Here is a 72,089-nt window from a genome sequence, read left to right as displayed (position 1 = left end):
TCAACTTTCGGTACCAGCTACCAAAGTTGGGTCCCACCAACTTATCATTGTCCAATAATGATCAGAGCGATAGGGAAGTGGCCATATTTGCACAAAGGAGAACCATAACCTAATTAGTAATTATTTCATTAAACCTAAAGATTTAGACTTTAATCAAAAGGTTTCTCCCACTATTTTATTCGAATTGGTAGCCTCTACCTCCAATTCAAAGAATTACCCTAATTCTTTAGTGGGTACTAGAATCCACTTAGACTGCACACAAGCCCAACTTTGGTTGACCAACCCATGTACATCTAAGGATAGGTTCATAACCAATTATTTTTCTAAATAATTTTTAGTAATTTTAATTTTGCCCCAGAAACCTAATCAGTAGGCTTTGGCCTCCACTGTAAGGATCTGGTTAGGTCCAACCATTAACATGATCATTCTTGGTGTATCTAACCAACGAATGATTAAGCCCAACTTTGGTTGGCTCACCTAACCACCATTAGAGAGATACTTCCAAGTCGTCATATGATGAGTGATAATTCCATTAGTCAACAAGCACCAGGCCTTTGGGTCTGCAATGATTATTGAGTTAATGGACTCATTATCAAACATCTTAATGGGAGGCTATGACTCAGTTATCTCCATAACTTTGTCATTTTAAGGACCTAATAATTTTAGAGGATTTAAATAATTTAGAGGATGAGGTCAGATGAACCAGCTTATCATGATCCTCCTACTGGCTTCATCAAGTCAGCTTAAGGGAGACCATTAAAAGGGTTGGTCTAGGAGCACCTAAATCAGTCACACTGATTTACTTAGCTGACATGGGTCAGCTCGAATAGTCAAGTGATCCGATCAAAACATAATTTCACCAAGAGGCCAGGTAAGTTCGATCAGTGGGAGTGTCTGCCAAAGCTTGCCTTAGACACCATCAGAAATGGCCAGATAAGCGGGCTCCCAATTAAAAACCACCGGTCTGGTTTACCTTAGACACCAACTGGTTTAATTAGTTTTGATTAGATCAACCTAACAGTTCGTGCTAGACCGCTTAGCCAAGAATCAAGTCCATTTGGTTCTCGTTAAAGACATGGACTTGACCAACTATAACTATTGTAATTGATTTAGAGAATTCTTGACCTAATCTAAGAAAATGATTGATTAGATTTAGTCAATTCTCTAATTAAGTCCATCTTCAATCTAACCATAGGTCTAACCCAATTAATGGACCTAATTCCCACTAACCCATTAACCCAATGTGTTATGGTTTGTGTCTTAGGTTCTTCAATTCACAATCCTAGAACCTAATCAAACAACTTCTTAATTCTTAATTAAGTTTTGGGCTGAGGATTGGGTTTGGCTTTTCCAAAAATAATTTTCATATTTATAAAATAATTTTATAATATGATTCTACCAACCATATTGCATGTTTGATTCATAATCAAGATACAAGTGAAATAAACATGAAACTACTTTAGATCTAATCTAAACAGGTTCATGTAATTGAAATAATTTTAACTTTAAACAATTTCTTTGCACAAAAATAATTAACAAAAAAATTTTATTTCAGATTTAAATATCTTTTAAATCTAATAAATCATAAATTTAATCTAAATCATATCTAACAAATTTATGATTAAAGATAGATCTACACAAACTAGGACAACCTTTGCACTGTAAGGGGTAAACCTTACAACAAGACAACCTTGCAGTTCATGATTGATCTAAAATTTTAATTTCAGATTTAATAATTAGATTATAAATTAGATCTAATCTAAGAAATAATCTAAGCATGTATAAATAATCATGTAATAAAGATCTTAGATCTAGGGATTCTCTGATTTTAGAAAATAATTTTGATTTATTTTAGTCTTCCACTGTATGATCTTGAAAAAGTTTCAAGATCTAATCCTGAAACCCCAGATCTGGTTCCTACAATTGGTATCAGAGCCTAGGTTCTTTATTACATAAATTGTAGGAACCAGATCTAGGGTTTCAGGGTTAGATCTTGAAACTTTTTCAAGATCATACAGCGGAAGACTAAAATAAATCAAAATTATTTTTTAAAATTAGAAAATCTCTAGATCTAAGATCTTATTACATGATTATTATATAGTATTAAATAAAAAATTAAAATATATAAATATAGCATGAACTACATGTTGATCATATCAACATATTTCTATACTACATTTAATGTATGTATTAAACAATAGATCAGATCTATTACCTTGCAAGTTAGACGTTCTAACCTCACTGATCTGGGTTTGAGGATGATGTTGCAAGCCGCACATACATCCGGCCTCTAGGAGTCATCCACACGAGCCCACGAATCTCGATCAGAAGTCCTGCTTCAGGAAATCAGCACAGTATGCTAGTACTGCGCTGATCCTTCTTTGATGGTTGATCAGGTGCCTCCTTCTTCTTGATTTGGACTCTTCCAAAGATGAAAAGTAGAATGAGGAGTTTTAGATCTGAGACGCTCTCAGAAAACTCAAGATGGAGGGAGGAAAGATATGAAAACAAACAATCCTAGAAGAAGACCCTCTTCTTCTTCTCGTTTCTCTCTCTAGATACCCTAACTTGTATCTTTTATATCTCCACGACCCAAAGGTCTTTCTCTCTGATTTTTGGATGGCCCAAAGGACTCTCAAATCTCTATCTTCTTAAAAAATTTCATGAAGAAACTCATTTTATATAGAGAGATATGATAGAGTCCTTGTCTAGGTCAAATACCTAGTCAAGGCTTATCCAAACATGGCAAGTTAAGGGGCGCCCAACTCTTGAGCACCTCCTCCTTATTTTCATACATAGATTACTAGAAAAAGATATACAATATGTACCCTAAAAGCTACAAAAAGTTTAAAAAAAATTTGAATAAATTCGGTGCAAAATTGAAAGAGTTTTGGATTTCTAAAACTCTATCTCATAGAATTCAAAATCCAAACTTATTCCTCTTTGATTTGATCCAAACCACCTTCCATGTAAGAAAGAAGAGAGGAGACCTTTTATGAACATGGGAGAGACCTGGGAGAGGGCTTTTGTCACACAAAATAAGAGGAGATTGGCGTTGAATGAGAGAGAGGGCGTGGGGAAGGCTTATGTGGTGCAAGGTGGAATCCTAGTCTTACTAGGATTCTATCTTATGACTTGTTTTAATTTGGTTTCTCAAACCAAATCAAACTAAAATTAGATCAACCCAATTAAAATATGTCTTAACCCAATTAAAAACCTAATTTAATCAGATTAAATTAGATTTAAATCTGATTTAATTTTTTAATCAAATTAGAAATTAGATTGACCCAAGTCCTAGTTGAACTAGAACTAATTTTTCCTTGCACTTGGCTTATCCAATAAACCAATTGAACTTGATCCAATCAAGCCCAAACTAAATTTAATTAAATTATATTTAATTAGACTTAATTTTAGTCCATTGGCTTAATCAAATTAAGCCAATTAGTAATCGAATTGCTAATCGATCCTCCTACAACACTTGCACTGGGTTAAATGTCAATGATATTGATCATTTAACCCTAGAACGATTCTTAATCGTTGATCAACCATCCGATCGGATCATGAACTCTAATGTGTGTGACCTCATAGGTCCGAACCTAAATCGGTAGCACAGGAATAAATTTTTGTACCAATCGAAGTGACCATCTAGCAATGGTACCCGACGACCGGATAGGTCGAATATGTAGAACAACATCCTTAGAACCCATGCGGATATAGTTTTCATATAATTCATCCCCTTGATCAAAATGATCATAGGACACCCCAGAGTTCAACTGTCAACTCTGATCAGGTTGTTCACATTGTATTTCAAAATATCAAATCCATCTGATGGATTACCTTGGCCAAGGTTTTGCTAAATTGAAATACAGTGACTCATTCTTCTCCAACTCTTGGAGTGGTCAATCCCATCTCGATCACACTCTGACTTCGCAAGTACTTGACTGTGCCCAAAAGCCTTCCATCCCTGAATTAGAAATTCACTTAGTCCAGTACCAAAGCACAGTGAGTTGCTTGCAAGTCACTAAGGCAATTTCAAGTCTAAGAGACACTTATACCTATATCCCATCAGAGACATTCTCGACAGCAGAATACTCTGGAGTTGGTCACGTTCAATGATGATGTACCAGTATATCTCTCCTGTATGCCATACCAGTGTCTCCACACTCTTTGGTTAAGAGGACAACCAACCCATATGGCCTACAGCGACCTATGCTCGATAGAAGCTGTCGTCCTTATTAACAGCCTATCATTTGGTCGTGAATTATTTTAAGGACTAATCGATAAATCCTCTCTTTATCGAATCTAAATAGTCCTAAGGACTTCATCATAACAATAGAGTTCGTTAGAAGATGAAAGCTTTTAATGAAAATGCCAAATATATTTTATTTATTAACAAATCAATTACAATATTTGGTTGCTCAACCGTCAACAGCTTGACGATTGGCTTTTTGGGACACATTTCCCAATAGATTGCACATGTTTTCTCCATCTTCAATCTTGATCACCACCGTCGCAACACATGCTTTGGCACCGCCTGACTCTAATATCAATTGTTGTGATATCACTTTGCTCTGATACTAATTGTTGCAGATTCGGTACCACCCACTGTAGCAGGAAGAAAGAAGAAATAAAACTAAGAACACACAATCAAGTACGTGGAATAGTCCAAGTGCTTCTTCCATGGGGCATGCAAGCTTCACTATGGAAAAGAAAATAAGTATAAGAGGAGATCCTCATACTCTTAACTCTCCATATATAAATCTCTCAACTAGAAGCTACCCTCACAAAATCTCTCACAAAATCTTCTAAGGAGATCCTCTCATAAGCCTACCAGTACCAGGATCCTCAATGCCCCTGGATATTTTTTGTGGAGCAAACCACTATATCATCCCTCATGGCCACTCACACGATCGTTGTCTCACTCTGTCTGATGCTGTGCTCTACCTTCGATGCTCTGCCTGCATGTGCTCTGTAGGTTACATGCTCTTAGCACTCGCCGAACTCCTCTCGACTGCTACTAGAGCCTCTCTCGGCTTCTCTACTTCTTTGTTGCCCATAGGGCCCTTTTAAAGGCCTAAATCTAAGCTCAATCCCAACTTCAACATGAATTGGGCATCCTAACAGCACTAAGAAAACCCATCGAATTGTTAAATCATGCCCGACACCTCTCTCGACTGTCCGATCACATAATCGTGCGAAGCAGTCCATAGAAAATCTCATAGACCATGAGAAACAGGTTCAATCCACAGTGCATTGAGTGAAACACATAGAGAAACACCCTCCGATCCATGCATGGGGCATGGACCGTGTGAAGACTATGTGGGCCACACTTGCATGCCTCCAAGAATGGTTTAAAGAGATTTGGCCTTCACTTATGAAGAATTGGAAACAACCTACATAATGAAAATTTGCTTTAATTGGTAAGCCTCTTGGCTGTGATTTATCTCTTGAGTTCATCCAAAAAGATCTGAGAGCTAGGTGGGCATTGGGGGAACATTTCCAAATTGTGCCTCTTTTAAGAGGGGGTTTTCTTGTTTAAGCTCCCATCTAAGGTGCTCTATGATAGAATCTTGGCCTATGGACTATATTCTCTAGCATTGGAAAAATAGATAGGTGGGGCTATTGAGTCTATTCCTGCTGATACTGAAGTGGAGAAGCTAGGCACGTGCTTGGTTGGACAATCAAGGTCTGGAATGAAAATCAAAATGGATGACTCCCATTCCAACTGCTTGATTGGGAGAGTTCCATTTTGATTGAGAGAAATGAAAATGGCCCACATCCTCCATGACTGAATCTGATCATCCCAGTGATATATAAAAAAAAATACCTATCGCCCATCCAACTCTCATAACCGACGAGTCCTTTACCGTACTAATCCCATTTAAAATTTTTTTTACTAATTTAATGCACATATCAACTTATTTATCGGAATGATGCAAATCCCATAAAATACCATGTGAAATGGTATTTTTTTTGAAAAAATATCATTTAAAATGGCATTTCTTTGTCTGACTCCGTGCCTATCTGGACACTTACCACGAAAAAAAATACCATCCAAGATGGTATTTTTAGAAATGCCATTTTGTATGATATTTTTAAAAATGCTGTCCTGTATGGCATTTTTAAAATGCCATCCTGGATGGCATTTTTAAAAATACCATCCTGGATGGTGTTTTTTTGGCATTTTTTTCTCCTTATATTTCTTACGTCAATTTTTAGATGCAGTATATTTTTTTATTATTATTTATATTTTTTTGTGCATGATTTTAAACTAATTTAAATAATTTTTTTAACATAATTTTTTTATAACTTTTTTGAGGTACATTTGAAGATCATGACAAACTATATAGCATTCTAACACTTGAAATTAAATAAGTAAAATATCTAAAACTTTGATAGAAATAATAATTAATAATAAAAATATAATAAAAATATATAGTTTACAAAAAAAATCTTATAGTACTATAAATAAAAAAAAAATACTAAGTCCTATACGGATGTCGTGGTGCCCATAGCCATTGAGAAGGTCCTCAACGGTTGCTTGTGCTCCTGTGTCACCTACAATGGCCTCTCTTCTATATCAATGGACATCTCCTGAGCATGCATATCAGGAATAATAGGTCCTGTTGGAGCATCTATGAGCTGAGTGACCCCCTCAACCCTCTCATCTGCATTCAATGATGGATCTGTAACAAAAAGATCAGACCACTCAAATGAAGAGTCATGATGCCAACTCGGATACGGTGTTGTCATCTGGAACATATAGGAAAATGAAGTCCTTAACATCTGTGGATCAAAAAGTAGTGGCATATATCTAAATGATATTTCTAAGATAATTTTTTTCCTCACTTAACCTTCGATTCATGATATATTTTATTTATATTTTTTAAACCAATTTTTTTTGGATACATGATATATTTTCTTATTATTATTTATATTTTTTTGATGCATGATATTATTTTTGAAATCTAATTTAGATAGCTCTTTTAACATGATATTTTCTTCCTCAACTTCTTTTCAAGATACATGTGAAAATCATGACAAACCATATAACATCCTGATACTTAGATTAAACAAGCAAGATATCTAAAACTCTAATAAAAATAATAATGAATAATATAAAATAGAATAAAAGTATACAGTTTACAAAAATATCCTACAGTACTACAAATCAAAAAAATACTAAGTCCCACAAGAACGTCGTAGTGCCCGTGGCCACTTGGACCTTCTTATGAAGGTCCTCAACGATCGCTCCTGCTCCTGCTCCTGTGTCACCTGTGATGGTCCCTCCCCTATAACAGTGGACATCTCCTGAACATGCATATCAGGAATAACAGGTGCTGTTAGAGCATCTACGAGCTGAGTGACCCCTTCAACCCCCTCATATGGATCCAATGATGAGTTTGAAACTAAAAAAATCAGATCACTCAGATGAAGAATCATGATGCCAACTCGGACCTGATGCTGTCATCTGGGGCATGTAGGAAGACGAAGACCCTGGCATCTGTAGATTAAAAAATGATGGTATATGTGCAGCATGTGGCGATGACATTTGTGAAATATATGGTGCTGGCATATCTGGAGCATGTGGTGATGGTATATATCTCATATCTGATGCATAGGATGCTCCAATCGCTATCAATATCTTTAAACATGATCTCTCTATCTCCTACAGTATCCGGATCCGCTCGTCCTCATCAATCGCAGATAAAGCATGATGAGTGTTCAATATAAGATCTGACAAATAATCAGTCTATATAACAAAAAAAAATTAGCAATACATTATAGATCAAAAAATAAAGATATAATGTAGCTATATAAAATATTTTGCATTAACGATAAGAAGTAAAATAAAGATTTAATGAATTGAAATCAAATATAAGATTGATATAAGATATAATTTTTGAGGTCTTACCAACATGCGCATAGTAGAACTCTCAGCCTCATACCCTAAAACTGTATGCCGAGGCTGTCCGATGATCGATACTATAATGCTAAGAAACCAAGTCATGTAATCCTCGGTATATGGATGACCTCCTAATATATGATCACCATGAACTATATGATCTCGTTGTGCATTCCAAATGGTGATATACTGTGCATGTCTGATACGCCAGTCAATATGAGCTCTCCCTCGTCAATCAATATGATGAAGTTGCTGGCTGGTATCAAACTACTCTAGGATGCCCTGAATCTATCCAAACTGTCGTAGTACATGATCTGGAAGGTGGCATTCCACCACATCAAAATAAATAAGCGACACTCCAGCAGTCTATATATCATGTCCATCCATGCAACTCTGTGGTAATATGGACAATATATGATCTGTGTATGGCTCCTACAAAAACTGATAGAGTTAAACATAAAGTTGGATTAGTAAGCTCATTTTTTAATGGACTATGAATACTACAAAATTATGTATACATAAATTAAAATTATCCATCTACATATATCAGTCAATATATCCAACTGATCTCTATAAACTCGTGCCACCTTTGTCGACACATGATGAACGTCGAATGCAACATTCTATCTGCTTGACAGTATGTTCACATTAATTAAAATTTATCAGTAATTAAATTTTGTAAGTAATAGAATTAATATTTGTATACCTATATCCTTAAGGTGCGTCTAATTTGAATAGCACATCAGGGTCGTGCTGCTCTGATGGCATCTCAAGCAACTGTCTCCGCAATAGACTGATAGTCGACATCCTCTCCCATGCTTAAATCTACGAATTCAAAAAAATCATATATGATACATCCAATCAGAGCTATAATACAATGTAAAAAATTAAAATTTATATTTCTCATACCTGCAACAATATAAGATAACCTTCGATCTCTGACTAATCTACTGCAGAACCCCAACACATAGTCCTATACAGGCAAGCTAGTACTGTACTGCCTCAACTAAACCTACGAGTAAAATCTAATCTTCTAATAATAGTAAAAACATCAACTTCACCTTGTTCAATAAAGTATCAAGCAAAAGAGCACCCCCTAATAATCACAGTACATAGCCCCTAACATACTGTCACACCATCTTCTCTGGTGCATCATCTTTAATGTGAAAATATCGATAATGATCATCCAAATACTCTATCCTCAATCATGAATGATCAAAAAACTATGCATCAGGCTGAAATCCTAATAATTGATAGCACATATCCTACCACTCTGAAATGCTAAGAGTGGGATCAGCTCTTATAACTGCCTCACCATCAACTGATAGTCCAGTGAGGATACTAACATTCTATAATATGATGGTCACCTCATCGAATGGAAGATGAAATATGTGTATCTCTGGGCGCCATCTCTCAAGTAAGACAGTAATAAGACCAACATCCATCTGTATGCATCCAATCCGATAGACTCCATAAAACCTCAGATATCACAAATAATCTAAAACTCTATCTAAGATATCCTCCATCTTCCATATGTCATCATCGGCTCATCATAATCGGAGGTGTCTCCTACAATAAGATAGAATAATTAGATAACGTATATCTCTCAAACAAGATTTTTTTAAAAAAAATATAAATAGTAAGAATTTAATACTTACATTACCATCTATGATGGCCTGTAAGCGATGGGTCTCCTGCAATGTAAGAATACTCTAGTCTCAAGGGTCTGAATGCCATCTCTCATAAGCCATAGCACACTAATGACTTTAAAAGAATAACATACATCCCAAGTGTATTAGAGTACGAGAAATATGATACTAATTCATTTTATGATAAATATAACTCTATAATTATACATAGAGTAATGGAGAGGCTAATACACAATTTGAAAAATAGATTACACAACTGTTCAATTATCAAAGTACATAAAATAATACATAACTCTAAAAATATATAAAATAATACATAACTCTTTAATATCTTTCACTATTTTAAGTTGATGTGTGTGGAAGTAACCTAGGACAACAACGACGATCATGACTCTGTTCTCTACAAATGCCACAATGATTTTTGTTTCTTATTTGCCTATCATCCATCTCATTTCATAGCCTTATTGACTTTGGCCTGCCTTTCTGCTTAGGTCTTAAACGATGGTTATGAGGAATACATGTATAGAAGTGTGTGGACATCCAATAGTCTTCATGTGGTAATGGATAAAATTCACCACTCCAAGCATTCATGTATGCCGTAACTATGTATACATCATCCACGAACCCACTAAAATATACAGTAATTTCTTAGCACACAGCTAAAATGTATGAACAAGAATATCTATAAATATTTCACTTTCCACAAGAATATTTTCTATCACTTAAAGTCACAGTTTGAAAATTTCCTCTACCTCTTAATCCTACACTTGCTCTCCTCGTAAGTACTTCATATATGCCTCGTTGGATATTGAATGTTGTTACAGTATGCTAGTTAGCTTTGACTTGATCTTTTACAATCTTAATCGCAACATGACAAGTAAAAAAACTATTTGAGTTCTCTTGCACATATGTTGAAGCTTGGGCGTGTCTCATATTAAAATATTTCACAAGATGGTAGAATATTATTTGAACGCAAGCTGTAATTGATACATTTCTAGCTCCTCATAAGACACTATTAAAAATCTCCGATAAATTTGTAGTTAAAATTTCATAACGCATACCGTCATCATGTGCTAATGTCCACTTCTCTGGTTTCAACTCAGACAGTCAAGTCCAAGCCTCTACATTCACTGTCTTGATCTTACCCATGATAAAATCGAGCTTGCAAACTTGATTAGTGCTCCCTGCTTGCCATACTACTCTTTTGAGCTGCGTATTTTTAAAATGAGTGTTAAAATTACTGCAGATATATCTTAAGCAGTATCGATGATAGGCACGTGGCAGACTCCATCCAATAGACTCATCTACAATGGCATTCAATATACCTGGATGTCTATCAGAAATTAGACATATTTCATTTCTATCTTGTGTGACATGTGTCCTGAGCTGGAAAAGAAATCAACTCCAACTAGCAGTCATCTCCTCATCCACAATTGCATATGCTAAGAGATAAATCCTATTTTTTGCATCAACTCCTATTGCAATTAGCATCTTACTTTTAAACTTTTCATACAATTGTGTGCCATCGATGCTGATCAGAGGATGACAGTGCCTCCAACCCTGGATGGATGGTACGAAAGTTCAAAAAATATAATTTAAAACCCACACATCAAAATTTTCAGTTGGAAAAAAATCTCATGAAACAACAGTGCCAGAGTTTGTATTTTGGAGTGCCGCCATATAATAGGTTAATTTTATTTAAGATGGCTCCCATTCTCCATAAATATCAACCAATGCCTTCTATTTTCTACACCATGCTTTCCTATATAACACTGTATATTGAAATTGCTCATTAATGACTGCCACAATAGCTTCCACTTTAACACTTGGATCTTTCTTAACCAAATATCGAACTAGTGTGCCAATCATTCTTCCACTGATATATTTGTGATCTTGACTCAATCCCATAAACAAACAAGTGTGACAACCCTCATATCTTGTGATCTAAAAATATCCATGCTTCTTCAAAAGTGTAGCACGAAGTCTCCATTTACATTCTTGTTCAGTATGCGATGATGCACATTGTATGGACCACAACTTTGAATGTGACTGGACTATATTATATATCCGATACTTTTGAGTGTGATAAAGATCAACAGCTCTCTTTGGCTCATCTTTACTCTGAAATATCAGATCGATAGAAAATTCAGTCATCGACGAGTTTCAAAATTGAGAATCAGAGTTCAATCTTTGACCAGTACTAACACCATCATCTTGATCTAAATTTAAGTTGCTAAAAAATTATGGCAGTTCATACAAATGAGGTTCAGATTCTTGTATATTATCATCTTCATGCAAAGGAGGTTCAAGTTCTCCTACAATATTCGGTTGATTATCTTCATCACCGTCTTCATCTTCATCATTGTTACTATTCTCATCAAGCCATTCTTCATCAATCTCATTCTCATCTGATTTAAAACTTCGATTATTAGAATTTATTCCAGTGCTGACCCAATCATCGTCTCCCATTTGAGTGTCGTATCCCACACTTACTACTACTCCCAGCATAGAAAAAGTCACCATAGACGAAATCACCATTGGAGAAGTCACTATAGGACTTTGAATAATTGGACAACTAGGGCCAACAGTATTAAAATGCTATTATGCAAACATGGCCTCAACACTAATGGTTCGCACCATTGAACTTACAAAAGGTGAAGAAGGTCCAAGGGTATTATCCTCATGGGTTAAAAGCCTACTAAAGTACTCAAACTTCGATACCATCATTTGAGTAGTATTTTCAATAGAAGGTACATCTTATTTTTCAATATATAATTCGATATATTGATATTTTAAAAATTTTTAAGGAAATATCAGTATTTTTTAGACATCTTCATCATCATCAATTGGAACTAAGATATACTTGCTCTGCATTAACTGTCTTGATAAATTAGGAGATCTCCATCTTAATTTGATTTCATATTTTTTTCTATCTATAGGAATACTACTGTATAGATTGTCCAATAATTTTTGACGTGATAATGATGAAGACAGTCTAACTATCCAACTTGCAGGCTGACTGTACTGCATGCCATCTTCATCATTTTCTATTATGCCATCATAATACAATAGTAGATGAACCCGAGCAGTGGCCATTTTCTCAAAAAAAAATCTGATAATATTAAAATCAAAATATTTAATATTAATAATTATTTTAATAAAATAGTTTACATAATAAATGTATTCTATCATCAACTAATAGGTAAAGATAAGTCCTATCCCATTAAGGAATTACATTAATTTTATAGGTAATTACAGTAATCAAACGTTACGTAATAGAATTTAAAAAAAAATTTGATAGTATTTCTCCTTAGTTCTCCCCACATGATTGGAGATATGTGAGGTGAACTAAAAAAAAAAATACTGTCCGAAATTTCTCTCGAATCCTCTGCATATCATTTGATTACTGTAATTACCTATAGAATTAATTATAATTTTCAAACTATCTAAACTAGACAGTCAATTGACTAATATACATAATTCTTCCATCCATATAAAAATATATAAATATACAAATACCATAGAATATGTACATTAATCAAAAGATGGGTCTACGATTCTATGCAATATAACATATTTAAATTTTTTAATAAAATTTTTAAAAAAATCAGATTCTGATTGATTTTCAATAATATAATAAATAATATTAATACATTAAAAGATACTTTAAATTAATGAATACATTAGCAAAAGGGGGATGCGATGTGGGTAGGGGAGAGGAAGTCGGACAGGCAGAGGGAGAGAGAAGAGAGGGCCAGTGGAGGGGGTCATGTCGAATGGGTAGCCAGCTAGCAGAGGGCCTGTGGAGGAGGGGGGCTATGGGCAGCCACCATGGGGGGTGGGGTGGGGGGGGCAGCCGCCGCCAGGGGGCTGGCAGCCACTGCCGTGTGCGGGTCGGAGGGGGTGGCCACCATGTGGGGGAGGGGGGGTAGGGGGAGGGGCGGCCACCATCGACGAAGGGCCAAAGGGCGGGGGGGCGGCCACCACCGACGAAGGGCCAAAGGGCGAGGGGGCGGCCGCCACCGGTAGAGGGCCATGAAGTAAAATTTGAGTGCAGGGGTAAAATGATAATTTTAAATTTTTTTCAAAATCACTATTTTACAGTGAAAATTATTAATTAATCTAATTAATTAACATATATTTATCCTACACTAGAATCTAAATATGATATATAGTATGCATACATTTAAATTTGAAATTCAAATTTGAACAGTAAACAATTTACTGTTCTGTGTTCAGAACACAATACCTTTATGCAGGTAGTCGATCGCCGCAATCTGATCACCGTCAGGAGGGTCTGATCATTATAATGTAGGCATACAGTATGTCTGACCTCTGTGGATCATCCACACGAAGCTCCTGGTCTGATCGGCTCCTCACGAGTGCTAGCTCGTTGTAGAGCCCTTTTGATGGTCGATGCTGATCGAACTCCTTCGATCGATGTCTGTCGATTTTATGGATGCTTCAGATCATCAGTAAACATGCTTGAGAGGTAGATGATGCTCTTCCTTAAATTTGGTGGGCTCACGACACTCGTAGCTCACTAACTCACTTCCCGAACCCCAGGCTGAAACCCTAGGGAACACACTGAAAACCCTGCGCCCGCTTTTATTTTTTATTTTTTTATTTTTCTCTCGAAAGGTTTTGGACCTTCACCTCACACACAAGGCTTCCTCACACCCCAAGGTATCTCTCAAAAATTTTTTACACACGCCCCACCTTTCTCCTCTTTTTAAAACAATGCAAGACGTGTCTTATCCACATGAGAGGATAAAGATAAGTGGTTGCACATTTGAATTCAAATCGAATTTGAATTCAAATGCAAACCAACTCATCCCTATCCACTTGGGCATGAGAAGAGAAGGGGTGTGGCTTCATTTGTGCATGAAGAGTTTACACGAGAAACTCTTTCTCGTGTAAATAAAGTGGCGCACAAGATAAGAGGGGGCGTATGGAGTTGGTTGGTTGCCCATTCAAATTCAAACTTCATTTGAATTTGAATGGCCAACCAATCATCTTTATCTACCCATTTGGCACAGAAAGGATGGGCATGGGATGGCCTTTGCGTGGGAGAAAATTCATGAGAAGTTTCTTCTCGAGAATTCAAATGGGCGCAGAAGAAGTGAGGTGGCGCAGGAAGTTTGGGTCAAGGTGGTTTCTCATTTTAAACTAACCTAATTGAACCAATTTAATTAAAATAAGCTAGGTCCAATTAGACTAATTTAAATCCAACTTAATTAGGCTCAATTAGGCTCAATAAAATCTTAATCAAATCAGGAATTGACTAAGCCCAACCCCTGATCAAATCAGGGACCAAACCATCTCGACGATTAGGTCAACTCTTAACCTAATCGGGTCAAACCCAACTGAATCCAATTCAATTGGACTTGATCCAAAAATAATTACTCAATCAAATTATGTTAATTAGTGATCAAATCACTAATTAAACCTCTCATAAATATTGAATCCAAATCCGATGGGCAATCGGGTATGAAAGTCCATCGATATGAAACTTTGATCAAAGAGTTCCAAACCAGTGGGACTCTTGACCCAGGTACCCAAAATGTGTGAGACTCATGATCAGAGAATCCTAATTCTCGATCATAGAGTCTCAAATATGTAGGACTCATAGTCCACGAATATTAGGACTCTTCATCAGCCATCAGATCAGATAGGAATCTCTAATGTGTGTGACCCCGTAGGTTCGAACTTAAGCCGGTAGCACAGGAATGTGAGGCATAATAGTCATCTAGCATAAAAATGTGAGGCATATTAGTTTTGTGAATTCTAATCATCAGACTATATATGGTGTGGTCATTCCTGCTTCAAACTCTATGTGGTTATTAGGTGTCATATATACTAGTACTAATGGTGTAGGGCCTAGAGCAATATGGAATTCTGTTTCAATAGTTTTGTCCCTGGGCCTGTCTATTTTATTAGTCAGTGATTTCAGTTGCATTCTTAATGCTGCTGAAAAAAAAGAAAAAAAAATGTTCTTTTCATTTGAAATGAGAGATCCAAGAATTTAGATCCTTTCTCCAATAAGAAGATCTTATGGATCAGAGATTTCAAGGGTCAATATTTACTTGGTGCAATAATCAATTAGGCTAGAATAGGATATGCGAGAGGCTGGATAAAGCGGTGGCTAATGAATAATGGTTGTCCTGTTTCTAGAGTCCAAAGTTGGACATTTAGCCCGATTTGCATCAGATCACTATCCTTTACTAACTATATGTCATTAGGCCTAAACCATTCATATTTTAGAAATTTTGATTGTCTTGTGGTTATATTCATGAGGTTATCCGACAAGCTTATCATTGTTCAGGTCATTATTCCCTAGGAGTAAGATTTCTATGCTTTTACGCAACACTAAATTAACCCTCAGTGGAACCAATAGCAAGTTGGTAATCTCTTTAAAACTGGTGAAGCACTTAGCAATGAATTAGAGTGTCTTCGGCTATGTTGGGTTGTTTGAGGTAGAACACAAAGGTTTGTTGCAAAACCTTTGGCTGTATCATACTAAATTAAATAAGTTGAAAATATGTTTGTGCCAGAAGTCAAAAATTATGTAGCGCAAAGAAGGTAACAACAAAAAATTTTTTCATAGACCTATTGTACTAAGGAGGAGATCTGCTGTTGGTCATTTTAAGCAAAGATGGTCCCAGTATGTAACACCACTCTCGAATTGATTATCTCCAATATTGTTTACAATCTGTTCTATCCAGAATAAGCAGTTAATTAAAGTAATTACAGGAGATGATAGAGGAAGTAGTCAAACATATGAACTCAGACAAAGGCCCTAGCCTAGATGGATTTCCTCCCCTATTCTTTAAGGCATTTTGGCCTCACATCAAATCTGATGTTATTCGTGCATTCAAGGATACCTATGTCATGGAAACAAACTTTTATTACCTAGTCCCTAAAAAGCAACATCCTGTTTTGGTAACTGACTTTAGGCCAATAAGTCTATGTAATACTACTTATAAAATTGTAATAAAAATTTTAAATTGTAACTAACATACTTAAGCCTATAATATCTTCCTTAATCCATCCCACAAAAGGGGCTTTTGTTCCGAGGAGAAAAATTATGGAAAATATTCTTGTTGCTCAAGAAATTATGCATTCCTTAATGCATGCCCCCAGAATATGTAGTTTAATATTCCTTAAACTTGATATGGAAAAAAGCTTTTGACAGGGTTAATTGGACTTTTTTTCTTTTAGTATTAAAAACACTCTGGCTTTCATTCCAAATTTATTGAATGGATAAACTTGTGTATCACTAATCCCAGTTTTTCCCTGTTAATTAATGGTACACCAACATCATGGTTCCAACCATCCATGGGCTTAAGGCGAGGATGCCCGTTATTCTCATATCATTTTATTTCATGCTCTGACATATTATCTAGTCTGCGGCAGCTAGCGGTTCATAACCAAGTACTAAGGGTTATCAACATGGAAGGATGGTCCTCCTATTATTCATTTGTTCTTTGTTCTTGGATATAGATTGTGCTTGGTCTAGTAAAGCTGTTAATGCAAATAAGTCTTACATTATCTTCAGCCCTTCTACTAAAGTTGTTATTAAAAAAATTAGACTAGTTGGCGTTTGTGCACTTCATTATAGAATGTTCTTGGCTGTATCCGTGAGTTCCTCTATTTGGAGTCAGGTTGAAACATCTGGATTTTGCTTTTTTGGAAGATAAGATAGAGGGCAAAATTGAGAGTTGGCAATGGAAGGAAGAGCAACCTTGCCGCGTTCTATTTTGTCTTCCATCCCAATCTATACAATGGCATGCACTCATATTTTTTCTTCGATCTAGCATAAAGCTGAGGAAGAGTTTTGAGCATTCACATGATGATGGGGGCACTCTATAGGTCAACGTGGTTTGCATCTAATCTCTTGGGATAGGGTTTGCTTTTCAAAATCCAACGCAGGGTTAGGTGTTCATTCTTTGCAGGAGAGGCAACAAGTTATGTTGGGGAAACTTGCAACATAATTGATTTTACAACCATAATCTCTTTGGGCCCATTTAATCAGCTCTAAGTATCATGGGTAGTTGGAACAGGTATATTCCTCCATGAAAGTGTTCTTCTACTTGGCATAAAATGTCTTCTTCTGTTTCCATCATTTTGTATCACTTCTAGTTGGCATTTTCTGATTGTACTCTGGTAAATTTCATGCATGATCCGTGGATCTAGATTATTCCTTTAAATAAATTGCCTACCTACCTAAATATGGAGGTGGACCTGCATGATGTTCAGGTAGCTCACTTTATTATGGAGGACCGGAAATAAAACCTTGATGTCTTGGCTACTATGTTAAAGTAAACTGATCTCTTTATGATACTGTCATGCCCCCGATCCGAGATCGCGAGTCCAAGATCGTGGCAACCGCCGCATACTTATGAAGAACTCTCTCCACAAGCATGCAAGGCATCCCATCACAATATCAATGCATCACAGCGGAATAAAATCAAATAATTATTATTCAACTTTAATTCAAATAATTAAATCAAATATCTTACGTCTAATAAAATTTTACTAAAAATAAAATAATAGATCTAATTTCAATGAAGTTGACAATGCTAAATCTCGTCTCTAAAAGCTCTATCCCAACATTATTATCCATACTCACAATTAATTATCTGAATCTGAAAAATAAAAAGAAAGGTAATGAACTAGACAGCCCAGTAAGTAACAAATATCTCAACTAGATATTTCAGATATTATATAATTTTTAAGAATAATACTGTAAATAAATATAAAAATATATTTCATACTAATTCAATGTAAATCCAATTTTTTCAAATATTTATATACAAAATATAATCATAAATCTGATTTGAATTAAAATACTCATAACTCAACAGCCTCGGCTATGACCAACGTTTAACCCCCATTGACGGGGTCCACTGAATACCAGCGTACAACCTCTACTGGCAGGATCCACTAAATACCAGTGCACAACCCCCATTGGGAGGGTCCACTAAATATCAGTGCACAACCCACACTGACAGGATCCACTAAATACCAATGTATGATCCCCATTGGCGGAGCCCACTGAAACATAGTTAGGCTGAGAGAATAAATCCGATCAAAATACTTTTGTATCATAATATATCATAATTTTTCACTAAACATATGTATAATCAATAATCCATAGTATTTCAGAATTACTTTTCGTTCAAAACATAATTTCATAAATCATGCATAATTTTAAAGAATAATTATTTATTTTCAGAATAAATATGAAATATCTCGAGAAGATGATTCATTACTTACCTTTCACAGATCACTAAACGAATAGATCGATTAACCTCTAAGAGATTCTTCAGTATCTATTATCCAAAATTATATTTTTATATTAATTTTAATTTAAAATTAAATTCAACAAATCCTAGATCAAAATCCTATTTAGAATCGGACTGTTCACTAAACTCGATCAAAATCATCAAAAGAAAGCCTTTCACTATGCTAATCTTAGAGAGATAACTTGAGAGAGAAAAATCCATGAAGAGAGTGAAACAATCTAGAGAGAGAAAATTCTAGAAAGAGAAAGTTTAATTCTAGAGAGAGAAAATAAGGTTTAGGATGAAGAGAGAGAAAAAAGAGGGAGAGAGAGGAGAGAAAAAAATTCTCTCTCTTCTTTTTTTCTTTTTTTTTTTCTTTTCTTTTTCTTTTTTTTTCTTCCCATGGTTTCTTTTTGGCGAAACAGGGGACGTGTGGTCCCCCCTTGTTCGATCGATCAGAAGCATGGCTGGCATGACAGTAGCTAATGCGGTGGGAGGGGCTGCGATGGTGCAACTCGGAAGAAGCCAGACCGGCGGTCGGCGATGACCATCGACACCGAAAAACCAAAGAAAAGAGGGGCAAAAATAGGAGACTTTTTCCCCAACAAAATCCAATGAGCCCAATCACCGGTGATCGTGCACACAGGCAAGGGAAGGAAGGAGAAGAAAAGAGGAAGAGAAGTCGGGACTTACCTCAAGCTCCAGTGACCTCTTCGGCGAGAAATCGAGGCGAGCACAGTGACGGCTTTCGCGAGTGATTTCTGACGATCCTCGCCATTTTGGCTCTTGATTTCTTTGGTGGGGGAAGAGAGAAGAGTCTCCCCTTTAAATAGGGTCGGAGGGGAGGAGTTTGACTCCTCCCCAGGGTGTTTTTCGACTCCGATTAGGAGCCAGTTGGGAGGAAGAAGAAGACTCTCGGGAGTCTTCTTCATTTTTTTTTTTTTGGCTTTGTGGGCCTTTGGGCTGGGTTTAAGGCCCAAATAGGTCGGGTATTACAAATACTCTATTAGATTTATAAGATCATGACAAACAAGTTAAAAACATGTATGTTTGCAATATTGGAAATAAATAGAAATATTTTTCTTATTGATGGAATGGATCTTGTGCTTTCTAATAAAACTTTGAATTGAATAATTCAATTTTTTTCTTTGTAAAATTATTTTGGAGTCAAAAAAAAGGTTTACGAGTTGATCATGATCTTCTGTCATCATTATTGACTGGTAGTAGAAATTCACAAAATAATTTCAAAAGGCTTAAATGAATTTGATCTAAAAGAAGAAAAGATTCTAGAGGGCTGATTATGCTTACAAGAGAGTTACTTCAGGATCTTTTGATTCATTAGAATATAAAGTTGGTTTTCTCTAAAGACAAAGATTGATTGCAAATTGTTTAATTAAATTATCTAGAGTTGGCTTACCTCAAATTGAATTTAGAATTTAATATCTTGATCATAAAATGATATAAATATGACAATTATCTTTTGGGTTAATTATGATTTAGTATACTTGGAAAGCAAGGGCAAAATTTTTGCTTGAATTTTATAAAAATTTTGATTTGGGGTCCTTAATAAATTTTGAAGGATGCTGATCAGTGTTGCACAATGGAAGTGTGGTGGGTTGAGTCATTTAAAACTAGCCAAAAATATTGATTGAGGTTTGAAATGTGTTATGATGAAATACAATTAATTTTTCAAATAAAAAGAGTTTTTTATTAATAAAAGAAAGGTAACTATTGAATATAATTAATTATTAGGCTAATTGCATGATAAAAAATTATGAAATAGCCGACACTATTTTGGCCTTTGCCGACACTTATACGTGTTGCTAAGTGCATCCATGATGCTTCCTCGAGCGTCATGCGTGCGTCGGCTTTAGAGGTATGGAAATTTGATCATTTATATTGACAGTTATAAGCATCATAAGATTAAAACATTAATGAAAGAAGAGTGGTGGTGATGTCACCGTCCATGCGGATGCAGAGATCTTGGATGGTAGAGGTGGAGGAGGATGGGTTGTAGCTCATCTGGATGTCCTTGCTCATGGTGGAGGCAGAGGATGGGTTGTAGTGACAACACCGTCCATGTGAATGCGGAGGTGATGGATGGTAGAGGTGGAGGAGAATGGGTTGTGGCTCATTTGGACGTCCATGATTGCCTCCATGTCTAGAACTTATCTGGGTTGTAGCTCATCTGGACATCACCACCCCCATCGATGTCTCACCTCCACAATCTTGAAAAGAGGTTGTTCATCATATCTTAACTTCCTATTTTTATACCTCTCCCAGAATTACTCTGATCTCCAATGTGGGATAATTAATTTGGCTAAAGGTGGTCGGGATGATTGAGAAGAAGAAGAAAGATTGAAGCGGAAGGGGTGGAGTTCAACAATGCTTATAAGGAGTCCAATGATGCTTATAGGCCATTATTTATTTGGAGTTCGATGATGCTTAAGCATTATGTATTTAGAACCCGATGACGCTTATAAGCATTATTAAAAGCTATTATTTATTTAGAGTCCAACGATGCATATAAGCATTGTTAAAAGCCATTATTTATTTGAATTCCTATGCATTATTTATTTAGAGTCCAACGATACTTATAAGCATTGTTAAAAGCCATTATTTATTTGGAGTCCTTATAAGCATCGTTAAAAGCCATTACTTATTTGGAGTCCAACGATGCTTAAGCATTATTTATTTGGAGTCTGATGATGCTATGTTAAATGTATATTCTAGAAGCCAATCAGACCAACACATTAATTCTTTCTAGGACATAATTTTGTATTTGACTTAATTAATTAGGATAGTTAATTCCAGTCATATAGTGTATGCATCTATGAATCGTTCAAAAAATTAATAAGATGATGACACATATTCTTAAGAGTTGAATATTTGAGGCATGTGTCATGGTTAATTCTCAAATTATGCCTGATCGAAGGGTCATCATAGGGATGGTGATTGTTTCGATATGATTGGTGCATGGATCGAAGGGTCATAATGGGGATGATGATTGTTTCGATATGATTGATGCATGGATCACTTTTTTTAGGGTAGACGAGTCTCGAGTCTACAATATGGTGACATTGGAATGAGAGTGCAGATGTTTGTTAGAGAACAAAGGTGCCAAGTATGACTAATACGAGAAGTCACTTAAATGTCTACTCATTCGTCAGTGACTTTCTCGATGCTATAGTGGTGTGACTAGTTCTTAGACCTGCAATGCCTCAGCTGTTCACAATAAGGTTGCTGCAGTTTGACTGCATCATAATTTAGTCTCCTAACCATACAGAGCTTTGAGGGTATGTTGATCACAGTAGGTTCATTATAGGAATAGCATCTAGATGAGATCTATCGATCTTAATAGTTAAGAAGTAGTCCTATGTGATTTATGAGATTAAAATCTAAAGACCTTGACCAGAATAGAGTGAATGATGAAAAAAAATTTTCATCAGATTTCACAAATGAACTCAAGTCAAATAAATTTTATATATGACAGACGATGAGGTTTGATGAGTTTTTCATAATCTATATTTTGTCGGGACTCACGATAGAAGAACTAAATCACACGATAACTATACCTAGATGTTCATTCTTCTGTTTTATTGAATTGCCACTATATGCTACTAAGCGACACTGATAGATTATGGGATCAATGAGAATTATTTTGATGGTCAATAATTTTTGATTGGTGAGTTAGAATTATTTCAATCCATTGAAAGAGGTTTTGATGATATTTTGATGGAGATCAAAATATTTTTCACTACCAGATAAAATAAATCTATGAGGTCATACATAAAAAAGATCTTGACTGATTGGATCATTGAATCATGATTTCAAATCATAAATCATAAGTGGTCTTAATTATCAATTTGATTGATGATTGGACTTATATGTAAAAGTTACATAAAGGACTTACTAAAAGTTAGTAAGTTATAGGAGGACTTAATTGAAAATATTACTAATTATTTGATTTGATCTAATATGGGTTGAATTAAATCAGATCAATATAATTAAATTTGATTTAATTTGGATTTTTTAGTCTAAATAGAATTTGGACTTAATTCCTAATTGGGTTTGACTCAAACTAGATTTGAATTGGATTCGAATCAGATTGGAATTAAGATAGAAAATCAAAATCCCATTGGACTGGGATTCTCTTCTCTTATTCACCTCTATATAGGATGCCCAACCTACTTTTACCATGGAATATGTGGTGCAAATAATGGATGGTGCACAAGGGGAGAGGGGGGGCGCATATTGAAGAGTCCTTCTTCTTTAAGGACTCTAACAAACCCTAACCTCTCCTATTTAAATAGAGGGGATAAGGGGCACCTCCCTTAGAGATAAGTTCAAGGGCTTTGACGCCCCACATGAGAGAAAAATATTCGTGAGATAAGGAGGCATGCCTAAGATGTTTTGGCATAAAGAAATCAAGGGATTCAAAGGTGGTTGATGCCCTTCTTCGAATCTCTTCTTTCCAACAAACAAGTGTTGATTGTTTGAAAGTAACAACCTCTCTCCTTTGTCCAAAAGTTGGATATGTCTTCCTCTTCCTCTCTTACAAATATGTTCAAGAGTTCGATATGATTAAAATCAAATTTGATCTAATTTTTTCGATCCCTCTTGATCTATGAGATGGACAAAAAGATTCTCCTCTCTCTTTTCTAGATCTAGTCCAAGGCTTGAACAAGAAGGAAGAAGAAAGAGATTTGATCTCTTATCTTCTTTAATAGATCTTCAATATTTTTAAAAAAATAAAAAATAAAAAAAGATATCAAATGTGATATGATTTCATCATCCTTCTACTGATCATTTTGATTCACTTGAAAAGAGAATCAAAAGATCTAACTGATTCAACAATTTAGTGAGCGATCTCTGTAAGAGAACAAGCATCCCGATGAGATTGAGACCTTCTGATTAGATCAGTCTTGGTGGATATCTGTAGAAGTCGGACAGTTATGTCGCTATGATGGGACCTCGAACATTGATGGACCATTGGATTACGGTGAAGGTATATCCATGCAAAGGTATAAATTCAAATTTTCTTCTAGATCTTTAATTTTGTATTTAATATTGATGCCTAATATTTTATTTGAGATGAGATCTCTTTATGTATGCTAGTTAGATTAGATCTAATTATTGATCTGAATTTTTAAATCATTCTGATATAAGATTATCTTGGCATAATGGTTAAAAGTTATACTGAATAGTTGTCAGATGCACTCTTGTCGTGAGAGCAATCAAAGATAAAAATTAACTGACTATTGCTCCATAGAATAAGGTGAGTCAGATTGTATTCTCAGGAATCTTAAGCAGTTGATTAGAAAAAAAATAAATTAAAAAATTAAAAATATTTTGATTGAGGACTTTTATAAACTAATCAGTAGGATAATTTAATTAAAAATATAATTAAACTTAACACATCTCAGGGATTAAGAATCCATTCTTCTTGTTGACAGATTTTGGTATCTATTTATGCAAGGGCTTGTGATTAATTAGTTTTTGAGTGTAATTTATCTCTATCTGAGTATGAACCATATCTTGTCAGGATCACGATCCATCTCTTTCTGAGCATAGATTATCCTAAATTCATATAAAAGAAAATAAATTAATTTTAAGACAATCTATCCCCTATTTAAGTACGAACCATATTTTGTCAGGATCACGATGCATCTTTTTATGAGAATAAATTGTTAAAAGTTTAATTTATTCAAGAAAATACAACACAGGCATAATTAAGGGGAAAAAAATTTATTATCATTACATTAAATAAATACATAAGATGGGGAAAAAAATAAATAAATCTATAACATGAAGAACTTCATCTCCTCCTCGACATGAAGGAGACTTAGCCATGCATATGCTTTCTCTGCCTCTTAAATCCTAAAACAAACTAAAAGATAAAAAAATAAAATTTGTGGCCAGCTACTACTTGCTGCTGCCTCTTTTCATTGCCCCTTTGATGGATTATTTTCTATTGTCTGTGGTGCACCCTTTTTATAGAGCCTTAGTGTCTCTTAAACTGGCAAGCTATGGACTCTTGATCCATCTCAAATTCGCATCTCAGACACGTTTAAATCAAGTCTCAAGCATCCAAGGCAAACAAGATAGTTTTTGGCCATTGGATTGAAATCAAACAACCCAAATCTCACCAAAAATAATCTTAAATCAATCAAAAAACCATATCAGCCATTGGATCAAGCTAGATCTTTGTTCTGGATCATCGGATCGCAAAAATCAAAGCAATGGTTCAATCCTCCTAGCTGACAATGAGTTCCACTATCCGATCGTGCATAGGAGTGCTTTGGGCTATTGAATTGCACCAACAAATCAAATCCCATCCATTGATCAATGCACAAACTCATCTCAAATTCCTTCTCTTCAGTCGGGAACCACCGCAGCTGTTCAATCTTGCCTTAGGATGCATCTGGACTGTTGGATCATGCCATCTCAGTGGGCCACCATTACTTGATATGGTTAAGAGCTCCCTCAACCATCTGATCATGTGAGAAGATCGTTGGCAGCCGTCTGATAGTGCAAGAAAAGGCTGCCCACTCATGCGTCGTGATAAAGATCAGGGGACACTATTCCCCTAAACCGCATGTAAACCCGATGTGGCAGGGTCTATGCACCGCACGTGAGCCGCCCTCCTATTCCAGTAGACCGCCGTGGACCACAATGCTGGTTTTGTGCATGGACCGTGCGGTTCAGTTGGGCTGGCCGGTTGGTTTTTGTATTTTTTTTTCTTTTTCTTTTCTTTTGGCTTTAGGTCTTCGTTCAATGTCCAAACTGAGTTCGATTTATGCTGAATTTTTTTCTTTAAATCTACAAATCAAGCTTGTTGCATTGGTAACTCTCTTTTCTGCAAAACACAAACAAATGCATTAATTCTTAAGAAATAAAGATTAATTAATATATATTTTAATATTTTTATTGAGATATTTATTATACTTATCACACCCCTCAACTTGAGCTTTGCTCGTCTTCGAGTAAAGAAAGAATTTAGTGTTAAATACTATTTAGCTTAGAGTTTCAAGTTTTATTGAGTAATTTTCAAAAGAGCCATTGATGTACAGTAGAGCGAGAGTGAGGTATGTCATCGGGGTATTAGTACTTAACTAATATGAAAATTAAGTAAAAAATATTGAATTTTTTCTAAACCCTTTCCAAATTGCCCCCCTACTTTTATCTCTAAATCATTTACCTTCATATGGGTGAGTGTATTGTTACTTCCGTCCTTCATTTATTATAAAAGCATCTTTACATTGTCCACTTTTTGATGCGAATTACAATGCTTACTTAGGCAAAAAGATCCAGTTATTCGGTGGGAGACCAATATTTAAATTTTTTTTCTTTTTTTTAATGTTGTACTGCTATTGAGTGTCTAACTCATGTAGTTTTCTGTCTAACCCATGTAACGAGTTTTCAACCAATGATTTCTAAATCAGTTGACTTTAGAGCACTAGGTATAAAATACCCCTCGGGCTTATTTGCTTGAATCAAGTAGGCAACGAGTTAAGACTAGTCTTACAATGAACTTCTTCGCCCTTCCTACTTTTCGATGCGAACGTCAATGCTTGCTTAGGTAAAAGGGCCAGTTACTTGGTGAGAAGTATTTAGAAATTATTTTATTTTTATATATGAAGAAATATATAGTTGCTCTATACTAGCCCATAAGAAGTAAATTCTTCTTTGATGAAGGTAGGAGAAATTTAGAAGTGTTCATAAAAAAATATTTATGTTCTAGACTTAACTCTTTATTAGGTTTTCTTAATACTAGATCCCTCGATATCTCACGAACTCTCTGATCTATTCATCAATTTATTTTTTTTTAAAAAAATTATTTAGTTCAACTTGATTCTTTAAGCGTAATCAGGTGCCTAAATACTAACTACTAACTTACTTGAGGAGTTAAAATTTTTATTTTTTTTAATTTACCTTCACCCCCCAACTTAATTTTCATTATCCTTAATGGAGTAAGAGAAAATAGAATAAAGACACGTAAATAAAATAATGAGAGATACCACCTAGAATAAGTATACTTGTTCATTGACAGGTGCTTCTATGCAGAGCAGTCCATTATTACTAAAAAATGAAAACCACCAAAGCAAAAGCTAGAGAAAATAAAAAGTTTGGGTTGTCTCCAAAAAAATGCTAAGTTTAACATTTTCAGCCATACATCTCACAATTTTAATCCTATTCCTGCTCGAATATTAACATGGATCTATAATTTACTAAGTGATTCGGGCTCTTCCTTAGAATATTTTCTTCATGGAACTATGGCATGACTTATCCCCCTAGTAGTAATACCTAGCTCTTTCATTTTTATCCTGATAAGATTGACCCTTTGGTTATCTAATATGGGGTAATTGATTTCTTGGCCTAACCATTTGTTAATTCATTTCTAGCCACCTCCCACATATTAGAGTTTAGTTCCCTCTGCATGTCCCTATAAGATTTATCATTTGGCTCATAATAAATGCAGAGGAAGGGTCAATGCCTTTCAGACCGGTAATGGTTTGCTTGATAACTACCTTGTATTCTTGTAGGGCACCCATAAGTTGGGTTTTCTGGTTACACATTAAGTCTAATGCAATGATCACCAGAATGGTGTCATTAGGTCCTAAAAGTGCATACCTAAATGTGACAGAAAGTGACTTCAATTCTAATTTGGTGCTCCCCCAATTGATGGTTCATAATCACTATCTTGAGTCAAATTCATATCAATGGGTTGGTCCAATTCATCTTCTATATTGAAAATCAGTTGCTCAGATCGTAGGGTGAAACTTCCTTTATTTGGTTGACCTGATTTTCTTATTGGGCACTCGGATAATTTTGGGCTCTAGGGGTATCCTCAGTTCTCCCTCCCTCTTCCTCATCGATGGGAGTGACTAACTGCCCTACTTGCATTTTCATACAAGCTAATGCTTGGGTGTTTGAATTCAAAAGTTGATCCGTAGTCTGCATAAAGTTGGTATGTGACTTAATTAGGACTTCTAAGCTTTTTTATAGTGAATTGAGCCTTTGGTCATCTTTAAATTTCCTCATTAATACATATGCATCCTCATTTCTGGTGAATTGAGGAAGCATGTTGAAGGTTTGGGGTTTGAACTCAAAATAATTATAAGCCACGATCTAGGGTGATCTAATGTAGGTTGGTTGAGTCAATCTAGTCGGATACTAATAATCCTTAAGATTTAGGGGTTTGTGATTGAAATCACTCATCGTGACTTAAGGGCTACTGGACTTGGTGTAAGATTCAGGGTGGTTCTACTAATTGTCCAGACTCCTTGTTCCAAGAAGGAAGTTAATTTTTTTTAATTTTTTTTAAATTTTTTATATATATGGGAGAGAAAGAGAGAAGGAGAAGAAGAAGAATTCTAGAGATGAGAGTCCTAAGGAATTCTAGACCTGACTTATAGATGATAGATGAGAGTATATTTTAATTAGGGTAAAATTGTAATGGCAAATCAGTTAGCATAAAATAAACTCTATATCCTAGGGTTAACCTAGATCTAGACAGCTCCTAACTATTCCAAAACCATCTTCGAGCACTCTAAGTCCAAGACTGACTAACTGACTCGATCAGATAAGTGTAAGAGATAGGAGGTCCCCTACTCATTACTTTTCTTAGACACCAACTGAGTTGGCTAGGTCAGACAATAGAACCAATTGAAATCCACCTTCTTAAATCACTTGGCTAAGACATTGAGCAATTAACCAATTCGAACTTAGTTCAACTCTAGGGCTTTCTTGTCCTATTAAGCTCGAATATCCTAGGGCCGACGTCTAATTGATTTTAGATTAAGGTCTAGATTATGGAGGATGAAGAATGTGATTTTTGAACTAAAAAAGGGTGATCAAATCACCACCTTATCTAATTAATGGGTTAAGTGCCCTTAAAGTTAATTATAGAGATACAATGCAAAACAAGTAAGGTATCCAATCAAGTTAAAAAATTTTATTTTTGTATTTTTGGTTATGCTATTTTAGTTAAGTATTATGAAATATCAAAAAAATTATTTTCAGGGTTTAAGGTTTTATCTTTTTATAGATATTTTTTTTAGATTTTTTATTTTTTTGGGTTTTATAGAAAAAATAAATTTAAGTGATTAAGTCCGAAAAGTAAATCACAAGCTATAAAAAGTAGTAAATTATTTTAAACTATGAAAAGCAAGAAATTTTTAAGAATAATAAGCAGTAAGTCAGTCATGTAAAATAAGGTAATTATTTACTATGCAATTAAGGTAAACTAGCTAGAAAGCATAAAGATCTACCATAAAAGAAAAGTAATTTAAAGCAAGAAATAAAAATTGAAAGTAGTAGAATATATTTCTTTCCCTTTTTTTTGAGATTTTTCTTTCTTTTTTTTAGACTTGCAATAATAATAAAAAAGTAAATTAAGAAGGCAAGAGATCACAAAATAAGGCAATAAAGAAAAATTTTTTATATATATATTTTTATTTTTTTTCTAAATCAACTGTGCCAAGATCTCCAACAATGGTATCAAAATTTAATGTGCTTTTGTCATGCAAATGATCAAAGATAAAAATTAACTGACTACTGCTCTATAGAATAGAGTGAGTCAGATCATATCCTTAGGGACCTTAGATAGTTGATTAGAAAAAAAAAATTAAAGAAATTAAAAATATTTTGATTGAAGACTTCTATAAACTAATCAGCAAGATAATTTAATTAAAAATATAATTAAACTTAACACATCTCAGGGATTAAGAATCCATTCCTCTTGTCAATAGATTTTGGTATTTATTTATGCAAGGGCTTGTGATTAATTAATTTTTGAGTGTAACCTATCTCTATCTGAGTACCAACCGTATCTTATCAGGATCACGATCCATCTCTTTATGAGTATAGATTATCCCAAATCCATATAAAAGAAAATAAATTAACTTTAAGCCATTCTATCCTCTATTGAAGTACCAATCGTATCTTGTTAGGATCACGATGCATCTTCTTATGAGAATAAATTATTAAAAGTTTAGTTTATACAAGGAAATACAACATAGACATAATTAAGGAAAAAATGAAATTTACCTTTTTATTGATCAAATCAACGTATTAAGTATAAAATTGTGCCCTAGATTTATTACAATATTTCTGCCAGATTGGCTTCTAAGATATATATCTAACATTATCTTGGCCAAGATTTTACTAAATTGAAATACAGTGATGCATTAACTCCTATAATTCGGAGAGATCAATCCTATCTTGATCCACTCACAGATTTCGCAAGTATTTGACTATACTCAATAGTCTTCTGTTACTGTATTAGAAATGCAGGTAGTCCGGTATCTAAGAATAGTGAGTTACTTGCAAGTCATTATGGTGATCTCAGGTTTGAGAGATACTTATGCCCATACGTTTCATGAGCTGCTCTTTATAGCAGAGCACTCAGTGGGTGAGTCACTTTTTCAGTGATGATGTACTCCTACATCTCACCTATATGTCATATCAGTGTCTCCATACTTTTTGATTATGAGAACAACCAACCTATATGGCACACAACGATCTACACTAGATAAACATCATCATCCTATTAATAACATATCATTTGATCATAAATATATTTAAGAACTATTCAATAAATCCTCTTTTATCAATCATAATATAATTCTAAGGACTTTATCACAACATAAGAGTTTTGATAATGAAGATATTCACCTTATGATGAAAAAGTCAAAATAACTTTTATTCATTGATTAATAATTCATATATGAAATATAATTGTTTACAATAAGCCAATTGGCTTTAGGACACAATTTTCAATAACTCCCATTTGGACTAAAGCCAATCAGAGCAGTATTTTATACCCATCTTCCACTTATGATCATCGAACTCTTTGATCTCAAGAGCTTTAGTGAAGGGGTCGGTCAGGTTCTTTTTCCCATCAATCTTTTCCAGCTCGATGTCACCTCGATCTACGATTTCACAGACAAGATGATAGCATTGCTGAATGTATTTGGTTCTGTGGTGCAACTTAGGCTCCTTTGCTTGCGCTATGGCTCTAGTACTATCACAATATAGTGAAACTGGACCATCAAAAGAGGAAATCACTCTAAATTCAGTGATGAATTTCTTCAACCAAACAGCCTCCTTTGTAGCATCAAATGTCGTAACATATTTCACTTCGCATACTAAGTCAGCCACCGTATGCTACTTGAAACTCTTCCAGTAAATTGCTCCTCTATTTATGGTGAACACATAGCTCGACATGCTTTTATTGTCATCATGATCTGACTAAAAATTAGAATCAGTATATCCTACAAGTTTCAAGTCAGTATCTCTATAGATAAGCCATTGGTCCTTAGTATTTCTCAAATACTTAAAGATTATCTTCACAACCTTTCAATGGTTTTATCCCAGATCAGACTGGTACCTACTCACTACTCCTAGTAATAGGCCACATCCGATCTCATACACGTCATGATGTATATGATAGATCCCACTATCGAGGCATATGGGATTCTACTTATATGCTCTCTCTCTTGAGAGGTTGTCGGATAATCCTTCTTGAAGAGAGAAATTCTTTGGCCTATCAGTAGATAGCCTATTTTGGAATTCTCCATACTGAGCCGTTTCAACATGATATCAATGTACGTGGATTAGGACAACCCAAACAACCTTCTAGATCTATCTCTATAAATCTTTATCCCTAGGATATAGGATGCTTCTCCCAAATTCTTCATGGAAAACTGTGATGATAGCCACAACTTTACACTTTACAAAGCTGGAATGTCATTTTTTATTAACAATATGTCATCTATATACAGTACAAAAAAGATGACTACAGAATTGTTAGCCCACTTGTAGATGCATGGCTCTTCTCCATTCCTAACGAAGCTATATGTTTTGATCATCTTATCAAAATATACGTTGCAACTCCTAGATACTTACTTTAATCCATAGATGGACCTATTTAGCTTACATACTTTGGATTCATCTGAGGATGTGAATCTTTCGGCTGTATCATATACATCTCTTCTTCTAGCTCCCCATTAAAAAAAATAGTTTTGATATCCATTTATCAGATTTCAAACTCTAAGTGTGCCACTATCACAAGCATGATCTGAATGGACTTGAGTATTACCACAGGAGAGAACCTCTCATCATAGTCAATACCATAACACTGATAGTATCCCTTGGTAACTAGACGGGCTTTATAGGTCTCCACCTTCCCATCTACTCCTCTTTTCCTCTTAAAAATCTATTTACATCCTAGGTTTAATCCCTTTAGGTGGATCAACTAGTGTCCATACACTATTGATCTTCATAGACTCCATCTCGGATTTTATGGCATCAAGCGATTTCTAGGAGTCGGGCCTTTGCATAGCATCCATGTAGGTGATCGAATTCTTGTCATTCTCATCTGGTTCGATAAGATTACCATCTCAGATCAAAAAATCATAATATCTGTTGGGTATAAAATAACCCCAGCCGAAGTTCGCAAGAGGCCAACCCTCCCAGGACTCTTCGGGCTTCCGATCTTGTGCGGCATCTTTCTGAACTCCCCCGACCGTTCGAGCTTCCACAGTACCATCCGGACTCCTCCAGCATTCGACCTTCCACAGTGTCCTCCAGATTCCTCCAACAGACAAACTCCTATCGTACCCTCCGAACTTCTCCAATAATGAGCTCCTTCAGTCATCTAACGGACTGCTCCAAATACTCTCTGGGCTTCACTATCAGCCGATTTTCTACAGTGATCGACTACTCTCCGAATCTCTTCCAGACATCCTCCTGTCATGATCGACTTTACTCCGAGCTTCTTTCGGACTTCGTCAATGTCCGGACTTCTCCAACAGTAGGACTTCTACAGTAACCAGACTCCATCCAAGTTTCTACAGTGGTCGACCACCTTTTGAATTTCATCCGAGCTTCTACAGTAAGCGAATTCTATCCAAACTTCTATCGCAAGCGAACTTCAGCCGAGCTTCTACAATAAGCGATCTCCATCCAGACTTCCACGGCAATCGATCTCCATCCGAGCTTCTATAGTATGCGACCTCCTTCCAGACTTCTACAAGAATCGAACTCCGTCTGAACTTCTACAGCAGATGACTTTCGTCTGCAGGATCAACGCCTAAGGCACCCAACAACAGTTAACCCATCAGCAACCTCAGAAATATCTGAGCTTCTCTTAGATTGCTGAGACAGAGAGCTATTTCCTCCACCAGACATCCCAATCGATCTTCAGCCGTCCGATCTGAACTCCCCAGCAAGTCACGACAACGGACACCACTCCACTCTCTGTAACAAACTCCACGTGGCTCCACCACTTTTCGATAAGTCATGACAACGGATACCACTCCACTCTCTGTAACAAACTCCATGTGGCCCCACCACTCTCCGACAAGTCACGATAACAGACACCACTACTCTCTGTAACAAACTTCATGTGGCCCCGAACAACCCACTACCAAGCAATTATGGACGTCGCTGTCAATCGGTTACGCTCTCCCATCTATAAAAGAGACCCCCCAGATACGTTCTCCTCTATGCTCTAAGCATTATCTCTAAACTCTGCAAAAATCTCATTCGAGTGCTCCATTTCTGTTGAAGTAGAGTACTGACTTGAGCATCGGAGGGTCTTGCCAGAGCACCCCCAACTCCGATTTAGACTTTCCTTGCAGGTTCCCACGGTGGCTGTGATCTCCTCGACTCCAGTTTCTCCGACATCGATGAAATTCTGCACCAATAGAATTGGCGCTAGAAGAATGATGACCTGTGTCTTCATAGGACCCTTGTTCTTAAAGGAGTACTCAACGGAACTATCTCCAGTCATCTTCTTTAACATCTTCTTCTTCTTCTCCGGTCAGATCCCAACCTGATCCTCCCCGAAAGGCATCCATCAGGCGATCTATGGCCTCCATGGCCAGATCTCAGCAAGATCCACCAGCTCCAGCCTCTTCTCCAATTTTTCAAGCTCCTCCTCCTTCGACAACGACAGTTGGCATGGAGCAGTTTGACCTGCTGGTTCTGTAGGTCAGGTGCCTCACCGAAGCAGTGCAGGCCATGCAACAGCAACAGCCGCAGGCATCTATGCGGCTGGAAAGAGCATCGTCGGAGTTCCAGAATCCAGCGATTGGATGGCCCACTTGGGCCAGTCGCCCTGTATCCCCCGAAAAGGAAAAGCAGAGGGTGGAGAGCCCTCTATCTGATCACGATTCCACCCTCGGAGGGTCCCTACCTCCGTTCTACCGAAAGACCCTCGAGATTCACAATCGAGAGGATCTCCTAGATCAAAGGTTTCAAGAGATGAACCGATGGATCGAAGAGCTCCACCATGCTCTCCCTACTTATGGTGAGGATATCTGTATTGACCCTCCTTTTTCTCAAAGGATTATGCAGGAACCAATCCCGTCAAACTTCAAGCTCCCCCAATTTGAGAGCTACGATGGGATCTCGAATCCGGTTGACCACCTGGAGGCTTTTTGAACAATGATACTGCTCCATGGCATGCCAGATGCCATCCTGTACTGAGCTCTCCCATCTTCCTTGAAGGGAGCAGTAAGAAATTGGTACTCGACATTAAAGTCGGGTACTATCTTCTCCTTTGATCAAATGAGCCACCAGTTTGTGGCTCATTTCGTCAGCAGCCGACGTCTCCGGAGAGGTTTGGAGTTCCTCATCAACATCAAGCAAAAGGAGGGAGAATCCATCCGAACTTACGTCAACCATTTTAACGCCGCCACATTAGAGGTCTGAAACTTAGACCAATGAGTTGCAATGGCCATCCTGAAAAGCGATCTTCGAAAGAATAACCTTCTGTTTTCCCTGAAAAAAAAGTATCCCAAGGACTTCGCTAATTTGCTGGCTCGGGCTGAAGGATATGCCCGAGCAGAGAAAGCCTTCAAGCTGAAGAATGAGGAGGCCGTGAGGGAGCGGCAGGCGGGTGACTCCGGTAAGCCCGCAGTTAAAAAAGGGCCGAGTGAAGCTCGACCATATTCTCGAACTCCCCCCAGACACAAGCATGTCCGAACTCCCCCCCGAGCTCGTAGGCAAAGAAGCTCGGACCACAGAGTTCGATGGAGCTCTCCCCCAGGAAGATTCCACAACTATGCCCCTCTCAATGCTCCAAAAACTCAAGTGCTGATAGAGATCAGGGAGCAGCTGTCAAGGTCGAAAAAGATACGCACACACCCCGAAAAGTGCAACCCTAACAAGTTCTGCCTCTATCATCATGACCATGGCCACGACATGGAGAAGTGTATTCAGCTTCGAGACAAGATCGAGGAACTCATCAGACGAGATCGGCTCAATAGATTCATCCGACGCCGGCCTGAAGGTAGGAAAGATCGGCCGAGGGTCCTACCACAACCAGAGCCGCTAAGGAGGGAAGAACAGCCTAAAGATCGACCTTCAATCGGGATCATCAACACCATCTCTGGAGGACCCCGACGGGGAGCAGCCAGTGGATCGATCGGACCGCCCAAGCAGCAGAGAACTGAAGAATCTATAACCTTTACTGAAGAAGATGCCCAGGAGATTCAATTCTCCCATAATGATGTGGTCGTAGTTTCCTTAAATATTGCTAACTATAATGTACGTCGCATTCTTGTTGATAATGAAAGCTCGGCTGATATTTTATTTTATGATGCATTCTCAAAAATATCCATTCTGAATGATCGATTAGGGCCGATAAGCTCTCAATTGGTAGGGTTCATTGGCGATGCTGTGCCAGTGGAAGGAGTAATAACTTTGACTGTAGTTGCAGGTCGGTGCCCAAAACAATCTAGAGTGCAAGTGGATTTTTTGATAGTAAGGGTGCTGTCTGCCTACAACGCAATACTCGGCCGACCTAGCCTCAACACCCTCCGAGCTGTGGTATCGACCTACCATTTGAAGTTGAAATTTTCTACAAGCCAAGGGGTCGGAGAGGTCAGAGGAGATCAAGTCCTGGCAAGACACTGCTACAACATAGCCTTACAAAGAAATGGTCAGTCTGATCCCTGTCTGGTTGATGGATTAGACACCCGTGATGATCTTGTTGAAGAACGAGGTGAGCCAATTGAAGATCTTGTCTCAATTCCTTTGAACGATGGGAATGAAGAGCACGTGGTGAAGATCGGCTCCAACCTGAGAGAAGAGGTACGGACATGGCTCATTAATTTTCTACAAAAGAATGCGGATGTTTTCACTTGGGTTCCGATGGACATGCCGGAGATTGATGCAGAAGTCATGGAACACCGTCTAGCTGTTGATCCCAAACATCGACTGATGAAGGAAAAAATTCGAGATCGTGCATCGAAAAGGCTGAAGGCAATAGCCGAGGAAGTTGATAAACTCCTGAAAGTTGGATTCATCAGAGAAGTCAACTATCCGAACTGGATCTCCAATATGGTTCTCGTCAAGAAGGCGAACGGCAAGTGGAGGATGTGTATAGACTTCAAAAAGCTGAACAAAGCCTGCCCAAAGGACAGTTACCCTCTGCCCAGAATTGACCAATTAGTGGATGCAACCTCGGGCTACGAGCTTTATACTTTCGTGGATGCATTCTTTGGCTACAATCGAATCAAGATGGCACCAGAAGACGAAGAAAAGACTACTTTTATCACTGACCGTGGTCTTTACTGTTACAGGGTCATGCCTTTTGGCCTCAAAAATACAAGGGTGACCTATCAACGGTGGTGAACAAGATCTTCAAAGAGCAGATCGACCACAACATGGAGGTCTACGTGGACGACATGCTTGTAAAAAGCAAATCCTCAATGAACCACGTTGCCGACCTTGAGGAGACCTTCAGCGCCCTCCGATAATACAAGATGAAGCGGAACCCAACCAAGTGCGCTTTTGGAGTAACCTCAGAGAAATTCTTGGGCTTTATGGTGTCAGAGCATGGGATCGAAGCAAATCTGGAAAAGATTTATGCCATCCAAGAAATGACCACCCCGAAGTCAATAAAGGAAGTTCAGCATCTTACTGGGAGAGTAGCAGCTCTGAATCGCTTCATCTCAAGGTCGGCCGAATGGTGCCTACCTTTCTTTCAGACTCTCAAGTAGCTGAAGAACTTCTGTTGGACCACTGAATGTCAGCGAGCATTCGAAGAATTGAAGAACTACCTCGGCTCACCTCCGCTATTGATAAAGTACGAACCTAAAAAGGAGTTGTTCCTGTACCTAGCGATCTCCCCTGTGGCTCTCACAGCAGTTCTGGTTAAGGAAGAAGTAAAAATTCAATGGTCGATCTACTACATAAGTTGAGTATTGAGAGACGCCAAAATCAGGTACACTAAGTTAGAGAAACTAACTTACACCCGTTGATTGCAGCCTGAAGGCTCCGACCTTGCTTTCAGGGGCACACCATAACACTGCTCATCGACCAGCCGATTAAGGCAGTTCTGCATCGAGCGGATGCTTTCGAAAGGATAGCGAAATGGGCGGTCGAGCTCACGAAATTTGACATCAACTATCGACCTCGACCGATGATAAAAGCCCAAATATTAGCAGACTTCATAGTGGAATGTACTATCCCGCAAGAAGTCAAACTTGAACGAGGTGAAGCTGACAACCCAGGGCTCCAACCAAACTCCCCTGAGGAAAGAACAGATCTCCCTGATGGTTTTTGGACCCTCTATGTGGACGGTTCCTCCAACATGTCAGGTGCGGGTGCGGGCCTGATCTTGGACAATTTGGAAGGAATTATCGTGGAGTATGCGCTGTGCTTCGAATTTTCTGCGACAAATAACAGAGCAAAATATGAAGCTCTGATTGCAGGACTGAAGATCGCCAAAGAATTAGAAATAGATTGGCTCTAAGTCTACAGTGACTCCCAATTGGTGGTGGGATAAGTCAGCGAAAACTATGAAGCTCGGGAGGACAGTATGGCCAAGTATCTCAAAAAGATAAAAGAGATCATCCCTGCCTTTGGCAGCTTTGATATCAAGCAGATTCCAAGAGCAAAAAATACCAGGGTCGATCTTCTCTCCAAGTTGGCTACATTGGCTCCGGCTGAACTACCCAAGGAAGTCCTCTTCGAAGTTCTGAAATGTCCAAGTACAAAAGAACCGCAGCTTGTAATGGAGATCAGCCATGAACCCAACTGGATTGACCCACTGGTTGCATACCTCAAAGACGGGGTTCTTCCTCATGATGCAAAAGAAGCTCGGAAGCTTAGAAACCAGGCCTCCTAATATATCCTTTATGAAGGCAAGCTGTACAAGAGGTCGTACTCTTTGCCCCTCCTAAAATATCTCCGACCTTCTGAAGCCAACTTTGCCTTGTGGGAGGTACATGAAGGAGTCTACGGAAGTCACCTGGGGGCCAGATCTTTATCCCACAAACTGCTCTGACAAGGTTATTACTGGCCTACAATGTACCACGACTCCATTGAATATGTCAGAAAGTGTGATCGATGTCAGAGACATGTGAATATCCAAAGACAGCCCACCTCCAAACTTACACCTTTGAGTGCCCCATGGCCGTTTGCACAATGGGGGATGGATATCCTTGGACCTTTTCCCATGACGTATGGGCAGCGAAAGTTCCTCCTGGTGGCCATTGACTACTTCACCAAGTGAGTCAAAGCCAAACCTTTGGCGAAAATCATAGAAGCTAAAATGCAGGACTTTATCTGGAAGTCAATCATTTGTAGGTTCGGCTTACCCAGAACTCTCATTACTGATAATGGGCTACAATTTGCTGGAGCAAGGTTTGCTGAATTTTGTGAGGACTTAAACATCTCTCATAACTTCATGTCAATAGCCCATTCGCAGGCAAACGATGAAGCCGAGGTGACCAACAGGACTCTGTTGCAAGGAATCAAGACGAGACTTGAAAAAGCAAAGGAAACTTAGGTAGATGAGCTTTATCATGTATTATGGGCATACTGAACTACCCAAAGACTGCCCACGGGGGAGACCCCCTTTGCCTTAGCCTTCGGAACAAAAGCCGTTATCCCGATTGAACTCAAGCTTCTGTCGGCACGAGTCATGACATTCGACGAGCAGCACAATTTACAGGATCTCAAGGCCAACCTCGACTTGTTGGAAGAAAAATGGAAGACTACTTAAGTTCGGATGGCAACCTACAAGCAGAAAGCAGCCCGCTACTATAACTCCTGAGTCAAGAGCAAAGCCTTCAGAGTGGAGGACTTAGTACTTCAGCGAGCCGCTATTTCATAATCTCAGAATCAAGAAAAACTTGCCCCAAACTGGGAAGGCCCGTATAAAGTCAGGGAGGTAGTCCGGCCTGAAACATACTATCTAAAGGAGCTCGGAGGAGCGGACCTTCCACGACCATGGAATTCAAAAAATTTACGAATGTATTACCGGTAACTTTGCCTTAAATAAAAGTTTCATATTCGCATATCTTTTCTTTTGGCATGAGCTTATAACGACAGGGAGTAGCTCCTTCAGATAATCGAAACTAAGCATGTCAGGAACAAGAGGAGAACCTCATCCCGACACAAACGAAGGCCCGATTATTAAGAGACCGGATGGGGGGAGAGGCTTTCGTAACAGCCCTTATGCGCCCCCACAGCCATGTTAGAAATAGGAGGAGAACCTCATCCTAACATGAGCAAAGTCGAAGACCTGGTTATTAAGAGACTGGATGGGGGAGGGGTCCTCGCAATGGCCCTTATGCACCCCCACAGCCATGTTAGGAACAGGAGGAGAACCTCATCCTAACACGAGCAAAGTCGAAGACCCGATTATTAAGAGATCGGATGGAGGGAGAGGTCCTCGCAATGATCCTTATGCGCCCCCACAGCCATGTTAGGAATAGAAGGAGAACCTCATCCTAACATGAGCAAAGTCGAAGATCCGATTATTAAGAGACTAGATGGAGGGAGAGGCCCTCGCAATGGCCCTTATGCGCCCCCACAGTCATGTTAGGAACAGGAGGAGAACCTCATCCTAACATGAGCAAAGTCGAAGACCCGATTATTAAGAGACCGGATGGGGGGAGAGGCCCTCGCAACGGCCCTTATACGCCCCCACAGTCATGTTAGGAACAGGAGGAGAACCTCATCCTAACATGAGCAAAGTCGAAGATCCGGTTATTAAGAGACCGGATGGGGGGAGAGGCCCTCGCAACGGTTCTTATGTGCCCCCACAGTCCTATTAGGAATAAGAGAAAAATCTCATCCTAACGTGAGCTAAAATTGACTGTGTCAAGAACAGGAGGAGAACCTCATCCTGACAAAAATGAAGATCTGGTCGTTTAAGATCGGATGAGGAGAAAAGCCTTCTCAATGGCTCTTCTACACCCCTACAACCTCGTTAGGAGTAGAGAAAAAACTCTCGCCCAAACATAAAAAAAAAAGGGAGAGAGAAAAAGGGAAAGCGACAAGCTATGCCAGAGATAAGGGAAAAACGAACTACATCTAAGACACAAGAGACCTCATCTGAGTGAGGAAGAAAACTCTTATCAAAAATCCTCAGTCTCTAAGGGGGAACCCAACACTAGCAGAAAAAAATAGACTTCCTCAAAGTAACGAGAAGTTCGGGCCCCAAGCTCGAACATCGGGAGAAAGCATCAAATTCGAATGGCCTCGAAAAGACCTTTGGTCATGAACAAAAATGGCAAATCAATGCGGCGATGACCAAGAATTTTCAAACAACGTCGACATCGAATAAGACAAAAGATAAGAGAAGCTCGGTAAACGACAATTCAGAGCAAGAACAGACAAGGTTAGCTGAATTTTCAAATTAAGAGGGGCAACTTCGGCTGTGAAAATTTTTCTATACTTCCTTCATTCGAAACCCGAACTCGAAAGTAGGGGACTAGTGTTGGGTATAAAATAACCCCAGTCAAAGTTCGTAAGAGGCCAACCCTCCCAGGACTCTTCCGATTTCTGACCTTGTGCGGCATCTTTCTGAACTCCCCCGATCGTCTAAGCTTCCACAGTACCATCCGGACTCCTCCAGCAGTCGACCTTCCACAGTGTCCTCCAGATTCCTCTAACGAATGAACTCCTATCATACCCTTCAGATTTCTCCAATAATGAGCTCCTTCAGTCATCTATCAGACTGCTCCAAATACTCTCTGGGCTTCACTATCAGTCGATTTTCTATAGTGATCGACTACTCTCCGAATCTCTTCCAGACTTCCTCCTGTCACGATCGACTTTACTCTGAGCTTCTTCCAGACTTCATCAATGTCTAGGCTTCTCCAGTAGCAGGACTTCTACAGTAACCAGACTTCATCCAAGTTTCTATAGTGATCGACCGCCTTTTGAATTTCATCCGAGCTTCTATAGTAAGTGAATTCTATCTAAACTTCTATCACAAGCGGACTTCAGTCGAGCTTCTACAATAAGCGGTCTCCATCCGGGCTTCCACGATAATCGGACTTCAATCGAGCTTCTACAATAAGCGATCTCCATTTGGGCTTCCACGACAATCGATCTCCATCCGAGCTTCTACAGTATGCGGCCTCCTTTCAGACTTTTGCAAGAATCGAACTCCGTCCGAACTTCTACAGTAGATGACTTTCGTCTGCAGCATCAACACCTAAGGCACCCAACAACAGTTAACCCGTCAGCAATCTCAGAAACATCCAAGCTTCTCTTAGATTGCTGAGACAGAGAGCTATTCCGCTCCACCAGACATCCCAATCGAGCTTCAACCATCCGGCCCGAACTCTCCAGCAAGTCGTGACAACGGACACCACTCCACTCTCTGTAACAAACTTCACATGGCCCCACCACTCTCCGGCAAGTTGCGATAACGGACACCACTCCACTCTCTGTAACAAACTCTACGTGGCCCCACCACTCTCCAGCAAGTCATGACAACGGACACCACTACTCTCCGTAACAAACTCTACGTGGCCCCGAACGGCCCACCACCAGGCAGTTACGGACGTCGCTGTCAATCGGTTATGCTCTCCCATTTATAAAAGAGACCCCCCAGATACGTTCTCCTCTAAGCTCTAAGCATTATCTCTAAACTCTGCAAAAATTTCATTCGAGTGCTCCATTTCTGTTGAAGCAGAGTACTGACTTGAACATCGGAGGATTTTGCCGGAGCACCCCCAACTCTGGTTTAGACTTTTCTTGCAGGTCCCGATGGTGACCGTGATCCTCTCGACTCCAGCTTCTCCGACATCGACAGAATTCTGCACCAACAATATCTATCTGGTTGATGCGGTACTCTATCGGATCTCCTTAATGGCATCTCTACAGGCTCTGGATTTGATTCTCCAATCAAATCTAATTTTGTATATACTGGTATTTCTACCTCATGAACTTTACTAAGTTCGATTTTAGTGGCATTAGTTCTTTCTCCAAGAAATTTTTTTTCTAAAAAGACTGTCCTGTTGTTTACGAACACCTTTTATTCTTCAGCAAGGTAGAAGTAGTACCTTTTAATTTTCTTAGGATACCATATGAACAAGTATTTATCAGATCTAGGTCTAAGCTTGTCTGTCTTTAAATGCTTTACATAAGCTGAACATCCCTAAACCCTAAGGTGTGAGAGCACTGGCTTATGTCCTAACCATATCTCATATGATGTTTTATTTACAAACTTGCTCGGAACCATATTAAGTATATAGCAGGCAGTTTTAAGAGCATATCTCCAAAAAAAGATTGATAGAGCTGTAAAATTTATCATGGACTGAACCATATCTAACAGTATTCAATTTCTCCTTTCTGACATCCAATTATGTTGTAGTGTTTCAAGAGGGATCCATTGTGAGAGAATCTCATTCACTTCTAAATATGTCAAAAAATCATTAGTGAGGTATTCACCTCCTCAGTCTGATCGAAGAGTTTTAATACTCTTCCCGATCTATTTTTCTACTTCACTATGGAATCGATTGAACATTTCAAATTATTCAGATTTATGCTTCATAAGATAGACATACCCATACCTTGATAGGTCATCAGTAAATGTAATGAAATAATAATATCTTCCTCTGGTGCTTATGTTCATAGATCCACATACATCGCTATGTACTAGGCCTAGAACATTACTGGCTCACTCATCTTTTTTCTTAAAAGGTGACTTGGTCATCTTACCAAGTAGACAGGATTCACAGGTTGGTAATGATTCACAATCATTAATTTCAAGGACACCCTCCTTGATTAACATGTCTATCCTATTCTTGTTCATATAATCTAGTCTACAATGCCAAAGGTAGGAATCATTGACATTATCTATCCTAGGGTATTTGTTCGATGTGTACATTATAGCAACAGACTGTAATAGTAAGTATATATCATGTTTCAATTGTCCTCACATGATTTTAGTATCATTCATAATGATATCATAAAAATTATTCTTTATTAAAAATTTAAAATCAAATTTGGCTAAAAGGCCTATAGAGTTGATATTCATCAGAAAGGAAGGACAATAATGACATTCATCTAACATGACACTACTAGACTCGAAAATAAACTACATAGTTTCTAAAGCTAGAACTTAAATAAGGCTTCTATCTTTAACGTTTAAGGACTGCTCGCCTTCTTTAAATTTTTTACTGACCTGCATTCACTGCAACGAATTACAAATATTAATCAGACTTTCGGTATCCAATATCCAGATAGGGGTATCACATATAAAAAAATTATAAAGAGTTATCATATAAATACCTTGTGAAGCAACTGATTGCTTGTTTCTTTTGTTCTTTGACCTTTTTGGATCAAGAGAAGCAATATATGCAGGATAGTTTCTCTTCCAATGATCCAGCTTCTTGCAGAAGAAGCATTATGTCTGGTTCTTATTGACTTTCAAATTTTGCCCAATTTTAGCTTTGGATCGATGGCACTTTTCTGCACCTTTTTCTTCTTTCCTCTCTTGGAGGAATGACGACCTGTAGATGATCCTGCCATAATATGCTGTGGCTCCTTCTGGAGCTAATGGTCCTTCTCAAATGTCTACAGCAACTCTAGTAAATCATGGTAATTCATTGCAGGCTTGGTCATTCGATAATCACTTAAGAAGGATAGGTAGGACTTCGATAGTGAGTTTAGGATAGCATCCTTGCCTAACTGTTCATGTAATGGAAAGTCTAGTTTGTTTAAGCATTCAATATGTTTGATCATGTGTAATACATGATCTATGACTGGCGCTCCCTCTCACATACGGGCATTGAACATGGCATAGAAGGTTTTATGTCACTCAGCATTCTCAGGGGTGTCGAAGGACTCATTCAACAATTGAATCATCTCTTCAAGTTGTGTATCCCGAACTTATAACTAAGTTTGTCATTCATAGCTGTCCTCATAATGCAACGCACTGTAGTGCGATCACTGAGCCACTTCATATAAGCGTCTCTCACAGCATGGGGTGCATTGGCAGTATATTCTTCAGATGTGGGACCATAAGCATGTAAAGGATTCTTTCATGCTTCAGGACGATCTTAAGCTTTCAATATCAGCTATTGAAATTTGATCCAATAAGCTTGTCATTGTTCAACCACGATTGGAGTGATAATGTGCTGGCCATAGCTGAAAAGAAAATCAAGAACTTATAAGTATATGAGTTATTTAAATCTTAAAGATATAGACTTTAGTCTAAATATCCTTTTACTATTTTATATGAATTGGTAGCCTCTACCTTCAATTTGAGAAATTATATTAATCTCTTAGTAGGTATTAGAATCCACACAGACTACATTTGGATCCGAGTATGGCTCGACCAACGGTAATGCATCCATACATAGGTTCTTAATTAATTATTTCAATAAATAATTTTTAGCAATTAGATTTTGCCCTAGACTTCTCTTCAGCAGGTATATGGCATCTCCACTAAAAATCTTAGTTAGGTCCAACCATTAACATGACAACATCAAGTGCATCCAATAAATGAATGCCCAGGTCCGAGTGTGGCTCGACCAATCTGACCATTGATTTGAAAGGCAAAACAAGGTGGTCATATAATGAATGATAATTTCAATACCCAATAGACACCAAATGTGTGGCACCTCAAATGCCTATTTAGAATATTGGATGTATTATCACGCATCTTAATGGGAGGCTATGAATTAGTTATCTCCATAACTGTATTATTTTAAGAACTTAATAATTTAGAAGATTTGATTTAATAATTTAAAAATAAGATCTGTGTCATAAATCCCCTCACTAACTTCACTAAGTCATGAAGAGGACTTCATACAAGCTGGTCTAGAGATATCTAAATCAATCATACTGATTTATCTTAATGACATGGGTCAGCTCAAATCAATCAGTGATCTCATCAAAATATGATCTACCGAATTAGATAGGTAAGTGAGATCGATGAGAGGGTTTGCCTCGACTTGTCTTAGATACTATCAAAATTACCAGATAAACGGACTCCTAATGAAAAACCACCGATCAAATTGCCTTGCAATATTGCCAAACTTATCTTAAACACCAATTGATCAATTAGTTTCAATTCAGTCAACAAAAAGATTCGGGCTAAACCTTTGAGCCACGATCATGGTCCAATTGGTATGGTCAAAAATATGGACTTGATCAAGCTAAAACCATTGAGGTTAATCTAAAAAAATTTTGATTTAATCTAATTTAATATTTGATTAGATATAATCAAATTTTTTAATTGATTCATATTTATTTCTATCTCTAGGTCTAATCTAGTTAGATGACTTGATTCATGCTAACCCATTACCCATCGATTTATGAGGTATCTTAAGATCTTTAATTCTTAAATTTAGATCCTTTTAAAAACTTAATTTCAAATTAAGTGTGTAAAACGTGTATTTCAATTTGTAGAATTATTCTATTAGAATTTCATGTGAAGCATACCATATATTTTAAATCATTAACTAATTTTCAAATACTATGTCTAACAATCAAACATGTATTAATTTCATGAATACATTATATGTATCATAGAAATTCAGATTTCTACATTATATGCAACATACAATTCAGATCATAAAATCTAATTTTCATATCTAAATTTATTTTACTAAAATTATAATTAATCATAAATTATTTTAGATCTAATCTAAATATTCATGATCAAAATAATTTTATTTTTTTTTTTTGCTATTTTTCATTATGAGGCTTGATTACAATGTAACCCCTACACGTCATAAGAGTATCCTATTAAATAGGAAGAGAGGATCTTTAAATCTTACTTTCTCTTATGATCAGATAGCTTAATGATCCTCTCAATTCGAGTACTAGACTACTAAGATCTGAAATCTAATTTCAAAAATTAATTACATTACCATGTAAATTGTCAAATGAACTAGTCATGCACATAAATATGATGATATCATACATGTCACACATCTAATCCTATTAGATCATCGCATCATATACACTATTTTAAATCTAAAATTAAATTTATATAGCATATAAAATAATTAATTTAGATCTAAAATAATAAAAAATCTATTCCAAATGTATGTATGATTACATAAATTAATTTTGATTAGAGATGTGATCAAACATGTATCGATATTACACTGAAATCAGATCTAAAACTTCATCAAACAAATTCAAATCAGAGCCTAATTCAAACTTTAATTTAATAATTAAATTACATCACAAAAAATTTATTGAAATAGATTTAAATCCATACATAATTAGGTATTAAATCAGCATAAAAATCTACACAGAAAATTTTGTTAAAATAGATTTTCAGTAGTCTGAATTTAGGGGTTGATTTTGATTCGATACTTTGATCAAAATTAGATAAAAAATATATAGAAGATATTAGAAGAGATCCAAATTTAATCATGTCAAAAATTTTAGTTCAAAGCTAAATCAAAAAAAATCAAAAAAATTTCAAAATTTAACTATGTGATCATAACATACAAACCTAGCTCTGATACCAATTGAAGAAAAAATTTATCCAATCGCATCAAATGCCAGAAGGAAGAATAGATTAGCAATTAAAATTTTTATAATACTTATGAATTCTCACCTTGATTTACAGTACAAAATAATCAAGGTTGAAGAAGCTCTTCAATCAATATACTTCGTGAGATCCGAATGTGCGGATCCTCTACTTCGCATGCACGCTAAATGCTACAGGAGAGAGAGATGAACTCTTTCTTCAAAGAGAAAGGAGAGGAATACTTGAGATCTGATCTTAAGTCTTTGGAACAGCGCACATGCTACCACAAATGAAGGGAGGATGTCAAGAGGAGAGAGATGCTCAGTGCTAGGTGACGCCCAAGAGAGAGGTGACACCCACACCAAGGGATCTCCACACCAAGCCCAACAATTGATTGATTTCCTCCTCCTCTACACCCCTCTTTACATAAGCAAAAGGTCCTAGATCAAATCAAACTCCTTTGAGTGCTAGGAAAAAGACTCTCTATGTTTGAATCAAATCCAAACTCCCTAAAATACAAGGAATCCTAATGCGAGTAGGAAATGTATCTCCTTTCATTATGGGGTACACCCAAGGGGAGGAGGCTATTTCTAGCCCCTTTCCAACCACCTTAGCCAGCCTATAAGGGGAGAGAATATCTAGAAAAAGTGGCTAAGTATGTCAAATCAGATTTGATTAAGATTTAGATTTGAATCCAATTCGAATCCAATTCAAGCCAATTTTGAAAAGACTGCTGATCCTAATCCAATTATAATTCTTATCTAAGTCTTACTTGATAAATTAACCCAATCAAGTCTTAATAAAATTAAGTTCAATTAAATTAGATCTGATCTAAAGTAATTAGCACTCAATCCATTCTCCCATAATCACTTGAATCATTGATTTGATTTAATTCATCTCTAAAATCATGTGTAGTGCTAATTGAATATAGTTAGTATTTAATTCCATATGATCTATAACTTAATTCTCAATGAATTTAATATACATATTCAATCAAGTCTTATACTTTCAAATTGAACATATAAATATTTAATCAATTCTTTCCTACATTATTTGACTTTTGTGCGTAACTCCATAGGTTCGAACACTAAGCCGGTAGCATAGAAACTCCTTTCTATAATAATCAAAGTGACCATCTTACAATGATATCTGATATTCAGATAGGTTGAATATTTGCAAAGTAATATTCAAGAACCGTGACATACGGTTACCGAATAATTCATCTCTTTGACCCTCATGCTTAAGATGACCAAAGATTTAACTGTCAACCCTGAAACAGTCATTTACATCATATTTCAATCTTTCAAATCTATTATATAGATTATCCTAGTCAAGATTTTACTAAATTAAAATACAGTGATACATTAACTCCTATAATTCAGAGAGGTCAATCTCATCTTGATCCACGCACAGACTTCGCAAGTATTTGACTGTACCTAATAGCCTTCCATCACTGTATTAGAAATATAGGTAGTCCGATATCTAAGCACAGTGAGTTGCTTACAAGTCAATATGGTGATCTCAGATCTGAGGGATATTTATGTCCATATGTTTTACGAGTTGCTCTTGACAGCAGAGTACTTAGTAGGTGAGTCACTTGTTCCGTGATGATGTATTCCTATATCTCACCTGTATGTCATACCAGTGTCTCCACACTCTTTGGTTATGAGAACAACCAACCTATATGGCACACAACTACCTACACTCGATAAATATAATCATCTTATTAATGACGTATCATTTGATCATGAACATGTTTAAAAATTATTTAATAAATCCTTTTTTATTGATCATAATATAGTTCTAAGGACTTCATCACAACACAAGAGTTTTAATAATGAAGATGTTCATTTTATGATGAAAAAACTAAAATAATTTTTATTCATTGATCAATAATTTATATATAAAATTTAATTATTTATAATAAATCAATTGGCTTTAAGATATAATTCTCAATAATTATATGTATATAAAAAAAAATTATGTAAGATCTTCCTCGTCATCCTTCTCATTCTTCTCCTACTTCTGTACGTCCTCTCTAATAGCTAATGGATGAAAGCTAGATATCCTAGTATCTTGTAATGAAAAAAAATAAAATATTATTAATAATTTTTTACACAAAAATATATATATCGATATGAAGGTGTATATTTTGATATACTATTATGATTCTCGAACAGATTGTTCTTACATATTTTATTCGATGATACAGAGCTATAAATATTCCTGACTAATCGATTAGATGATTAGATTAAATTTTTACCTCCTAAATTTCTTTTTCAAACTCAAGCCTAAACATATGAAGCTTCTAAATATAAATATTTAAAATAAGTAAAGAAAATTATTAATAGACCTACCAGCTCTGAGAGTCGGGCGTTGCTCTGTGTGACTGTCGGATCACTGGTGACCCTATGTCATCCAAATCTGAGGGCAACGAGACATTATAAAGGATGTTATATTAGATAATAAAGGATAAAATAATATAAAAAAGAATATCTAAAGTATCAGAGTTTACTGTGTTGAAGACCAACAATTGCAATGATCTATCCCCATCACGATGAAATTTTTGAAGATTATCCAGGCCTATCAGCCAAGGTTATAGACTCGTTGCTGTAGACTGAGCCCAACTTACGTCCACATTCAGATTTTGGATCTATCAAAGAAGGTGGTCCAAGTCAACACTCAAATCCACTATTTGGATTTGAAGATTTTGCTAAATTTTTTGTTTAAAAAGATTTTTTTTCTATTTAAAAGATTTTATCATCTTTCTTTTTTTGTTCAAGAAGATTTTATTCTGTCATCTTTCTTTTAGAAAAAGATATTATTATGTCATCTTTCTTTTCTTGCTTGGGAAGATTTGGTCAAAATTTCTTTTTCTGTTTAGGAGGATCTTGTTTAATCATCTTCTTTTTTTTTTAGATAAGTCTTTAAGTTGAGAATATTTTCTTTTTATTCTTAGAGGTGTTGGTCTATAAATAGCCCATAAGGGTTTGGCTATGAAGGAGAATGATTATTGAATAAAATTGGAGTTTTGTTAAAGAGTTGTAGTGAAAGCTTTGTTTCTTTCTCGAGGTGCTATCGATTCTGACGAGGTCCCAAGTTTAGTTCTTCTTTAGATCTGTGTTCTCCTCTATTTTCTATAAGTTGTGATTATCTATTAGTGAGATCTAATCGAGATTCAAAAAAGTTTGGAGATTTTACAAAGTAGAAAGAAGATGAAGGTTGAAGATGTAGATCTTTTTTTCTCTTCTCATTGCACATGCTATCCGAGACATCTGACCAGCCATCCATACCAGCAATCAGGGCCAACTACAACCCAAAGTCAAGTATTAGCTTCTCTTTGCTTCATAAAAAAAAAGGTTATAGTGCTAATTTTTTAGCCCCAGATCTAGATCTACACATATCATCTATTGATAATAAAAGCTGGGATCATAGGATAGTTTGATTTCTATTTTCTTTCCTCAAAAACTTTATCATATTACTTCTTTCATAAAAAATCAAAAATTAATTCAATCCTTTTCCTTCCTGCATGATTCTTGATTGCGATTGTTGATTATAAATTAACTACGTGGACATCTACAAGCTTAGCTAGGAGATCGTTGTGGACAGACTGTGAATTGATCTAAATTAATCATAATAGTGTAACTGCGTGCTTGTTGGATATTAGATGGTATAATTTTTTATCTAATTTAATCTCTTTACTTTATTATTTTCTTTAACTAAATGTTCTTCTTTTATTAAAATTAATTTTTTAAAAAAAAGCTCATTTAATCTTATTTTGCAATCAATTTTGTATGCCATATCTAAGGGATAGCCACCAGTAGGATAGGTTTGATATCTTATGTGCTGCATTAATGGATAATATATAGGATTTTGGAACATCCTGCATCAGATTTGGTACTAGAGTAGGAGGCAAAATTGATTTAAGGGCACTTAACCTAATTAAATAAGATAAGGCGGGGATTTGATCATTCTTTTTTAGCCCAAAAACTATCACCCTTCATATTGCATCGATCTAAGTCTTTAATTTAAAATCAATTAGATGTTAGTCCTAAAAAATTCAAGCACAATAGGACAAAAAATCGAAAGGATGGATCGGGTTTGACTTTGACTAACCAATTGGTGTCTAGAAAAGTGATTTAGGGACTCAGTCCTGAAGAATGATGGTTACTTAATTAGATCCATTGTAAAAGCATAGAGAGCCTTCCACCAATCTTACATTTATCTGGCCAATATGGTCGATTGATTTTAAACTTGAAGTTTCTAAAGGTGATCTTGGAATAGTTAGGAGCTATCTTGGTTGATCCTCTTTTCTCATGTTATTGCATGATCCTTAGGAGGGGTAAAATTTATCATCATGTACCAATGTCTTTTGACTCCATTGCAATGGATCAGATTTTACAATAATTGGCTGCTTTGAACACTAAATTAGACAACATAGGAAATTGTGTGACCACCCTTGAAACTAATCAGACCATGGATGACACTGTGAATGCAAATGCTACTCCCATTAGAACAGCTTTCAGAGCCATAGGCGATAGAAACCAGCCTAACCCTTTTAGGTTCAACTTCTAACCAGATGATGATATTACCAAGAAAGTTAAAATTGAGGCCCCAACCTTTGATGGTAGATTTAACCTTAAGACTTACACTAATTGGCTAACTAATATGGATCAATTTTTTGATTAGTACAATATGTCCAATGACCATCATGTCCGTTTCACCAAAATGAAACTCGTAGGAGCGGCCAAACAATACTGGATAAGTGTTGAGCTAGGTCTAGACCAGCACCGATCGCATTGTGGGATGAGATGAAGGCTAAATTGAGTGAAAAATATTTACCCTCAACCCATAGACAACTTCAAATAAAATAGATGTTGTCATTACGTCAGGGTTCGATGATCATAGCTGATTATATGTAAAAGTTCGATAAGATTTCTATTAGGTGTAATGTCCAAGAAGAAGAGGAGGACCTTAGCCTGATTTAGGAGAGGATTACGTGAGGAAATCTTGAAAGAGATCACACCCCATCGAGTCACCACTGTTGAGGATGCATTCCAACTCACACTCGAGTATGAGTGTTGCCTCAAACCTCCTACCAGGCACTTTGGTTACCAAGCTAGGGAGTCGAGTACTAGAAAGTGGATTGATAGGAGCCAAGACACTACTAAGCCCATCATGCCCTCCCATCAACCTAACCGAGATCCTAATAGAAAATCTTTAGTGGAGGGAACCAAGCTAGATCTTTCTCGAGTGAAGTGTATTTTAACTGTGAGAGGATGGGTCATTACTCAAGTAAGTGTCCTCAAAAGTGTAACTTGATGATGAAAAATGATGACAATGACTTCGAGGAAGTAGTGCATGAGATTGAAGAGTTTTCTAGTGATGAGGATGAGCGCACATATGTACATGATATTGAAGAGTTTCCTAGTGATGAGGATGAGCACACATATGTAGATGATACCGATGACACTATTCCTTTGCAAGTCATCCATTGTGTCCTTACCACCAAGAAGGTTGAAGATGGTGATGTACTGCTATCTTCCACACTTATACTAAGTGCAGGGATAAGGTGTGCAAGGTTGTCATTGATGGTGGTAGTAGCATGAATGTGGTTGCCAAAACGGCCCTCGATCAGATGAAGCTAACCCCAGAACCACATCCGAGTCCCTTTAGAGTTGCTTGGATGGATAAGACTACAATACCTGTCACTGAGTAATGTTTGGTCCCACTCAACTTTGCCACCTATAGGGATCAAGTGTCATGTGATGTCCTCCCAATAGATGTTGGACATATTTTTTTAGGATGACCGTGGTTGTACGACCATGATGTTATACATTATGGCCGTCCAAACACATACATCTTCACCCATGATAAGAAAAGGATTGTGTTGAGACCCCATAAAACTAAGCCAATTTGATATCCATCTAGCCAACCTAATGCACCTAAGCAACCAACTATGTCTAAGGAGAACACATTGAGCATCACTTAGGTAGAGCCGACCAAATCGCTTCACTTTCTGAATCAAAAGCAATTCTGTCGAGAAGCCAGTTCTAGAGTTATCTACGCTCTAGTTGTCCGAGAGATGGAGAAGCCCTCCCTTAACACTAAGCTGACCTTGAACCTTCAAAACCTATTGTCTGACTATTCTAATTTGACCCCAGACAAGTTATTCAATGAACTTCCACCCATGAGAGATATTCAACATGCAATAGATTTTGTACCTGGATCCTCATTGCCAAACTTGCCATACTATAGGATGAACCCAAGGAGCATGGTGAGTTGAAATGTTAGGTAGATGACTTGATTAGAAAAGGTTTCATTCAGGCGAGTATGAGTTCTTGTGCAGTCCCAGCACTTTTTACTCCTAAGAAGGATGGAACTTGACGAATGTGTATCGATAGTCGAGCTATCAATAAGATCGCTATTAAGTATAGATTTTCAATCCCTCGATTGGATGACATGTTTGATATGATGGCTGGATCGATGATTTTACAAAAATTGACCTTAGAAGTGGATATCACCAAATAAGGATTAGGCCAAGAGATGAATGAAAAATTGCCTTTAAGACCAAAAAAATGCTCCAAGTACATTCATGCATATCATGAATCAAATACTTCAACCTTTCATAGGAAAGTTCCTCGTGGTCTATTTCGACGATATTCTGATTTATAATAAAATCAAGGACAAACACCTAAGTCATCTTAGGTAGGTCTTAGATACTCTTAAGAGAAAAACTTTACATTAATACCAAAAAGCGTGCCTTCATGCAACCTAAAGTGTTTTCTTAGACTTCGTGGTATTTGTGGATGGAGTATCGATCGATCCTGATGAGGTCAAAGCAATCCAAAAGTGGCCCCAACCCCAGAACATTCATGAAGTTAGAAGTTTCCACGGGTTAGTGTCTTTTTATCAGAGATTCATTAGAGGTTTTAGTATAATTATGGCTTCGATTACGAACTGTATGAAAAATGGAGAATTCAAATGGACTAAGGGTGTAGATAAAACATTTAATGAAATTAAGGAGCGTATGTTTAGTCTACCTATTTTGAGGTTGCCTAATTTTGAGAAGATCTTTGAGGTTTCTTGTGACGCATCTGGAGTAGGAATAGGTGGAGTCTTAAGTCAAGAAGGTCATCCGATCACTTATTTTAGTGAAAAGCTAAATGAGGCAAAGATGAAGTACTCCATGTATGATAAGGAATTATACACAGTTGTACAAGCCCTATGATATTGGCGACATTATTTGTTACCTAAGGAGTTTGTTTTACTTTCGGACCATCAAGCCCTTAGTTATCTTAAATCGCAAAAGAAATTGAATTCATGACATGCCAAGTGGGTTGCGTTTCTTGAGGAATACACTTATGTTCTTAAACATCTTGCTGGAGTCGAAAATAGAGCTACTGATGCCCTTAGTCATATTGTTATGACTATGCATGTTGTGGGAGCACAAGTTATAGGGTCTGATCGAGTCAAAGATGATTATTCAACAAGTCCAGATTTTGGTGAGACTCACAAGAACCTTCTAGATGGACAGCATAATAACCCTGATTTTGTTATTCATGAGGGATATTTATTTAAAGGTAGATGCTTGTGCATTCTCCAAGGCTCATCAAGAGAGTTTGTGATTTGGGAGTTGCATTCTGGAGGATTAGCAGGACATTTTGGCAGGGATGAGACTATTCTTTTAGTAGAAGATCGTTTCTTTTGGCTGAGTCTTAAGCAGGATGTTGCACGTATTGTTGCCTAATGTGGTAGATGTCAAACTGCTAAAGGCAAATGAAAGAATGCAGGTTTATATACACCTTTGTTCATACCTCATGCCCTATGGCTAGATTTGAGCATTGATTTTGTTTTAGGACTTTCTAAGACTATTCGAGGTCATGATTCGATTCTAGTGGGAGTCGATAGGTTTTCTAAGATAGCACACTTTATACCATGTAGAAAGACTTCTGATGCCACTCACATAGAAAAGCTTTTTGTTGACTAGGTCATAAAATTGCATGGATTATCAAAGACTATTGTGAGTGATAGAGATGTGCGATTTGTGAGTTACTTTTGAAAAATAATGTGAAAACTAATGAATACAAAATTATAATTTTTTTCACCATATCACCCACAAATAGATGGCCAAATCGAGGTTGTCAATCGAAGCCTAGGTGACTTATTCTAGTTGATGATCATATTAGAAATTGGGATAGTATTTTGTCTATGGCCGAATTTGCTTGCAACAATTCAGTTAATCACACCATAGAGATGAGTCCATTTGAGATTGTCACTGGTTACAACCCTAGGACACCCATTGACCTAATTTCTTTATCGATAGACTATAGATCAAGCCAACATGCCGAAGCATTTGTTCAGCATATAAAAGACTTGCATGATAAGATAAGATGAGCAATTATTTTAAAAACTGAGGTTTATACAAACAAAGCAAATGAACATTGACATAAAGAAAATTTTAAAGAAGGAGATATGGTTATGGTAAGGGTTCAACCAGAACGATTTCGCATAGGTACTGCAAAAAAGCTATATATGAGAAATTTAGGTCCATTCAAGATCTTGAAGACTAAATCCAAATGCTTATGTCTTGGATTTGCCCACTGATGTTGGTTTTAGCTCAACGGTCAATGTTGAGCATCTTAGCTACTATCATAAATCTCTTTCCATCAACAGCCCCATTTCTATAAGTATACCTCTACCACCACTTCCACTTCCACCTATACCTAATATTTCGAGAAAGAAAGAAGAAATTGAATAGGTTCTCGATGATTGAGTTGTTATCACATAATCAGTTGATTCACATAGCTTTTCGATGAAGTGGGCATTCCGGCCTAATGAAGAAGTGACATAGATATCCAAGCATGAGCTAAGAAAAATTATCTTAGATCTCTATGAGGATTACATCAGCCATAATCCGATAGAGTCGAATTTTTTGAAGCTAGAAAGAGATGATGCAAGTTGAGCCTAACTTGCATCCACATCTGAATTTCAGATCTATCAAAGAAGATGGCATAAGTCAACACCCGAATCCACTATCTGGATTTGAAGCTTTTGCTGAATTTTCTATTTTGGAAGATTTGTTTTCATTTTTTTTCTACTTAAAAGATTTTATCATCTTTCTTTTTCTGTTTAGGAAGATTTTATTCTATCATTTTCCTTTTAGAAAAAGATTTTACTCTATCATCTTTCTTTTTTTTCTTGGAAAATTTTGGTCAATTTTTTTTCTATTTAGGAGGATCTTGTTTGATCATCTTCCTTTTTTTTTAGATAAGTCTCTAAGTTGGAAATATTTTTTTTTATTCTTAGAGGTGTTGGTCTATAAATAGCCCACAAATTTTTGGCTATGGAGGAGAATGATTATTGAATAAAATTAGAGTTTTATTAAAGAGTTGTAGTGAAAGCTTTGTTTCTTTCTCGGAGTGCTATCGGTTCTGACGAGGTCCAGAGTTTAGTTCTTCTTTAGATCTATGTTTTCTTCTATGTTTTGTAAGTTGTGATTATCTATTAGTGAGATTTTATTGAGATTCAAGAAAGTTTGGAGATTTCACAAAGAAGAAAGAAGACGGAGGTTGAAGATGAAGAACTTTTTTTCCTTTCTCCTTATGCATGCTATCCAAAACATCCGACTAGCCATCCATACCAGCAATCTGGGCCAACTTTAGCCCAAAGTCAAGTATTAGCTTCTCTTTGCTTCACAAAAAAAAAAAAGATTATGGTGCTAATTTTTCTATCTAGATCTAGATCTACATGTATCATCTATTGGTAATAAAAGTTGGGTTAATAGGATAGTTTGATTTCTATTTTCTTTCCTTAAAAAATTTATCATATTACTTCTTTCAAAAAAATTAGAAATTAATTCAATCCTTTCCCTTCCTACATGATACTTGATTGCGATTGTTGAGTAGAAATTGACTACGTTGATATCTACAAACTTAGCTAGGAGATCGTTATGGATAGATTATGAATTGATGTGAGTTAATCATACGTAAAAGCATAACTGCGTGCTTGTTGAACATCATATAGTATAATTTTTTATCTAATTTAATCTTTTTACTTTATTAGTTTCTTTAGCTGAATGTTCTTCCATTATTAAAATTAATTTTAAAAGAAAAAAGCTCATTTAATCTTATTTTGCAATCAATTTTCTATGCCACATCTTAGAGATAACAACCAGTAGGATAGGTTTGACATCTTATATGATGATTGATGTATAACATATAGGATTTTGGACCATCCTGCATCACTTGTTGAATACATCAGTGCAGCATGCGTGGGGCCCAGAATATCTAATTCTGGCACCGTCGGACTAGAGCCGATCCTACGGTGGCCCAACTTCGAACCCCTACTGTCATTCTTCTCATCCTCCTCTTGCTCCTATACGTCCTCTCTAGTAGCTGGTGGATGACAGCTGGATGTTCCAGTATCCTATAATAAAAAAAATAAATATTATTAATAAATTTTGATATAAAAGTATATATAACGATACGAAGATATATATTTCGATATACTCTAATTCTAAAATAGATTATTTTTATTGTTTCATTCAATGATACAGAGCTATAGATACTTCCAGCCCATCGATTGGATGGTTACATTAAATTTTTACCCCCAAGATCTCCTTCCCAGACTCAAGCCTAATATGTGAAGCTTCTAAATATAAACAATTAAAACAGGTAAAAAAAATTATTAATAGATTTACCTACTCTGAGAGTTGGATGCTGCTCCATGTGACTGTGGGGTCATTGGTGACGCCATATCATCCTAACCTGAGAGTATCAAGATATCATAAAGAATGTTAGATGATTCAAAAGATTAAAAAAAAAAAAAAATCAGATGATTCAAGAGAAACGGGTAAACTCACTAGTACTAAAGAAATTCTAGTGGGCAAAGCAGCTTGGTATGGCAACAAAGAATTTTCCTTCAAGGTCTAGAAGATAGCATTAGAGAGTTTTCTAGACCTATCAAATTTCACCATAAACTTTCAAGGTATCAAATTGGCCTCTTTGAGTCCAGCCCAAAAACTTGGTATGGCAACAAAGAATTTTCCTTCAAGGTCTAGAAGATAGCATTAGAGAGTTTTCTAGACCTATCAAATTTCACCATAAACTTTCAAGGTATCAAATTGGCCTCTTTGAGTCCAGCCCAAAAAGATTTTTTGGGCTTCAAATCGAGCCTAGGGCCTAGAATTTAATTATCGAGCTGCTCCGACTGCTGTCGGAGTAGATGAGCGGATCAGAACTGATCCGACGATGGCCCGACCTCAAACCCTTGCCATTGAAGGCAGTAGGGCTACTCTCGCTGGAGAGCTTTCCAAAGTGGTTTCATCTCTCGAGAATAATATTAATTTAAATAATATTATTAATTTTAATAATATTATTAATAATATGATTTAAATTAATAATATTATTAATTTAAATATTATTAATATTTAAATTAATAATATTTAAATTTAAATAATATTAATTTAAAATAATCAAATAAATTTAATTTCAAATATTTAAAATTTAGAAAGATAGGACAAGATATGGCAATGGTGATGGCTCCATCACTGTTACCATTGCTAATACTCATAGTGCAATAGTGGTGCGGGTCTAACAGTGAGGGTCCGACGGTGCGGTGCTCCGGTGGCTAGGGCTCTGAAGGAGGGAGATGGGGCTGCGGATCAGACAAATAGGTGGAATCTATATCTTGTTGAATAGAAAAGCTTTTGACCAAATGATAAATTAGCTTTTATGAATTAGATAAATAGGTGGAATCTAATGTAACAATCCGCACCAGCAAAGTGGTAATCTAAGAGGTTTGCATTTGCATTTAGTATTCATGTATGTATGGTATAGCATTTTGCCTATGGTATATCTGAACATTTGGATATTAAGTGATTAGTGTTAATGAAGCATAAATCTAGTTGTTAATTAAGAAGGAAAATAATCAGAGAATTGGATCGATAATAGGATGTGAAAGCTGAATTTTGATGATTTTTTATTCTAAAATGAGTTGATATTTTAAAGAATAACTTAAATATTAGATATGTGGCAATTATGTGGATTAATTTGATGATTTGTAGTGATTTTTGCCACTTAGCCAACTCAGATAGGGGTTAAGTCGACTAAGTCTCAAGGGACGTACCAGACAGAAAGCTAAAGTTTTAGAAAATTATGGTGGCACGTAGGTTAGTTAACTAAGTTTTAGATGAGCCGACTAAGTCTAAGTCAACTCAATCTCAGATTTGTTGATTAAGCTGTGGGAAAGCTTGAGCGATAGGATTTTTACAGAGTTGCTGAAACTTGAGGATTTAAAAATATTTTTATGAGGATTACTCAGCAGTTATTTTTACATAAATAGAAAGTTGGAAAATCAAATTATTTGCTGGCTTTTCATGGGTTAGACACCTAGCAAGGTAATTCTTTAAATATTTCTCTTCCAAAGGGGTTATCCATCGATTTTTCTTCTTGTTAGCTATTTCGAGTCTTTAGTGAAAATAGGAGCAACAGAAAGAATAAAGGAGAGTGAGGGCTGGAAAAAGCAGGTGTTTTCAATGAGAAATTGAAAGGGGATTCAGCTAGGAAAGAGAGAATTAATGATAAATTAGTTTGAAGGAAAAGAAGTGTTGTTTGTAGAGTTCCAATTGTTTGAGGTAAGGAATGTAATCTCTAAGTTAGGTTTAAATTGAGTCTTGACTGATTTTTATCAAATTTGACATTTTAGTGGCCTAAATTATGAATTTTGTTTGAAATATTTCAGCAAACAGGCTGAAATTTTATTGACTGAAGTTGGGATAGATCATAGAATGAAACATAGATTGAGTTACCGAAACTTTTAAGTTAGTATTGAGATTTAGCTAGTCCTGACAAGGTAAAAACAAATTGAATTATGAGAAATCTTTGAATTATTTTAAAGGTCCAGCTAGCCCTAAGCAGGGCAAAGCAACCTAGAACAAAAATAAAAGTTAATAAGCATAGAACACAAACATATTTTTTTATATTCATGTATCATGATTAGTGCAATATTAATCAGCATGTATCAACTTTATAGGAAAGAAAAAGAGCTTGAAAAGAGGTGCTTTGGAGGAGTTAAGTACCAAGGTGACCTAGCAGCCATAAGAGGTGAGTGATCTTTCATCTAACTTTGATGTTTTCACTATATTTTTGCTATGAAAAAGGGTTTACTTTGAAAGGTAAGTTAGTTTTCTATTATTCTATAGTTATTGTATATGTATGCAAGCAAGAAAATAGGAAATGCTTTTTATTGATAAGTTGTTCAATAAAACATGTATGTATATGTGTAGCTGGGTTGGACAACATAGCATTTTTGGCTTGAAAATATTTTGAATCAGCTTATTAATGTTTGTGCATTACTTGAGAATATTTTGTAAAGAAGCCACCCATAGGAGTGATCAACCTATGAGGTATGCTAGAGAAATTAGCTGTGAGATAGCTAGTACATCGGGCACTTCCTTAGCGAAACAACATGCCCATGGGGGCTTTCACAAGCACCGCGACTGCCATGATAGTGATGCGTCATGGTGTAGTCGATGGTAGTCAGTTACTTTTGTTTAAAATAATCTTTTATATTATTTATTTTTTTGCTTAGTATATAAATATTTAAAAATATATCAGTATTGTAGAATATCTATTATTATGAGCATTACAGTTATATTTTTTATTTCTCCATTGCTAGATGATTACTCACTCACTGGGACTTAGGTCTTATTATGTGTTTCTTTTCTTTTTCTGAATAGATTTGAAGCATCATAGCTCGGCATAGAGAGCATCTTTATCAGCATTAGTTTTATGGAAGATTGGCTAGAATAGCTAAAGTATCGGTATCTTAAGTTATCTATGCTAGCTTGTAAGAAGGTATTTTGAGATGTATTATACATGTTTGAGCTGTGAAGACTAGTAGATGTTAAATGCATTACATTATGGATATGGAACTATATGTATAGGATATAGTTTGATGAATAAAATCTTAGGTTGATTTTAAAAAATGATGAATAATTTGAAGTACTTGTGTTAGTAGATTAAGAAGTTTATTAAATTAAAGGTGAATAGATTATCAACTCAGCTATAGTTAGTAATTTTCTTTCGCCCTTACTTAAGGATGGGGTGTAGCACGCTCGTTCGATTTTAGGTGTGGGGTGTTACATCTTTGGTATCGAGCAAAGGTTGTAGATTGCATAGGCATAAGCATAGCATAATCAATTGCAAATCAAGCCAACATTTATGATCATTTGAGATTAGAGCCCAGAGTTTTGATCAACTGGGATTATGATTTAAGTGATATGAGAATTTGGGTTTATAGTTACTAGAGATTGTGATGTAAGTAATATAGAAAAGCAGTGGTTCCATTATTTTTTTAAATCCTAGAAGATCACATATCTTGAGTTTAAGCTGGATGGTTATCAGAAATTAAGAATTTTATGTGATATTATGAATTGTTAGCAATCTTACATCTTAACTTGTTTGGTGTTTTGGCTAGTAGGTATAAGTTGAACAAGTATATCTACGTTGCTGATAGTTCTTGGCATAAGTGAAATGGATGAATTCTTTTTATATATTCACTGTTTATGTTGAATATTGATTTTCAATTGGTGAGTAATGGATTGTAATTCATAAGTTAAGTAAAAAGTTCTTGTATAAGATGGTATGAGGAGCGATCCTAGAATAGAATAATTAATGGTATGAATATTAAATCAGTGAGTGAATCTTATTTTTGCTAGAAATGATTTTATAGCGATGACTAATTTGAGATATTAATTGTAGACCATAGAAATAATTGATATATCTCCAAAAATTATATTAGTGGAGATCATGAGGAAGTTGGGACTTCCAGACCTAGTATATGGAGCAGAGATAAATAAAGGACAGTATGTTAAATCTTATATAGAAGTAACCATCAATAGAGATGAGCAACCACATGAGACTTTTAGGTCAATGGGTCCTCTAAGTGTAAAGCTATTGAGATCGGAAGAGCAGGCGGTGATTTATGCTCGTAATAATTTAAAGCATCATTTTCAGTTGGAAGTATAGGATGTTAACTTTGAGGACATGGAGGAATATAAAAATTTCTTTCGAAGAGTAAAAGCAAAATATAATACTACAAATGTGAAACTTCAACAGCTGAGATGGGAATATCAAAGATTGAGTGACTTAAATAGAAGACATATTGATGGATGTTCTGCTTTGGGATGGCAGGTGAGAAGATTAAGAGAGGGACTTCCTCCCAATACTGAATCATCCTCCGGAGAAAATTGAGGTTTGGGGAGGAAAGGAAGAGATAAGAAAGGTATGATTTATTATTGTTCAGAATAAGTTTATATATACTTGATGATTGAAAATATTTTAATTTGGATTTATTTGAGTGTTAACCTAAATTGGTATTGATGCAATTATGAAATTTGACATAGTATAATTGTGTTTGTTGTTATAAAAGGTTGGCATGTCCGTTGAATAATAAGTTATACTTTGATTGATTATCATAGATACAAGTAATAAAATGAAGGATCTTTTGAGTATTAGTATACTTTGGGGCAAATCTTAAAAGCTAAATAGATCATGATGTTATGAATTTTTAATGCTTTAGAAATTGAAAGCCATAAATTATTAGATTATGAAGGTAGTATGTGGAGAATAAGAATTTAGCCATCATTCTTTGAAGAAACTTGGTGCATTTTGTTCCTGATAATATTGTGGAAAGAAAAGTAAGGATTCAAATAAATGTTGTTATGCTAAGTAGAGGGATGTTCTAGAATTTAGAAGAAAAAGGGTTGATGTAGCTTGTTAAATAAAAAAAAAAGAAAGAGAGAAAGGGAAGAGTCAGCAGGTATTAGAAAATTTGATATCAAAGGAAAAATTTTCAATTGGAATTTATGATAGTTAAGAGTGGAATGCTATCATGGGATAAAAATTAAAATAATCAAGATGATTTGGAAGAATATCCAAGATTAAGTAAATGCGGGATTTCTATGATACAGTAAGAGATCTTAATTGTTGATGACTTTTGCTCCTTATGGATAGCTGTGAAATTTAGTAGATCTAATTATATCTAAGTGTATTTAAGCACTTATAAGGAGTGCACTAAGACTAAAGCTGAGAGATCTTGAGAATATCTTTGTCAGTAATGATAGGAGAAAATGTCAATAGATCTTGTGAATTGGTAACACGGATTTAGTAATGTCAAATTTGGGATTTGAAGTGAATTCAAAGTGAAGGTGCAAATTTTGAGAATGAAATTTATTTAAGGAGGGAGGAAATATAATACCCCGAAGTAACAAAGTGATAATCTAAGAGGTTTGCATTTGCATTTAGTATTCATGTAAGTGTGGTATAGCATTTTGTATATGGTATATTTGAACATTTAGATATTAAGTGATTAGCATTAATGAAGCATAAATCTAGTTGTTAATTAAGAAAAAAATGATTGAAGAATTGGATAGATAATAGGATATGAAAGCTGAATTTTGGTGATTTTTGATTCTAAAATGAGTTGATATTTTGAAGAATATCTTAAAAATTAGATGTATGGCAATTATGTGGTTTAAATTCATAATTTGTAGTAATTTCTGCCACTTAGCTGACTCAGACAGGGGTTGAATCAACTAAATCTCAAGGGACATACCAGAGGACGTACCAGACAGAAAGCTGAAGTTTCAAAAAATTATAGTGGCATGTAGATTAGTCGACTAAATTTCAGGTAAGTCAACTAAGTCTGAGTCGACTCAGTCTCAAGTTAGTCGACTAAGTTGCGAAAAAGCTTAAGTGGCGGGATTTTTGTAGAGTTGCTGAAACTTGGAGATTTAAAAATATTTTCATAAAAATTCCTCAATAGTTATTTTTATATAAATAAAAGGTTGGAAAACCAAGTTATTTGATTGCTTTTCATGAGTTAGACACCTAGCAAGGTAATTCTTTAAATATTTTTTTTCAAAGGGGTTATCCATTGATTTTTTTTCTTGTTAGCTGTTCTGAATCTTCAGTGAAAACAAGAGCAACAAAAAGGATAGAGGAGAGTAAGAGCTGGAAAAAGGAGGTATTTTCAATGAAAAATTGAAAGGGGATTCAGTTGGGAAAGAGAGAATTAATGATAAATTCTTTTGAAGGAAAAGAAGTGCTGTTTGCGGGAAAGGAAGAAGTTTATGCGGATAGTAGTCGGGTTTCATTACTTAAGATAAAAATTTTATTCTCTACACTAGACTAAAATTGAACCTTGAATAATAGCTACTAGATTTGATGTTTAGTGGATTAAATCATGGGTTTAAACCTAAATTGAAGGATTAAGTTATTGTTTTAAGGAAAAAGAAGGAAGTTGTTTTGTTAGCAACAGAGTTCCAATTGTTTGAGGTTAGGAATTTAATCTCTAAGTTTGGTTTAAATTAAGTCTTGATTGGTGTTTATCAAATTTGACATTTTAGTGGCTTGAATTATGAATTCTGTTTGACATATTTCAGCAAAAAGGCTGAAATTATGTTGACTGAAGTTGGGATAGATCATGGAATGAAATATAGATTGAGTTACTAAAACTCTTGAGTTAGTATTGAGATTTAGCTAACCCTAACAAGATAAAAATAGATTGAATTATGAGAAACCCCTGAATTATGTTAAAGGTCTAGATAATCCTAAGCAAGGCAAAGCAACCTAGAACAAAAATAAAAGTTAGTAAGCATAGAACACAAGCATATATTTTCAAATTCATGTATCATGATTAGTGGAGTATTAATCCGCATGTATCAACCTTATAGGAAAGAAAAAGAGCTTGAAAAGAGGTGCTTTGGAGGAGTTAAGTATCAAGGTGACCTAGCAGCCATAAGAGATGAGTAATTTTTTATCTAACTTTGGTGTTTTCACTGTATTTTTGCTATGAAAAAGAGTTTACTTTGAAAGATAAGTTAGTTTCTTATTATTCTATAGTTATTGTATATGTATGCAAGCAAGAAAATAGGAAATGCTTTTTATTGATAAGTTGTTCAATAAAATATTGATGTATATGTGTAGCTGGGTTGGACAGCATAGTATTTTTGGATTAAAAATATTTTAAATCAGCTTATTAATATTTGTGCATTACTTGAAAATATTTTCAAAAGAAGCCATCCATAGGAGTGATCAACTTATAAGATGTGCAAGAGAAATCAGCTATGAGAAAGTCAGTACAGTCGACACCTCCTTAGCAAGATAACATGCTTGTGGAGGCTTTCACAAGCACCGCGGCTGCCATGGTAGGGGTGCACCATAGTGTAGTTGACGGTAGCCAGTTGCTTTTGTTTAAAATAATCTTTTATATGATTTATTTTTTTGCTTAACATACAAATATTTAAAAACATATCAATATTGTGGAATATCTATTATTATGAGCATTACAGTTATATTTCTTGTTTCTCCATTGCTAGATGATTACTCAGTCACAGGAACTTAGGTCGCATTATGTGTTTTCTTTTCTTTTTCTTAACAGATTTGAAGTATCATAGCTCAGCATAGAGAGCATCTTTATCAGCATTAGTTTTATGGAAGATTGGCTAAAATACCTAAAGTATTGACATCTTGAGTTGTCTATACTAGCTTGTGAGAGGATATTTTGAGATGTATTATATATGTTTGAGCTGTGAAAACTAGTAGATGTTAAATGTATTACATTATGGATATGGAACTATATGTACAGAATATAGTTTGATGAATAAAATCTTGGGTTGATTTTGAAAAATGATGAATAATTTGAAGTACTTATATTAGTAGATTGAAGTTTATTAAATTAAAGGTGAACTGATTATCAGCTCAGCTATAGTTAGTAATTTCCTTCACTTTTACTTAAGGGTGGGGTGTAGCATGCTCGTCCAATTTTAGGGGTGGGATGTTACATCTAAGGTGCCTGATAAATTGCATAAAAGTATAAAAGCAAACAAGTAAATAAGCAGACCAAACCAAACAAAGCAATCACATTGCTCAGAGACTACTAATGAAGCCAAAATCATTCGCACATAAAGCAAAATTCAAATATCTGTATAAGGGATTCCATGGTTTGCTGAGCAGCATCAATGAAAATTTGACCTTGCACTCACTGAAGTGACCTTAAATGCCGATAGCTGTTGTTCAGCAATGTAGTTTAGAAATATGGAAAGAAGAAATTAGAAAAGAAAAATCATACAAACTACTAGATACTATAATAGAATGGCAAAAAAAGGGAAGCAAAAGCATAAAGCAGTACTTGTGAAGAAATTTGAAGCATCCTGTGGTCCCAACTTGCAAACCAAGAACATCAATTGAACCCTCCCGTTGCTGTTAGGAGTGGAAAATATAAGTCAAAGCAGACAACAGCTGCTCTTTATATGAGCAATTATCATACATTATTTAAAGTATCTTCTACAGAATTCCTTATGTTAATTGGCATGAAAAATTGCAAAAGAGAAAAATAAACCTTGAAATTATCATCAGAGATTAAATTTCTAATACATTCAAAGAGCTGTTGAGCAATTCTGTTGAGCTGAACTTCATCACGAGCTTGTTGACACTGGCAAACCCTTAAGATCATAATTTTCTAAATATTCTGGGCATATAAAATAAAGTCTTTTGCCACTAATAATGCATTTGAGGCAATATATAACCAATTTTGGAAATTTAACTTAACTACTACATGACAGATGTTTGGAGTGCTAGGACAACCTTCATAACACTTAAATCAATATTTTTTTTAGTTAATAAAAATGACAAATCTCAAGATTCTGGTCAGAACATAAAAAAAATATTCATGTACTAAATAGCATATCCAACACAAATCAACTAATAATAACCATCAAATATTGATGGGCCAACACATAAACTTCATAATTAATAAAGTTGAGAGGAGTCAACCTGGTTCCTTCTCTCAGTTTAACCAACTCTAAAAAATAAAGATAATTCAAAAAATACAAATATGAATTAATATAAATAGGTATAGATAATTCTAGAATACATATTTAAAACCATGGATATACACAAGTGCAAGCACATTCGTTTATTAGATAGGCATGTTGCCCAGCTATGCAACCCAAGAGGGGGGGTGAATTGGGTTTTAAAAAATTTAGGCTTAACTAATTACTTGTAAAAAATTATATATCAAAAGCTTGATGAATGAAGAGAGATACTTTGGTTTGAGATTAATTACTTAAAACAAGAATGCAAGGATATAATGGAGAATTAGAGAGAAACAATAAAGCATGCCACAAACACAATGATTTATAGTGGTTCGGTGCCAACCTTGCACCTACGTCCACTCCCCAAGCTCCTACTTGGGAATTCCAATCCACTAAACTTTGTATTCAACCCGAATACAACCGTCGGAAACTCCGACACTAGCTATCCCAAGCTAGTCCACTTGTTTCCCGGGTACAAGCCGACCCACACACTCCGATTTCAGGTTCGGATCAACCTTTCCTTGTTTTGGAAACCCTCCAAAACAAAAACAATTGCTCACAAGATAAACTCAGTTTAGAGCACAAATTAAGTACAAGAATAGCTCCTTAAGTGAGCGAATATAACAATAAATACGCTTTACTCAAATGAAGAAGCCCTTCTTGGATTTCCTCAAAGTGGATGAGAGATGAAGTAAATGCTTGAGGAGTTGGTGAGCTTGATTGAAGGCTTCTTGAAGGCTGTAAATGAGCTCTTGAATGAGGTTGAGAAGTTGGCTTGAGAAACTCTCTCTTGAATGCACTTGAATGCCCTCTTGAATGCTCTTGATTTTCTCTTTTCAAATCACTTGAATGCCTCTTGGATATTTGGATCTCCCCTCTTTTTGTTTTTCACCTTTTGAAACCTTTATAGCCTTAAGAGACAAGGGAAAACAAACTAGGCAGAAAAAGAGCCGTTAGAGCACAAAAAGTGAGCATTAAAAGCAACCAAATCTGGCCAAAAACTAGCCGTTACAGGCAAATCCCGTCATATGAGTCGACTCATGAGTCGACTCATGCCTCAGGGGTCGACTCATGAGTCGACCTCTGTTGCAAAGTCCAGAGATTGGGTTTCTGGATTTTTTTGGCCCAAAACAGCAGAGGTCGACTCATGAGTCGACTCATGCCTTGTGGGTCGACTCATGAGTCGACTCACAGGTCGTGCCAAGCCAGAAAACCAGCGTGCCATGGCTAATCTTTGCGTGCCAATCAGCTCATAGTTTCATGAGTTGACTCATGAGTCGACTCATGAACTTCAAACCTTCATAACTCCAAAAATATAAGTCCAAAAACTATGAAACTTTCACCAATAGATTACATATCATTTGTTCTACACGATGATGCTATCAAATCAGAGTTTTGATGAAATTATGATTTTGCCCCTGTAGAGCATAAGGTCTTTTTCACATAAAAATTATTTGTATCCCTTCCAACTGTTTTGTAGTCATCAAAATCAATCTAGGAGCAACAATCTCCCCCTTTTTGATGATGACAAAACATTTGAACAAAAGCATTTGTATGAATCATGAATTTCAAAAGATTGCATTTTAGGTGCATATGCTTGAAAAGAGTATGATTCTTTTGGCATGTGAAACAAATGGTTATATGCAAAAGTAGTTTGCCCATTTGCTTAAAGATTGGAAGATATGCTCATTGGATTATTGTTTTGGTGTTAGAGCAGAAAATTTGATTTTATTATCAGAGCAAACTGTATTTTGAAAAATTTTCTCAATTCTCAAAACTAGTCATGTGTGCCAAAGCATATTGAATAGTTGATTTGGAAAGAGTATTAGATCATTTAAGTTTAAGATGTATCAGAGCAAGAGAAATGAAAATCCTGCAATGTATCAGTGTAGGGAAAACAATTTTACAAAGTATCAGAGAAAAATTTTGCAAAGTATCAGAGTAATAAAAACAGTTTTTCAATGTATCAGAGTAAAATTGAGTAATGTATCGGAGTAGTAAAAAAAATGTCAAAGTATTTAATTGTCAATGTATTAATTTCTCATAATTTGTAGTGTTTGCTTTTGATGGATTTCTTGTATTTAATTTCTCCCCCTTTTTGACATCATCAAACAAGGTTAAGTTCTTTTTCTGAAGCATTCTTTAATTTCTCTTCTTGTAGGGTTTGCTCCCCCTTAATGAAGCAACTATTAACAGCAATCATAAAATGATAATACCATAAAGAGAAGACAATATTTCACAAAAGAGAATATATATAACCAAAGTAAGATAATCATCATTCCAAAAGTAAAGCCATAATTGTTGCAGTACATAGATTGTAACATAAAAAGTAACATACAAAGTCAACTAGCTCATGTCAATACATGGCCCCAAAAAAATACAGATCCTAGAGAGGACTAAACACTAAGACCTAGGATCTAGAAATGATCAATGATCAGAATCATCAGAAATGTGATAAGGAGCAGATGAATCTGGATCTGAGATGCGTCCTCGACCCCGTCTGCCTCTGGCACGAGAGGAAGAACTGGCACGAGCAGGCGAACGGGAGGAACTGGGTGGCTGAGAACGCTGAGAAGCTAGGGACTGAACTGAAAGGGTAAGTCTGATGGAGTCAAGTACAGTCAGTGCCCTGGAGACAGCCTGGAGAAGTGCAGTGAACTGAGTAGTAGCTTGCTCACTTGATCCTCTGATCTCCTTCCTCAGCAACTCATAACCGCCCTCAAGAGCTCCTCTGAGTCTGCCGGCCTCTGCAGTGAGATCAGTGACCTCAATCGAAGACTCCTGAGGCTGAGGGTGTGCCAAATCGAAGACCTGCCCCTGTAACTCGAGAACTCTGCCAGTCAATCTCAGAACAGTGTCCTCAAGCTGCTGAATCCTCATGGACTGATCTGCCATCATCTGATATACTGTGGAGATGTGGGGAGTCAAAGTCTGATCAGTAGAAGTAGCCCCTGGTACAAATGAAGTACTGCTCATCTGACTCGACATCAAAGAGACCATACGCTGTGCAATCCGCTCAATCTGATAATCGGACAGTGTGAACTCTGGCAGAGGTGCTCTGCTCTCTGGCTGATGCACAGGTGTGGGTATCCTGGTAAACTCAGAAGGGCCAGCCTCTGGATCCAGAAAGAACTGTATATCAGGTGAAGCTGCCCTGAAGCCATGAACAGGAGATGATGGACCTTCTTCTTCTTCAGCTCTGACTTCTGCTGTATCCTCAGCTCTTTCTTCTGCTCTCTCTTCTGCTCTTTCTTCTGTTCTTTCCTCAGCTCCCCTTATCCAACCACCACCACCTTTTGTGAACCCCATTCGATGCAAGGTGTGTAGGTTGAAGGTATCAACATGAGACAGTTTGGTGGGAGCCTCCCCCTCACAACTAACTCCAAACCTCCTGAAAACTCTAGTCAGGGCCATACCATAAGGCAAATGTGCCTTAGATCTGTTCAGAGTCTCTCTCATGGCCTCTATCATAAGTGCTGGGAGGTTTAGGGGGGTTTCTGTGATAATGTGAAACATAATGCATATGTCCCTGCCTGACAGAAGATCGTGCCTACCACTCCTAGGGAAGAAAAGTTTTGTGACCATTTGATGTAAGATTCTCATTTCTATAGGTAAAATCTTGGCCTCTAGTTTATTCAAATTCCCTTGGTAGGTTCCTCCAAATATAACACTTATACCTTCTTCTTTCACGGGGAGTTCCATGTATGCATAACCTTAACTAGGTAAGTGTAAAATCTCCCCTAAAATGACAGGATCCAGACAGATATCAATCCCTTTCACAGTTGAAGTTACAGACCCATTTCCATAAATAAGATTCTGATAAAACTCCCTAACAAGGTCAACAAGGGTGACTTCTTTGAGTGAACAGTAAAAGCTCCATCCCTGAGTTTTGATCTTACTTGCTAAAGAAAATCCCTCACTTTCAAAGAACCGGAAGTCAATGTTTTTCCCGGTTTCTACTTTTCTATCTGAGAGAGGGTTCTTACTGGGAGTTTGAGAAGACTGTGAAGGACCTTGAACTGAATCTGGAACGGGAGCAGAGGTGGACTGTGCCGCTTGTCTTTTCCTTCTGACACTTTCTTCAAGTTCCCGGACAGACTTTCTCCTTTGGGGAAGTTTCATTTTTGGTGCCATACCTTCTTCAATAGCAGGCGAGGAGACTTGAGGAGCAAGTGAAGGAGTGGAGGAAGGATTATAAGAGAGTGATTTGAGGTTTTGGAGGAGAGAATGAGTGGATTTGAGAGGGACGGTGGAGTGCTAGGGCACGCTCCAACCGTGAAGAACAAGGGAAGAGGTCACAAAAGAACCTTTCCCGGAGTGGCTATTTGCGGTGGAGAGGAGGCGGGAGGAGTTCCACTAGCTCAAGCCTAGGAAATGGAGCAAATGGGAGAAGGGAGAATGGATTTCGGAAGGAGGAAGACGAGCGTGAGGGTCGGCTCACGAACAGTAATTCAACATATAAACCCTTCAGCCCGTTGGAAGTTGCTGGGAATTACAAGTTTGCCATTGAGTCGACTCATGGGGGTCGACTCATGAAGTTCAGAAAATTAGGAAAAATGTGAATAAATTCCAGAAAAATTTGAATTTTGGGGAGAAGGAGTTTAGCTCTAAGATGAGTTTTTAGAATGAAAAACTTGAGCTTTTGGGACCAAGAAAGGTGTTGGAAATTGAGGTCTTAGGAGATTTTGACCATAAATCATTGGAATTTGAAAAATAATTCAGGCAAATGGATCAAGAATTCCTAGATTTCTCCTAATTTCACAGAATCTATCCTCACTAAGGGCCTTTGTAAAGATATCAGCTAATTGATTTTCGGTGCTAACATATTCAAGAATTATATTTTTGTTTTGAACATGTTCTCTTATGAAGTGATGTCTTATTTCAATATGTTTGGATCTTGAGTGTTGAATAGGATTTTTAGATAGATTTATGGCACTTGTGTTGTCACATCTTATTGGTGTTTCATTAAGTTTAATTCCAAAGTCTTCGAGTTGTTGCTTAATCCACAAGATTTGAGCACAACAACTTCCGGCTGCAATGTATTCGGCCTCAGCCGTAGACAGTGCTACCGAATTTTGTTTCTTGCTAAATCATGAGATTAGGTTAACTCCAAGAAATTGACAAGTTCCACTTGTGCTTTTTCTATCTAGTTTACATCCAGCAAAGTCAGCATCAGAATATCCTAATAAATCTATTTGTGAGTCCTTAGAGTACCATAACCCTAAAGTTTGAGTACCATTTAAGTATCTAAGGATTCTTTTAACAGCATTCAAATGAGATTCTTTAGGATTAGATTGATATCTAGCACATAAACAAACACTAAACATGATATCAGGCCTACTTGCAGTTAAATATAATAATGATCCAATCATGCCTCTATAGTATTTTAAGTCTACACATTTACCTTCATCATCCTTGTCAAGCTTACATGAGGGACTCATTGGTGTGCCAATGGGTTTGGAGTTCTCCATTCCAAATCTTTTGAGTAGTTCCTTGGTGTACTTGCTTTGGGTGATGGAGATTCCCTCTCTTGATTGTTTGATCTGGAGTCCGAGGAAGAAGGTGAGTTCTCCCATCATGCTCATCTCGAACTCTCCCTGCATAAGCT

The sequence above is a fragment of the Elaeis guineensis genome, chromosome 12 (assembly GCF_000442705.2).
Source record: "Elaeis guineensis isolate ETL-2024a chromosome 12, EG11, whole genome shotgun sequence".
NCBI lineage: Eukaryota > Viridiplantae > Streptophyta > Magnoliopsida > Arecales > Arecaceae > Elaeis > Elaeis guineensis.
This window is presented reverse-complemented; position numbering follows the sequence as displayed.